Below are 72,089 nucleotides of genomic sequence, written 5' to 3'. Positions count from 1 at the left end.
CGCACACCGTTAGGCCGTCTTCCGCTCGCGCACCAACATCGTGCAGCCCGCCTCCAGTGGTGTCGCGACAGGCGTGAATGGAGGGACGAATGGAGACGTGTCGTCTTCAGCGATGAGAGTCGCTTCTGCCTTGGTGCCAATGATGGTCGTATGCGTGTTTGGCGCCGTGCAGGTGAGCGCCACAATCAGGACTGCATACGACCGAGGCACACAGGGCCAACACCCGACATCATGGTGTGGGGAGCGATCTCCTACACTGGCCGTACACCACTGGTGATCGTCGAGGGGACACTGAATAGTGCACGGTACATCCAAACCGTCATCGAACCCATCGTTCTACCATTCCTAGACCGGCAAGGGAACTTGCTGTTCCAACAGGACAATGCACGTCCGCATGTATCCCGTGCCACCCAACGTGCTCTAGAAGGTGTAAGTCAACTACCCTGGCCAGCAAGATCTCCGGATCTGTCCCCCATTGAGCATGTTTGGGACTGGATGAAGCGTCGTCTCACGCGGTCTGCACGTCCAGCACGAACGCTGGTCCAACTGAGGCGCCAGGTGGAAATGGCATGGCAAGCCGTTCCACAGGACTATATCCAGCATCTCTACGATCGTCTCCATGGGAGAATAGCAGCCTGCATTGCTGCGAAAGGTGGATATACACTGTACTAGGGCCGACATTGTGCATGCTCTGTTGCCTGTGTCTATGTGCCTGTGGTTCTGTCAGTGTGATCATGTGATGTATCTGACCCCAGGAATGTGTCAATAAAGTTTCCCCTTCCTGGGACAATGAATTCACGGTGTTCTTATTTCAATTTCCAGGAGTGTAGAATCCAATAATCTACTGCTATTGCGAATGATTGACTTCTGAGTGATACTAAGATTACAGACAGGTCGGTAGATGGGACTTACGGAGGCAAAATGTCAAATGTAAGCACGCTGATGGTATTTGATTTCCATGTATCCGAAGAAAGAGATGCACTAAAATCTTACAGGAGGTTCTATTACAAGACAGGCTCTCGCGATTTGTTTCGTAAACATCATGCTGGTAAAATGGGACCTATCATAGTGTACAGCCGGCCTCTGTGACCGAGCGGTTCTAGGCGCTTCAATCCGGAACCGTGCTGCTGCTACGGTCGCAGGTTCGAATCCTGCCTGGGGCATGGATGTGTGTGATGTCCTCAGGTTAGTTAGGTTTAAGTAGTTCTAAGTTCTAGGGGACTGATGACCTCAGAAGTTAAGTCCCATAGTGCTTAGAGCCATTTGAACCATAGTGTACAAAACAGCAACATCCACTTGAATTGCAGCTTCTTGTTGTCGAATGTAAAATGATGTTTGTAATAAACACATGCATAACAGTTTATTTACAGGCACCGATTTGGACGTGAGAGACGCTGTCAAGTCATGTAACTTGTCGATCAAGCTGAAAGAAATTGCTTAACATACTTGTTTTTCCTTCGGAGTATAAATTCTCGCTTTTTCTTTACTCTGTTGACGGTTTCGAAATAACGAGGACATTTTGCAGTGATCGGTTGTTTTTGCAGGAAAATAGTGGAATTATTTTTCCCATTTTTATGCAGGGTGGACATGTATGAGCCTCTGTCGTCAGGCCATCTGTAGTCGGTGATGGTGCTGCAGTTTTTCTCGCCACTTCATTGGATGTCGCAAAATAATGAGATGCGAATTGTATCCTACAGTCAAACATAAAAACTGTATCAAAAAAGGTAATTTATTATCGTCATGATTGTATTTTCCTTTTTAATGGATGCTCGATTGTAAGAGATGGATTAACGTTAAATGCAATTGTTACAGTGAAGTGTTTTTACATTCAGAACAGTGGACACTTGTGGGGACAGTGTACGGCTGGTCCATTGTGTGTGAGATCGCTGGGCTGCATGTCAGAAGGGGTGGTGCTGCTACATTTTAGACAAACAAACAAGATGGACTTGCGAGGCCCTCTTCTATCACGTATTGTGTAGCTGGCTTTACATCCTTTTGTGTTCACGGTGGCCAGCCGCTGTGACCGAGCAGTTCTAGGCGCTTCAGTCCGGAACCGCGCTGTTGCTACGGTCGCAGGTTTGAATCCTGCCTCGGGCATGGATGTGTGTGATGTCCTTAAGTTAGTTAGGTTTAAGTAGTTCTAAGTCTAGGGGACTGATGACCTCAGAAGTTAAGTTCCATAGTGCTTAGAGCCATTTTTTGTGTTGGCGGTGGGCCAATGCTTGGACTGTCGCCTCAAGACAGGTTGGGTGCTGCTGATCCACTGGCAGAATGGTGGTAGGACGCAGAATAATCGCGAGGCGCGTTGTAGCAGTTAACCATTTGAAAAGGCCTGTCCCCACCATAGCTGGAGGGAGGGAGGAATGGAGGTGGAGGGATGAGGGGAGGTAGGGATTCCTATAACTTCGCTAGTTCCCAGCCATACATAAATTGATCAATTTAATTAATTTGCATATCAATTTGGTATCAAAATTCCCTCGCACCGCCCTTACCCTACTATTGATGGCTGCAAGCACCTCGGATTTCCGCAGAGTGCTTCATCAAAATAACAATAAAATATATAACGAATTTTGAAGGATATTTCAGGACCAGTCCCGAAAGGAGGTTGACGGTCACAGACTTGTCAAACAACTTTGTGCTGTTTCCCATATCTCCACTGTTCCAGCAGCAACAACATATTTTTCTGTGGCTCTCAAAATGTCTCTATAGTGCTGCTACGCAAACTTTTCATGACGTCTGGATTATAGCACACCAATCTGAGGGCATCTAGTTGATATACAGGGTTTTTGGAAATTTCCATTATCAATTTCTAAGGTGTTCAAATGGCTCTGAGCACTATGGGACTTAACTTCTGAGGTCATAAGTCCCCTAGAACTTAGAACTACTTAAACCTAACTAACCTAAGGACATCACACACATCCAATTTTCTAAGGTGTCTTGAGGGTGATTGAGTAGATAATATTTTGAATTCGAACACATTTTGCAACCATTGGTAAAGCGATCATAGATTAAGGGCACTCAGTTCATCACACTGATTATAGCTAAATAAATTGCTCGTGTACTCGTTGATGGGTGCTCTTCAATGAGATGCTTATGGGTTCTTCCATCTCGGATGTGCGACGTCTCCTTGGAGCATCGTAGTCACACTTGCTGCCGTTGAATGTACACTTTTTCCAAGCCGTTGCGTAATTGTGGCGAAAAGAGCATGCGATAGAGTGGAACGTTGTGGAAAAAGGTCTTGATAAAGTCGACAAGCAGCTCTTCCATTACCGTGAGCTTCACCATTCGGAAGGATCATGTCGATGTAGTCTGCAAACGTGTACTCGACCACGTTGCTTTAACATTCATAGACATATGAATGAAGCACGAACTGGGTCAGAGAGGTAAGATGGACGTCAAATGGCATAAGCCGATCTCTGCTATAAGTCCTAGAGTTATGTAATGGAAATTTACGGACACCTATAAGTTGTGTATTTGAGACTAGAGCCAGCAATAACGAAATTTCTGTTCTCTAGCATGTATTATGTAGAAATAAATGGGGAAAAAATTCTTTGGTTGGTATGGCTTGTTGGCAAGAAAGTTTATCAAATAGTGCTTTATGATCCTGTAATACCTTCTGGTCCATAGCTTAATGTTATGCGAGTTTAGATTTTGTCAGTATTTGTTGCGTGTATTGAATAATTCTAATTTTGTTTCGTTCCTCTGTCTGCTTTGTCACTTTGTTTACCACTCTGTGGTTTCTCATGTGCCCAAGCCGAGTTAATATATAGGTCAATATCGTTTGCATGCAGCTGTTGTCTCAGACCTGCAGTGGGTAAAGATAATTTTTGTGTGTCTTACCACAATTGTATTACGATATAATGGTTTCAGTTAAATTTAGTGTTATTCTAATTATCACTGTCAGAACCAGCAATCCCAAGTCCTAGACAATTTGTTCGATGTATTCATCTGTCTTAGCTTACAAGGTGCGGGGCCACACAAATGCTGATGTGGTGCTACTAGAGCACATCACATTTGTAGGGTTTCGGATCTGTGGGCATATCACTGAGTACATCGATGACGGCCAGCATCTTGGGTTTCTGTAGAGCACTTCATCAAAATAAAAAGAAAATGTCCGATGAATTTCGAAGAATAATTCATTTTCAATCGCGAAACTAAGTCGGTAGTCAAAGAATTGCCAAACAAATTCTATGTTGCTTCCAACTCTTAGCTTTTTCCAGCAACGGGAACACACTGTATTTTTCTATGGAATTCCATACCTCTCTTTAGTGCTGCTACCGAAACCTTGCTGTACCTCTTGGTTACGGGACTACAACTTAGGGAGTCTTATTGAACTATGTTGTGTATTTAGAATTAGATCTGGCACCATGAAAATTACTATACTGTGGTATGTGTTTGATACAAATAAATAAAGTGGAAAAGAATTTTTTGCTTGGCATTCTTTGTTGGCAAGAAAATTTATCAATTACTTGTGAAGCTTTACGTTTCTGTAACAGGTTTTAATCCATAGCTAAATACGAGGATTGGAACTTAAATAGTGGCAACTATTTATTCACAACCGATACAAAATAGTTACATGTTTGCACCTGTTACTGTCCTCCAAAGTAGTCACCAGCGTTGTGTAGAACCCCTTGCCAGCGATGTGGAAGGCGTAGTATATCGTTATCAGAGCCTGTCCTGTTGATGGTGGGAATGGAGCGGTCTACTGCCCGTCGCATCTCTGGAACAGTTCTGAAACGAATGTCACGAAATCAAATCAAAGTCACAAGGCAAAGCTGGTCGCAGGTGATGCTCCAAAAAAAAGCTTTGGGAAAGAAGCTGCGACACTTCCTGCGCAACCCACCCATCATTTTGCACGACAATGCGCGGGCGCATACAGCGCAAGCTGTGGCAGCTCTATTCGCTCGATGGGACTGGGAAGTACTGTACCATCCACCATACTCCGCGGACTTAGTCCTTGTGACTTGGATTTGATCCCGAAGATGAAGGAACCACTTCGTGGCATTCGCTTCAGAACAATCCCAGAGATTCGACAGGCAGTAGACCACTCCATTCGCCCTATCGACAGAACAGACTCTGCTAACGATATACTACGCCTTCCACATCGCTGCCAACGGGTTCTGAACAACGCTAGTGATTACTTTGAAGGACAGTCACAGGTGCTAACATGTAACTCTTCTGTATCGGTTGTGAATAAATAGTTGCCACTATTTAAGTTTCAACCTTCGTATTATGACTTTAGATGTTGTCAGTATTAGTAACTTCTAATGAGACGGGTTTCTGTCTGCTTTGTCATCTTTTCTCCACGCTGTGGTTTCTCGTGTGCCCAAGCGCAGTTAGTACGTAAGTCCTTGCCTTTCTCTGCAGGTGTTGTCACAATCTACAATGGTTAAAGATAACTTACGTGAGTCTTATCATAACTTTATTTCAGTATAATTGCTTCAGTTAAACATAGTCTTATTTTAATTATGATTATAAGAAGTAGCAACCCAAAGTGTTCAATATTTTTTCAATATATTCCCGTGGCGTAGCTTACAAGATGCGGGGTTACACAAATGTTGATGTGATGCTACTAGAGCACATCACATTTGTGTGGCCTCGCATCTGTGAGCACTATCACTGAATACATCGACGGCGGCCAGCATCACGGGTTTCCGAAGTTTACTTCAACGAAATAACAAGAAAATATCCAATGAAATTCGAAGGATAATTCAGCTCCAGTCTCTAAAGTAAGGCGACGATCACAGACTTGCCAAACTATTATTGTTTCGTTTCCGGGTCTCAGCTGTTCCAGCAGCTGGAACATATTTTTCTGTGGTTCTCTAAATCTCTCTCTAGTGCGGTTACCCAAACCTTGCTGGACGTCTGCGCTACGGGGAACCATCTCGATGGCATCTTACCGATCTAGAGGAACTCCCAGTACAGACGTCCAGGACATCTAGAAGGGAAAGAGTAAATAATGTTTTGAAATGGTGCCGATGCCTGGAATCGCACCGTTTTCGTGCTGTAACCATTTGAAAACATGTTTGTAACGCGGCCATTTTTACAAGTAAATGATGAAGCGTGACCCAGTACATCAGTTGTTGTACAGTTACACTCATTAATAGCTAAACAAATTGCACGTGTACTCGTTAACGGGTGCCCGTCAACGGGATGCAGTATGGGCTCTTCCAGTTCGGGTGTGCGGTGTCTCCTAGCACCACCACACTCATGCTTGCTGACTGTGAAGTTACACTTTCTCGGACCCATTGCTTAATTGTAGCGAAAAGAGTATGCTATAGCGTAGGACGTTGTGGAGAACGATCTTGATAAAGGGGACGAGCAGTTCTTCCATTATCGTGAGCTTCGCCATTCGGAAGGACCATGTCGGTGTATTCTGCTACCGTGTACTCAGCCAAGTTGCTCTAACACTCACAAACACGCGCATGAGGTTCGGACCAGGTCAGAGAAGTAGGACAGACCTCAACGCACATCAGTCTATACGCTCACCATGACTATCTAGTTGCATACCTACCTAGCAAACATGTTTTCAGACGGCTGTAGGACGGAGACCGTACCTTTTCGAACACATGCAAAGGAATTTTCGAACTAGAAAATTCCATTTTTGTTGGTTTCTCCGTCTGCTTTGTCATCTTGTTTTTCACTCTGTGGTGCCCAAACCGAGTCAATACACAGCTCCCTAGCTTTCTATGCCAGTTTTGTGACAAATGTACAGTGATTAAATAATATTTGTGTGGGACTTACCGTGATTTTATTACAATGTAATGAGTTCAGTTATACTTAGTGTTATTTTAATTATTCCTGTAAGAACTAGCCACTCGTAGTCCTAAATAATATTTTAGTAATGATTTCAGTTATACTTAGTGTTATTTTAATTATTGCTGTAAGAACTAGCCACTCGTAGTCCTAAATAATATTTTAGATGTATTCATCTGCTTAGCTTACAAGGTGTGGGGCCACACAAATGTTGAAGTGATGCTACTAGAACACTTCACATTTGTGAGGTCCCGCATCTGTAAGCACCATCACTGAATACTCGTAGTACTAAATAATATTTTAGATGTATTCATCTGCTTAGCTTACAAGGTGTGGGGCCACACAAATGTTGATGTGATGCTATTGGACCACTTCACATTTGTGAGGTCTCGCATCTTTGAGCACCGTCACTGAATACTCCCAGTCCTAAATAATATTTTAGATGTATTCATCTGCTTAGCTTACAAAGTGTGGGGCCACACAAATGTTGATGCGATGCTACTAGACCACTTCACATTTGTGGGGTCTCGCATCTGTGAGCACCATCACTGAATACATTAACGGCGGCCAGCATCGCCAGTTTCATCAAAATGACAAGAAGATATCCAATAACATTCGAAGGATAATTCACCTCCAGTCCCCAAGTAAGTCGATGCTCAGAGACTTATCAAACAAATTTGTTTTGTTGGCCAAGTCTCAGTCGTTCCAGCAGCAGGAACATATTTTCTGTGGCTCTCAAAATCTCTCTCTAGGGCTGCTACCCAAATATTATTGGACATTTGAGTTAAGAGACTACAACTTGACGGCATCTTATTGATCTATGTTGTGTATTTGAAATTTGAGGAAGCACCATGAAAATTACTATACTGTGGCATGTGTTTTGTAAAAATAAATAAAGTGGAAAAAATTCTTTGCTTCGCATGACCTGTTGGCAAGAAATTTATCTAATACTGGACAAGCTTTACGTTCCTGTTACACATTCTGGCCCATAGCTTAATGTTATGAGATTTTAAGTTTTGTCAGTATTTGTTGGTTGTAATGAGAAATTCCATTTTTGTTTCGCTCCTGTGTCTGCTTTGAAAACTTGGTTTTCATAATGTAGCTTCTCATGTGCGCAAGCCGAATTAGGAGATCGTACCTTTTCGGACACATGCAAAGGGATTTTAGAACTGGAAAATTCGATTTTTGTTGGTTTCTCCGTCTGCTTTGTCATCTTGTTTTTCACTCTGTGGTGCCCAAACTGAGTCAATATACATACAGCTCCCTAGCTTTCTATGCCAGTTTTGTGACAAATGTACAGTCGTTAAATAATATTTGTGTGGGACTTATCTCGTGATTTTATTACAATGTAATGATTTCAGCTATACTTAGTGTTATTTTAATTATTGCTGTAAGAACTAGCCACTCGTAGTCCTAAATAATATTTTAGATATATTAATCTGCTTAGCTTATAAGGTGTGGGGCCACACAAATGTTGAAGTGATGCTACAAGACCACTTCACATTTGTGAGGTCTCGCATCTGTGAGCACCATCGCTGAACACATCAACGGCAGCCAGCATCTCCGGTTTCATCAAAAGACAAGAAGATATCCAATAACATTCGAAGGATAATTCACCTCCAGTCCCAAAGTAAGTCGATGCTCAGAGACTTATCAAACAAATTTGTTTTGTTTGCCAAGTCTCAGTCGTTCCAGCAACAGGAACATATTTTCTGCGGCTCCCAAAATCTCTCTCTAGGGCTGCTACCCAAATCTTACTGGACATTTGGGTTAAGAGACAACAACTTGAGGGCATCTTATTGATCTATGTTGTGTATTTGAAATTTGGGGTAGCACCATGAAAATTACTATACTGTGGCATGTATTTTGTACAAATAAATAAACTGGAAAAAACTCTTTCCTTCGCATGACCTGTTGGCAAGAAATTTATCTAATACTAACCGAACTTTACGTTCCTGTTACACCTTCTGGTCCATAGCTTAATGTTATGAGATTTTAAGTTTTGTCAGTATTTGTTGGTTGTAATGAGGAATTCCGTTTTTGTTTCGCTCCTGTGTCTGCTTTGTAAACTTGGTTTTCATAATGTAGCTTCTCATGTGCCCAAGCCGAATTAGTATATAGGCCCCTGCCTTTTGTATGCAGGTGTTGTCTCAAACATACAGTGCTTAGAAATAACTTATGAGGGTCTTACAATAATTTTATTACAATATAATGGTGATATAATGATTTCACTTAGACTTTGTTTTACGTTAATTATCATTGTAAGAAATAGCTATCCAAAGTCCACGATAATACGTTCAGTGCTTTCATCCATCGTGGCTTGCAAGGTGCGGGGCCACACAAATGTTGATGAGGTGCTACTGGAGCGCATCACATTTATGTGGTCTCGCATCTGTGGGCACCATCATTGAATTCATCGATGGCGGACAGGATCTCGGGTTTTCGCAGAGTAATTCATCAAAATAACAAGAAAATATCCAATGAATTTCGAAGGATAATTGAGTTCCAGTCCCGAAAGTAATACAGCAAATTTTATGTTGCTTCCCAAGTCTAAGCTGTTCCAGCATCGGGAATTCTGTGGCTCTCAAAATCTTTCTCTAGTTCTGCTTCCCAAGCCTTGCAGGACGTCTGGGCTACAGGACACCAACTTCCTAGCATATTGTTGTTTTGTATTGTGTGTTTGAAATTAGAGCTATCACAATTAAAATTTATGTGCTCTAGCATGTGTTTCATAGAAATAAAGCGGGAAAAAAATCTTTACTTGGTAACGCTTGTTGGCAAGGAAGTTTATCAAATACTGGTGAAGCATTATGTTCCTGTAGTACCTTCTGGTCCATAACTTAATGTTATGAGATTGTAGATTTCGTCAGTATTTGTTGCTTGTAATGAATTCCATTTTGGTTTCGTTTCTCTGTCTGCTTTATCACCTGGTTTTCCACTCTATCGTTTCTCATGTGTCCAAGCCGAGTAAGTATATATGCCCTACGTTACTCTGTAGGTGTTGTCACTAACCTACAGGGGTTAAACAGACTTTTTGTGAGTCTTATTTTAATTATACTACAATATTGTGGTTTTACTTAAATTTAGTCTTATTTGAAGTATCACTGTAACAACTAGCAACCCAAAGTCCTCGACAATATGTAGATTATTTTTGTCTATCTTAGCTTACAAGGTGCGGGGCCATACAAATGTTGATGTGATGCTACTAGAGCACATCAGATTTTTGTGGTCTCGCGTCTGTGGGCACCATCACTGACTACCATTGCGAGGAGTACTATAGGCGTCAACTGCAACCCGTATAACGAGCGTCGAGTTGACACAACTCAATTCCGCTTGAGGCTGATATTCCAACCAATTAGCTCCAATTAGCTCATCAGCAGATAAAGAGAGGGCGACACCAGTAGCCGGGCCAGCATTAGCCTCGAATTGCAATCGCAGGTCATTTCTCACTTCTGCTGAAGCTTAAGTTTGAACCAGTGAAACAGAAGTGTTATTCTGTGAGACGACTATACCGGCCTGCACCCAGATGGCAGTCAGAAGTTCCATTGGATCCAGCCACATTGCGGAGACCTCGCCTGGACGACACGCTACCATGATCAACTCTTCTTTTCTCGGTTGTCACCGTGAAGTGGGACTAGCCAAACGGAACGCCGCTGTGTTGTGAGGACTTGGTAGTCTGTTTTGTACATCACTTACACCTGGGAAGTATCGGACTTAGTGCCAGTATTACAAAATTCAATCCTACGGATTTTAAATGGATTTACCTTTGTGACTGTTACGTTTTAGAACTCAGATTATTTGAACATTCACTCAGTCAAGAAAGTTTTTATCCCTGTTCATCAGAAGTTAACTATTGAATCTTAGCTTACAGGTGCGGGGTCACGCAAATGTTGATGTGGTGCTACTATAGCACATCACATTTGTGTGGCCTCGCATCTGTGGGCACCACCACTGAACACCATTGCCGTGGCGACTAGTGCAACAGGGCCAACTGCAACCAGGACAACATACATCACAGCGACGGTACTCCAGACCACACGAAGCAGAAATTCAAACAAGCCAGCTTCCTAACAGATGACAGAGGGCGACACTACTAGTTGGGTCCGCATCAGTTCCAAAGCGCGAGTACCGCCTCGATCTGCGCGCGAAGGCCGAACTGTTTCCTATTTCCGCTGAAACTGTTTGATCCAGTCAAACAGAGGTGTTATTCTGTGAGACGACTATACAGGCCCGCGCTGCAAAGGCAGCCACTAATTCCAGAGCAGCCAGCATCATTGTGGAGATCTCGCCTGGACGACGCGCTACCATGATCAACGCTTCTACTCTTCGCCGTCACTGTCAAGTGGGAATGCCCAAACAGGACGCCACCGATTGTAAAGTTCTTGGTATTCTGTTTTGCTACACCATCTACGCTTGAAAAGTGTAAGAATTAGTGTCATTATTACAAAATTTATTCCCACTGACTTTGAGGTGATTCAGCCTTGTGACTATTGCTTTTTGGAACTCAGATTATTTGTGCTGCATTCACTTAGCCAATAAAATTTTTATTTTTATTCTTCAGAAGTTAGTTATTGTGGTCATCCGAAATCTGTGACTTTTTCCTTGTTTTGTAAATATAACTGTTTAATTGGTTTAACTTGTGAACACCTCGTGCGATATAACCAAAGGAAGTCACATATCAACCCTGAATGTATGTATAACGAAAGAATTCGTATTGTTGATCCTTGTTACGTATCTGAAATTAGAGCTATCACAATGGAATTTCTGTACTCTGATGTGTGTTTCATACAAATAAAAAAAATTCTTTGCTTGACATGTCTTGTTGGCAAGAAAATTTATCAAATGTTGGTGAAGCTTTATGTTCTTCAATTTAACACAAGTGGATAGAATTCTAATCCACAAAACATTACGGTTTCATATCGTCTCTTTTCGAGACGGCACAATTATCAAACGATAAGTGCCTCATTCTAGAACAGACGATAGAACTCTAATACACCAAGTGGCTCAATTTATTTGTAATGTGAGACAATATAAACATCAATTCTGATATTAATGTAACAAGACCTTCACGTCATCTTAACCTGAGTCATTGTTTTGTGACGGCGTTACCTCACATAAAATGGACACGAATCAGAGAGCAATACCTATTCATTCAAATAACTACTACTGACCAAAATTTAGAAGTGACAGAAATGTTGCTATGGACTGATTATTATTAATTAATTGAAACATGTAGAAACTGAATTCTGACTCTTAATTTCAGTTGATAACAGCCATAATAAACTTACATTTAATAGTGTCATTCAGTTTGTAAAATTATTATTTATGACGTAAAGTGCGCAAATGAATCATTATTTATATGAAAAACTATATTCGTAAGGTAAAGGTTGTCTCTACAGAGCTTGTTTTGAATAATCTGATTTTCAGTTATTACTTATTTCAAACCGAACAGAAGCTAATATACACCAGTATACACCACTGTTAAAAACTGTTGGCTTTGGGCAAAATAATAGGTAGCGTCGGAATGTCTTCACGCGTTGCAGCAGAGGAACCACATACAAACCAGGAGTTCGTCAACGCACACGAACTCGAGGATCCATATTAAGTCCCCAAAAACAGACTAGTAGGCTGTGAGCACATTCTTTGGTATGTATGTTTAAGGTTCTGGTCCTTCTTTGACCACAATTTCTTCAGTTAAGAAAGAGCGGATAAATATTATTTGGATTTCTATGCCAGAAAGGCGTAAAAAAATGTTTAACAATAAGTAGACTGAAACATCCTAGCAGATTTAAACTGTGTGCTGGACCAGGACTCGATTTTGGGACCCTGATTCAACACTTGGTCGCACCAGGCAGAAGGTCATAAGTTCAGGTCTTGGTCCGGCACACAGTTTTAATCTGCAAAGAAATTTCATGTCAGCACACACACTGCTGCAGAGTGAAAATTCGTTCTGAAATAAGTAGACTGTTACTATTAGCTACCGAAAAAAACAGTAAAAAAAGAAGTACTCGGGGTTAACTACCACAAGTTGGGACTGTGTTGTGTGTGGGATACTAGATTGTGGATGCCGGTCACGTTCTGTTCAGCAAATTTGAGTTTTAATCCGGTTGACAACGAACGCTGTTAATGAATTGTGGAAGTTTAAAATATTAAATCTACAGCTACTGGCTAGTCTGCACGCACATCAGCACCGTCTGTCCATCTATACCATCGCATTCGTATCTTCAGATGTTGCTGTTGGTCGCTGAGTATTAACTCCACTCCAGACCACTTTTTTGAATTTCTTTTTATTTAATGACTTGCTGTCACTGAGACCTTTATGGTAAAGATCACTAATTTCGTTCTTATTTATGCTTAAATAGAATAGCAACAGCTGTGAGGAGGAAGGCCGTTCATTTAATTTCCCCTGCTGTCAGTTTATGGTGTTTCGGTTGGTTTACATATATTTGCTTACCTTTTTCGTATTTCTAACGTCTGTCAACGTGGCGGCAGTTTCATCTTCGACACTGAAGCGCAGACTTTACTCCTGAGGTGCTAGCCCACTCAAGAAACACATTGGCAATGGAAACGTATTCCATCCTCCTTTGATGATGATTCGCACTTGTCAGCATTGTATAAAAAGTCTGATAACCGTGTGGTAGTCTTTTCCTGTAGTGACAAAGAATTATTCTGTTCAACTGACTTTACATTTTATTGGTATTTCAATGAAATATTCTGAAATATTTTAACTTATTACGTGTCATATACACTCCTGGAAATGGAAAAAAGAACACATTGATACCGGTGTGTCAGACCCACCATACTTGCTCCGGACACTGCGAGAGGGCTGTACAAGCAATGATCACACGCACGGCACAGCGGACGCACCAGGAACCGCGGTGTTGGCCGTCGAATGGCGCTAGCTGCGCAGCATTTGTGCACCGCCGCCGTCAGTGTCAGCCAGTTTGCCGTGGCATACGGAGCTCCATCGCAGTCTTTAACACTGGTAGCATGCCGCGACAGCGTAGACGTGAACCGTATGTGCAGTTGACGGACTTTGAGCGAGGGCGTATAGTGGGCATGCGGGAGGCCGGGTGGACGTACTGCCGAATTGCTCAACACGTGGGGCGTGAGGTCTCCACAGTACATCGATGTTGTCGCCAGTGGTCGGCGGAAGGTGCACATGCCCGTCGACCCGGGACCGGACCGCAGCGACGCACGGATGCACGCCAAGACCGTAGGATCCTACGCAGTGCCGTAGGGGACCGCACCGCCACTTCCCAGCAAATTAGGGACACTGTTGCTCCTGGGGTATCGGCGAGGACCATTCGCAACCGTCTCCATGAAGCTGGGCTACGGTCCCGCACACCGTTAGGCCGTCTTCCGCTCACGCCCCAACATCGTGCAGCCCACCTCCAGTGGTGTCGCGACAGGCGTGAATGGAGGGACGAATGGAGACGTGTCGCCTTCAGCGATGAGAGTCGCTTCTGCCTTGGTGCCAATGATGGTCGTATGCGTGTTTGGCACCGTGCAGGTGAGCGCCACAATCAGGACTGCATACGACCGAGGCACACAGGGCCAACACCCGGCATCATGGTGTGGGGAGCGATCTCCTACACTGGCCGTACACCACTGGTGATCGTCGAGGGGACACTGAATAGTGCACGGTACATCCAAACCGTCATCGAACCCATCGTTCTACCATTCCTAGACCGGCAAGGGAACTTGCTGTTCCAATAGGACAATGCACGTCCGCATGTATCCCGTGCCACCCAACGTGCTCTAGAAGGTGTAAGTCAACTACCCTGGCCAGCAAGATCTCCGGATCTGTCCCCCATTGAGCATGTTTGGGACTGGATGAAGCGTCGTCTCACGCGGTCTGCACGTCCAGCACGAACGCTGGTCCAACTGAAGCGCCAGGTGGAAATGGCATGGCAAGCCGTTCCACAGGACTACATCCAGCATCTCTACGATCGTCTCCATGGGAGAATAGCAGCCTGCATTGCTGCGAAAGGTGGATATACACTGTACTAGTGCCGACATTGTGCATGCTCTGTTGCCTGTGTCTATGTGCCTGTGGTTCTGTCAGTGTGATCATGTGATGTATCTGACCCCAGGAATGTGTCAATAAAATTTCCCCTTCCTGGGACAATGAATTCACGGTGTTCTTATTTCAATTTCCAGGAGTGTAGCTATCAGATTACGTTTTTAGACCAGCAAGGTCATTCTCCGCTGAAAATACAATTAATTTTGTCGTTTTCATTCTAATTATCTATCTTTTACATCACCAGGTCCCTAGGTGTGTAGTAATGTCGCCACGCTGTAAAGGCAAAGCTGTGTTGGTTCTAGGTCCCAAACCCGCCAGATAACAGTGTTTTACATCTTACGTTACTGAGCTACAGCCATTGTGCTTCCAGAATCTAGAGAATAATTCGTGTCAAAACGATCCTACATGAAGCGAGAAAACTATTTTCGGACGTGACTTTTCGATAGCATTCACTTCATACGTGGCACACACAAGTGTTCGAGCTTCCTCCACTGCCTTGTACAAGCGCGGTTCAAAGAGCACCAGAATGAGTTAACCGTACTCCCCTGGCCATCAAATCCCCTGGATTGAAACACAATCGAGAATCTGTGGGACCACCTCAGTCAGGCTGTTCATGCCATGGATCCTCAAACGAGAAACCTAGCGCAACTGGCCACGTCACTGGAGTCGCCATGGCTCCACACCCTTGTCGGTACCTTCCAGAAGGTGGTTATTCAGGCTTCTGACACGTGATCACATGAATGTGACTGGATCGTGTACATTCATGCCCAAAACATTCCATCATGGCAACACTGGGCGAACCATTTTCTGGTGGTACAACATGGGAACACGTGACATACGTAGCATTCTAGTATGAAACGACTTAGTGTCGGTGTGGGCGGAGGTCTTAGGTTTAATCGATGCGATTGAGGGTATTGTGCGTTTCGCATGTAGTATTCGAGTACTGGAGAAGCAGCATGCCATAGTGAACAAGCATAAATGATCAGACACAGATTAGAGACAAGCCACAGTCGAGAGATGTGGACCAGAATTTGTCACCCACTGCGTTATTTCACGGCTTCCTCTCTTCTTGCGTTACAATCTTGGGAATAATGGGAGAAATGACGCATAGGATGCCGTCAGTTTTGTTAGCAGTGATGTCCTGATCTTATTGCCACATTTCATGCGTCAATTCTAAATAGATAACAATTACTCTTAAAATATGTATAATGAAGCCTTATACGAAAGAGTTTCGAGATTTGAATATGCTGAGAGTTACCTTAATTTTTCGTATCAAGTTCACCGGCCTTCTCAGTCCGTGAATTAAAAACTAAACAACCCAGTAGATGACAACGTGAGTCTATATTCGCGGCCGATGCAATTGTATGTAGAAAATTTGTAATGCCATAAAACTAATGAAACATAGGAAGACCAGCAGAGAATGGACATTTGGTTTCGGTACCAGCAGTTGACCCTCGACGGACATAAATGTACCATATATGCGCATTGACCCACTGCTGTTTAGTCAGAATACTGGCGGTAAATCACTGGAACAGTAACAACTGTAAACCATTAAGAGTTTACATCTGGGGCAACCCAGAGTGGAGCGACAACATAAAAACCCACAAGTATGGGAAGATACGTCCATACGGATTCTCACCACGACCTCACACCCCTCCCCCCCCCCCCCCCCCCCCCGCCCAAGAAAAAGAACGGTTCTCAGCCTCATAGATAGGTATGACTGACGAAGCCAATTTAAAACATATATTAAGTTTAAAAAGAGCTCCGAAGTGTCAAAGAGCAGCAGATAAGAATGAAGATGAGGACGCAGCACCATAACAGCTGCTGTTTTGCAATATATATTGAGCGTTACCGATTGCATAGAAAATATCCTCCGCGGAAAAGGTTTAAATTAAAGCAGCCATAAATTCAAAGATGCGTTAAGACTCATAAAAGACCACTCAGATCCACTACACATTGCTATAATATACGAAGTCAAGTGCACATTAAACAAAAGATACATAGAAGGCACAGGTAATGTAATGGCTAAAACAACATGAACGACATGTGTACATCAAAAACCCAAGATTCGAATTCGGGACCTCTACCTTTCGTGGGCTAGTGCTCAACCAACTGAGCCGCCTAAGCAGGGCTCACGACCCATCCTCACTGCTTTACTTTCCCCAGTACCTCATTCCGTACTACCTTTCAAATTTCACATATGCCCTCCTGCAAAACTGGGATTATCACTGATTGTCATTGATTATCACTGGGATTATCACATGCAAGACTATTAGTAATACGAATTATTAGGCAAAAACTGATTTTCGGACCAAAAAATATAAAAGCCAGTTAGATTAACGAACATTTATAATTAAGATAAGATACTAAAATCACCACACTATATTTAATAAACGTAACGATGGAGCTTCAGCAATTTTCAAAATGGTTCTGAAATTTTACCAAGGTACAGAAGGTAGAGGCAGTCGATAGGTCACAATCTACCCTCGGTTCCAGGCTTGTGAGGCTCTTCTGAGTTAATCCCCCTCCCCATCCCCTTCTGCCGTCAGTTGAAGCGTCAAAGCGATTGTTAACAGCTCATCTGTAAAATCCGAAATGGACTCAACCACTCGCTTTGCCGCCGCTACATCAATGATTCAGAGGAATTAGGGTCTCTTCCATGAAACGATGTGACAGCGGTACGACGTTTAAGCGATGCTAAATCCTAAAAAAATATTGTAAAACATTAGGCTACTTGTGTTTCTACTGTTGTCGAGGAAACAAAGCTTTGTATTCTAGGACGAAGTACGGCTCTTTCCGAAACTGACTGAAAAATTATCCTTGCCTATCGTGAACAATGCTCTTCGAAAGAGGAGTGGTACTGACAGAACTGAAGAAGAGAAAAACGGGGGGGGGGGGGGGGGGGGGGCACGGGTTGTGTGGCGAGTCGTTCGTGGATAGCTCGGTCGATAAAGGAAGGTTCCGGTTACGTGTTTTGGCACGGCGAACAGTTTACATCTGTTAATCTGTTAAGATATGTTATACCTTTAAATTATTTTGTGCAAATACAACAAAATTTTCAGGTTTGCGACAGAATAACAGCGCTTAAACAACAATAATTTTCTCAGTCAGCTGTACTTCTGTTATAGCCACTACAGGTGTCGATGATTTTGACGTCATCGTCACGTGGATTTCTTCTTATCTTACTTGTAGAATTGCATTCGTGTCATGGACATGCTAAGGTTTTGAGGACCTCAAGTGTCGCTTTGCGGTAGTGAAAAAATACTAACGTTAAGTACAATACTGTATCCGTCATAATACGTGTAGAATATATTCCTGCTGTATTTACTGCACTCTACAATACGGGCGAAAGATCAGGTGTACCAACATGAAGATGTTAAAATTTACATTTATAATGTAAGGGATTAACTAAATGGCAGACCAGAAAAGATGTATAAAACCTTAAAGGCTGTCAAAACTTCTTCATTGACATCGATGAAGTCACTAACGTTCTTGTTCCTACCGCTAAGGTGATTTAATGAAAATAGTGTTTATAATTAGATTAAAAGTGTATGGCGAGAACATACACATTATTACTTCTCTCATCGATATGACTCACTCATCCTACTTCTCATCATTTTGTATAAAATATTCTAGTACACCCATATTATTGTAAGCTAGTAGTTTTCTCACTAATAATTCACGTATTTCATTTTTCGGTCTTTTTTTTACCAATTGAAGCTTGTTTTCTTGAGTTATTAATTTTTACATTTCTTATTACTTCTTCAAAATTTCCTTTGTGTGTTATAGGAAAGTGAACATGAACAAACAAACAGAAGAAGAATTGCGCTTTATTATGATATGTGCGGAGCGCCTCTGTAGCCGAAACCTTAGCGTCACTGCCTGTCGTTTGAAAGGACCTAGGTTCGATTCCTGGTGCATCCTAGAATTTTCGTGAGGTAGGGAGGTCTGTAACGGGTTCCACTCCGTGTCATGAAGTTAAAAGAGGAGTTGCATGAAAGAAGGAGCGGCGACACAGTCGGGATTCATCAACTAGCAATAATGGCCGGAGGAAATAGGGACATGCTGAATACATGCCCCATGATCACAGATCGCACCAAGTCAGAAGTGTGCCCCTCCATTGTTGCCAGATGTATCCAAGATGGCGGTGATGACGTCATCCAAGATGTGTAGACTTAGCAGCAGCGCATGATGTCATCTAAGATTTCGGCCATGACGTCACTGATGACGCAAGTGCCACACACAACCCCCCCCCCCCCCTGCCATGCCCCCTGTTGGGAAGTTTGAATTTTGGTGGGAAGAGAGGTATTGGGCTACGTCCACTAACCTAACCCCCCCACACAGCCCTCCCCTCCCTTCCTCCCAGAAAAATGACGGGAAGTTCAAATTCCAATAGGACAATGCATCACAGCTCTACTAAGCTAAGAAAATCGTGGGAAGATCGGTCACTTGGCCTGCCTCCACTACCCTATGTCACCCGACTGCCACCTCCTCCTAGGAAATAGCGCCAAGTTTTAATTTTAGCGGTAAAGAAAGGTCACTTGCGGTTTCTCTACCAACCTAAGAAAATTGAAGGAAACAAAGCTCACCTCCACTAACCTAAGTCACCTGGTCGCCACCTCTTCCTAGGGAATGGTGGCAAGAGGACTCAGCCTGCACTGGGCTGGTGGAGAGAGGAAGGAATGTACTTAATTTACTTTGGAACAATTTCTCTACAGATGGAGTATAGTCATCACAGTGATAGAGAACACATACTCTAACATGCCACACAGCATACAGACCTGAAAACTACTCCTACATAACTCATGTATAAAGCTCTACACACGTGCTTGCTAATTGTAAACTATCAAAATAACACATTCCACAACCTACAGACATACAAACCACTTGTAAATCAATACATTTACGTCCAGAGAGCCAAACAACTCCTAAATTGTCAAAATAATAATCCATCTAAAAGACTCTGCAAACATGCTTACGAATTGTCTACTTTTCAAATCATGCACCAGTCTTTATTTAAACAATTAGAGGCAGCACCACCATACAGTGTGTTTGTCACAAGGTCCACACTCCAACTGACCTAGTACACAGTACCACCACCAGAGGGCCCTGTCATGTGTTCCATGACATAATCCAAGATGGCAGCCATGATGTCAGCTGATGACACAAGTACTGTTATCCACGATGGAAGCAAACAGTGTGTTCACCGCGAGGTCTGGACCTAGTGCACAGCACCACCACCAGAGAGCACTGTCATCTATTTGTCATGTAATCCAAGATGGTGGGGGTAAATGGTGGGAAAACGACTCTGTCTGTGCAGGACATAAGTTTTTATTTTGCAGGCAGTGTCTGCACCACAAGATCTAGATTCCAACTCACCTAGTACACAATTCTGCCACCAGAGGGTGCTGTCAACCATCATGTGACATAATGCAAGATGATGGTCTGGGGTGGGGCAAAATGGTGGGAAAAGGACTCTACCTGTGCTGAACATGAGTCTTTATTTTGCAGACAGTCTCTCCACCATGAGATTTTGAGACCAAATGACCTAGTACACAGTACAGCCACCAGAGGGTGCTGTCATCCCTCCTGTGATGTAGTCAAAGATGGTGGTCTGGAGTGGGAAAATGGCGCGAAAATGACTCAGCCTGCGCTGGGCTGCTAGAGAGAGTAAGGAAGGAGTGTACTTTACTTATTTTGGAACAATTTATTTAGGGATGGAGTATATTTATCACACTAATACAAAACACATGCTTGGGGTCATGTCACACAGCAAAACACATGCTTGGGGTCATGTCACACAGCCCACAGACCTGTAAATTACTCCTAAATAACGCTCTGCTAACACGCAAACCCTCTCCTAAATTACTAAAATAATTTCAGCACAGAAATGCAAACTGCTCCTAAATAATGCAGTACACAGATGTGCAGACCAACTCATAAACTGTCCAAATAACGCATAGCACAGCCTACAGACCTGCTCGTAAAGTAATGCAACAGACATGCAGTCAACATGCACAAACACCACCTCCCACACCCTGTCCACTGGAACGCACAGGACGTTAGCGGCAACCCCTGCAAAGTGATTCAGCCATCAGCTGTCAAACCACACACAGGCGCCCCTTAGTATCCCGCATGTATGAGGCGGTGGCATCCCTTTCATACTTGACATCTCAGAAATTCCTCTCGAAATACGTGTTCACCTACACACCGGTGCTGACGTCACCAGGCAGGAGCACAGACGCTCCAGGGACGAGAGCTGCCACTGGACACAGGTGAAAGTTGCCCCTATTTTTGAGTATACAGTCTGTGTTATACTGACGTCACAGAACTCTAAGACGTGCTCACGCCAGTCTCATATGAGAGACGCCTCTGGACAGCATGTGTCTTTACCATAGATAACAGAGTAGCACACGGCATATTGTTCCTAGTGTGACATGAGACACTCATCTAACCCCACTTAACTGCCCAGTGTGACTGATGCAACACCACAAAGTGCATATGCATAGGTACAAACCTTCGCAAGTGCATCTGACAAGGTTCTCAATCTTATACTGATGACATGTGACTATGTAAGAAATGAGAACTGAGTCCACCCCACTGAAATTATATAGTGTCCCAGAAATAGTTAATGCTCGCTTTCTTGATGTCCCAGCTTGTATGCATGAAAATTCTTGCCGTAACTGAAAATGTTTACGAAAATAACACAATAACATCGAATGCAGTCTTCCTCATGGACCTAATGTGGTAGTCAGTCCTTCACGCGTTATCCTTCCTACTATCAACACACTCAAACGTTCCCTCGGCTATGTAGAGGCTCTTGTATCCCAGCACAAAAGACGTGAATGAATCGAGCATTACAACTGACTCTTACCGAATTTACCTGCTGAATTAGTGCTGCCGCCGGTATCGAAGAACTGTCCTCCTTTTTTCCTCCTGCCTTTGTGAGTTTTAGCAGTTATTTTACACAGATCGCCATATTGCACTGGCAATTACATATTACAAACTACCATACATATCGCCAAATACCGGAAGACTCTTACTCATTTACACTGCTCTCCCACCGTGGACAGGAGCTTGAATATTATAACATGAAACCGATCTGCAACCCATCAATACATCACCGCGTACCCTACATAATGTCAAATACAGAAAGACTCCTACTCAATTACACTGCTATCCCGCTGAGGACAGGGGCTTGAATATAAGTGTGTGAAACCGATTTCCAACCCAGCAATATAGCACCGCATACTGTGTCGATGTAGTAAACATACAATTCTTAACTTGCACAAAACAAAATCAATTATCTTACATCATTCGTATATACATGGCAAAGACAGGCAGTACCATATATATACTCCTATCAGCACTGCATATTTCCCCGCAGCCAACAATCAGAAGTCATCCACTCCCAATGCGCGACCAGAGCACTCTCAGCGGACCGAAGTCACTCTCAGAGCTGTTCTACAAATTCGGGATCGTATACCCTCCGCACAAACACGTTAATGTTTCTGCTCCGAATCTGCTTCCTTGCTTGCTCGATTTTCTGCACACATCTCCAGACTCAGGGATTACAAGAACACATGTATTTTTCTCATGGTTCACCATAGTATTATACCTTTTTCATGGTACTTCTCGATATCAAGCACTAGGCAGCATCCTACTGATCACTAGCGCAACATATTTCCCAAGTTATAGACTGGAAATTATTTCCCTACAAACCCCAAATTTTAACGAGGTGCAGCGTGCTGTGAACCACTGAGTAACTAGAAACAAATAGAGGAAACTGATATTTCCACTCTCGAATACCAATGTTGGTGATGTAACAGATTTCAAACCGTCCCTAATTTACAAGCCACTAAGGTCTTTCCCATGTCTAGAGAACAGGCAAACGTGTATTCCACATGCTAGATGCACACACCACAATCGATCTTCTCTCAACTAAATAAAGGCACGAAATGTGCAGAAGCAGTCAACCGAACTATTTACATGGGAGTGAATAACAGTCCAGCGCAATCACACCTCCATACACAATCTTCTCAAGTTTCTACTTAATCACGAAAGCCACCCAACACGGTCGTCTAGAGGACAGAAAAGTTAATTCAGATACATCCCTACACTCCAACAGGCCTGTGCATTTGGATGGCAGCTGCCATTAACGGGAAATGTGAATCATTCTCGCCACAGGCCATGCACACACAGAATCATTCTAGAAAACCCATAACATATATGTTTTATCATTATACTTACAATTAAATGTTATGATCGCAGTCTCAATTGAACGACATTCGACAATAAGTGAAGTATCGGAAATACACTGTGCTGAAGGCCGTGGCTCTGGGAATGGAAATATCTGTACCTTCCTTACGACTGGACAAAGTCATTTCCTTTACACATATCGGAACACAAACACATACTTTATAAGCCTGATCCTCAAATGTGAACATATCACGCACCCCGCACTACTACTAAGTATAATACTTGACCAATAAATGATTATACACGATGTAGAATAATACTGATCGACAATCAACGATGGGTGGGCACGTCTCTTAGCTTTTTCTTGCGAGTCCTAGCGCTGTGCCTTAGAAAGAGAGACGTAATCGGCCAGATGTTAAAAAACTCGATCGTAACAATTACTGCATGCTACTGTCACAAGCAACCTTGGTTCTACAAGTGCACACAAGTATCCATGTTAAAAGCTATACTCAACATTACCTCTGAATGATGTGTTTTTTCCGGACAAATACCGTGACGTTGATCGTAGGAATGTGTATTATCAGACCAACATGTAGCCCACGATGCAACATTGTGATAGAATTACCGGATTTTGAACGTGATTCGGCTAAGGAACCTGGTATGTAAGTGGTATTTGCGACTCCCTCACACCGCCCCAGCTAGGTAATTCTGCAGTATTTGTAGCGCATTCTGTCTCGATACCATATCAGAGGTTCTGCAATCGATCCACTGAGTTATAGGCGAGGACTGATTGAGAAGGAACACAAACAGTAGTAGAAGATGATGTTCTGATGGAGGTCGTAAGCAAACAAAATGTACACTAGCTTCTCATATCTCTAGTGTTACGCTATCCACTAGAAATGTTGTCCATGATTTGGAATCAGGTCTTTCCATTCATGCACATACCTGCGTTGGATCCTATTGACAATTCCTTTAATGATGACAACCACTACTCAGTCATATTTCTGGCACTCTCATATCTCGAAACATGTCACCTTTCCTGAACCTAGCTGCTACAGTAAAATTCCAACGTGGTTTTAGTGCAGCCCTCCGAGCATTCCTAACGGTATACCCTATCCCTCACCGAATTTACACCTCAAACTGCTCCTGCTACTACCACCTGTGTTGGCATGATCATATTAAAAATACAGGCACTGCAGAGGCCACTTTAAAGTTTGATCACCTATACTCTTGGCGAATGAAGGTAGAAAGTATCCCACAGACTATACTAAATCGCATGAGACCCTCCCTTTGGTCCTGTTTAGTTGTTTGAAACACTGTTTTCTAACACGCTTTTGTATAAAGCCAAACATTTCGTTTTTCTGCCACGATTTCGAGGGCTGTGCCAGGTTCTAAGCTGACATTAAGAAGTTCTGATCAATGGCCTTTCCATGGCCTTTTGTGGGGAACTGGACGTTGCACGGTGTAAATCATGTTCTTAGGGCGGATAGCATAACACGCCACACATTGGCTGATTAAAAAAAAATTAAAAAATCAGCTGCAACATAAGCAGACTGGAAGAGTCTTACGACGTTGGCGTAGGTTTCCAAACTACAGTCCGAAGGTGATTCACAAGCTCTACATTTAGACTTGTCTCTCACACTGATGGAGTAGCTGATGGCTCTGCATTCCCTTTCGACTGATTCCTCATATTGCACTCATGTAGGCGATCAGTGTCTCAGCACTATCCCCCCGAGAAAGTGCTGTCCATCCGCCAAAACTCTTTCCTCAACTCAGACAAGCGATATCAGTCAATCATTATGTGGTAACCAACACTGTGCCAGTGCATGGATGGGATGGAAAAGACCATCGATGTACTCTTATAATAAGCGCCACAATTGATACTGCGAACAATTTTAGCAATATTACAGTAACTTCAACACAGGCCCATGATGTGACAGCATAATCCTCCAATTTCAGTATCATAGCGAAACCACCCCTTCTCCACTTTGTGAGTATCATTACGAACATGGATAGATGACTTTTACGTCCATTCAGTGTTAATTCTCGAACACATAAATCATCAAAGTATACCAGACAGTGCTCCATATACTTCTATCACCTTGACCATAGTGTTTAATTTACGATCTATCTCTCTGTGTATGGGACTCACAGAGCATTCTCGCTGTTTTATGGTAAAATTAGAGAGTGAAAGACCCGCCTCACACCGTCATTGACCATCCCGCCCAGCAGCACCGTTAGCGAATTAATCTGCAACCAACCAGAAGAAGTCGGCTACACTCCATGTCTTCTGAATGAATGGAGCTTTTCGAGTCCTCACCCATCTCAAGATACACCCATGTCAAACTAGCTTAGCACTCCTTATTGATGTATAGTAACAGATTTCAAAGTGCCGTGATGTAGTAGCAGACAGGTAAGAAGAACAAGGAATGAATGATTTTTATGCGCGATGGAGCTCCAGACGGATGGAGATCGAAACATTTTTACGTAAATTAACCAAGCTATCAACTCTAAAGTATTGGTCTAGAGACTAGGATCTGTACCTGGAAGGTACTGATAATGGTCTGTAATGTTAGATCGCCCGCGTTTCCGACCTATCAGTCGTATGGAATGTAGCATTGTTAATATTTCATTGTGAAAAATATATTTCAAGCGCATGACATACATCCTTCTTCCTGGTTTCTCTGTGATAAACTATGTTATCGAACTGATAAACTAAAAATCTACTTCCGTAAAACACTTGCCCTGCGTGATACGAGCACAATACAGCTTTCCCGAGACATATAGTGTCCACTATTCACATCTGATCACGGTCCAGAAATTATACGATGCATGGATCAGGCCAATTTAAATGATCATTAGTAGTGGGGGATACCTCCTACAAGGAAACAAACGCGTAACAGCAGCGTCTGACATGTGAAAATTACAAGTCCTTCCATTACTAACTCTGTAAACAGCACATCTGTCGGGCAAATGTGTACACAGGGAATGCAGCGCGTCACAAGCACCTATCGCTAAGTTAGTTATGACGATTTAGCCTCGATTCTACACCCAAGATGCGACAGGGGGGATGGAGCACATCGCATACATCGAAGTTCGTTTAGAGGCATGTATCAAGTTTCATCACACATGAGATGGAAGTCTTCTGATGACAGAGGTTTACCATTAACGATCGCAAGTAGACAGTGCTTTAAACCACATACGGAACACATGGCTGTATACGAGTAGAACGCAGGCTATGTAACGTGACTGATGCAACCGAACAGAACACTGGAAAAATTGACCTGCCGCAACTTCTTCTTCTCTAGAATGCAATGCAGCAGTCGACCATTAAATCGTACCTCGTTACAGCGCCATCTCAATCGGTCACCGTATATTCTCTTTGTTATCCTATAACGACGATAGTATGTTGGGCCGATTGATTTGAATGGACGCGGATCTGCTTCGGACTGTAATATCTGTATCCAGTTTGGAGATATACAACGCTGCGCGCATTACCACCGAATGATCAACACACGGTCCTGCTGCACTAACTAGGTCATTCTATTTCTACATGGGTTGCAGATGGTGGTGGACATGTCTTTCTCCGACTTCTCCTCAGTCCCGACTTAAATTGGAACGATCACAAGAGGAAAGCAGTTGAAATGGGAGCAGTTGTAAGATGCGTAGGGGGTGACTAAATCCACATTGGAATTTTACTGTAGCAGCTAGGTTCAGGAAAGAAGGCTCATTTCGAGACATGAGAGTGCCAGAAATATGAATGAGTAGTGGTTGTAATCATTGAAGGAACTGTCAACAGGATCCAACGCAGGTATGCGTCTGAATGGAAAGGCCTAATTCCAAATCATGGACATCATTTCTAGTGGATAGCGTAACACTAGAGATATGAGAAGCTAGTGCACATTTTTTTTGCATACGACCTCCATCACCACATCATCTACTACTACTGTTCGTGTTCCTTCTCAATCAGTCATCGCCTATAGCTCAGTAGATCAATTGCACAACCTCTGATACGGTATCGAGACAGAATGCGCTACAAATACTATAGAATTATCTAGCTGGGCGGTGTGAGGGAGTCTCAAATACCACTTACATACCAGGTTCCTTAGCCGAATCACGTTCAAAATCCGGTAATTCTATCACAATGTTGCATCGTGGGCTACATGTTGGTCTGATAATACACATTCCTACGATCAACGTCACGGTATTTGTCCGGAAAAAACACATCATTCAGAGGTAATGTTGAGTATAGCTTTTAACATGGATACTTGTGTGCACTTGTAGAACCAAGGTTGCTTGTGACAGTAGCATGCAGTAATTGTTACGATCGAGTTTTTTAACATCTGGCCGATTACGTCTCTCTTTCTAAGGCACAGCGCTAGGACTCGCAAGAAAAAGCTAAGATACGTGCCCACCCATCGTTGATTGCCGATCAGTATTATTCTACATCGTGTATAATCATTTATTGGTCAAGTATTATACTTAGTAGTAGTGCGGGGTGCGTGATATGTTCACATTTGAGGATCAGGCTTATAAAGTATGTGTTTGTGTTCCGATATGTGTAAAGGAAATGACTTTGTCCAGTCGTAAGGAAGGTACAGATATTTCCATTCCCAGAGCCACGGCCTTCAGCACAGTGTATTTCCGATACTTCACTTATTGTCGAATGTCGTTCAATTGAGACTGCGATCATAACATTTAATTGTAAGTATAATGATAAAACATATATGTTATGGGTTTTCTAGAATGATTCTGTGTGTGCATGGCCTGTGGCGAGAATGATTCACATTTCCCGTTAATGGCAGCTGCCATCCAAATGCACAGGCCTGTTGGAGTGTAGGGATGTATCTGAATTAACTTTTCTGTCCTCTAGACGACCGTGTTGGGTGGCTTTCGTGATTAAGTAGAAACTTGAGAAGATTGTGTATGGAGGTGTGTTTGCGCTGGACTGTTATTCACTCCCATGTAAATAGTTCGGTTGACTGCTTCTGCACATTTCGTGCCTTTATTTAGTTGAGAGAAGATCGATTGTGGTGTGTGCATCTAGCATGTGGAATACACGTTTGCCTGTTCTCTAGACATGGGAAAGACCTTAGTGGCTTGTAAATTAGGGACGGTTTGAAATCTGTTACATCACCAACATTGGTATTCGAGAGTGGAAATATCAGTTTCCTCTATTTGTTTCTAGTTACTCAGTGGTTCACAGCACGCTGCACCTCGTTAAAATTTGGGGTTTGTAGGGAAATAATTTCCAGTCTATAACTTGGGAAATATGTTGCGCTAGTGATCAGTAGGATGCTGCCTAGTGCTTGATATCGAGAAGTACCATGAAAAAGGTATAATACTATGGTGAACCATGAGAAAAATACATGTGTTCTTGTAATCCCTGAGTCTGGAGATGTGTGCAGAAAATCGAGCAAGCAAGGAAGCAGATTCGGAGCAGAAACATTAACGTGTTTGTGCGGAGGGTATACGATCCCGAATTTGTAGAACAGCTCTGAGAGTGACTTCGGTCCGCTGAGAGTGCTCTGGTCGCGCGTTGGGAGTGGATGACTTCTGATTGTTGGCTGCGGGGAAATATGCAGTGCTGATAGGAGTATATATATGGTACTGCCTGTCTTCGCCATGTATATACGAATGATGTAAAAGACATGATTTTGATGGTGCAAGATATGAATTGTATGTTTACTACATCTTCACAGTACGCAGTGGTATGTTGCTGGGTTGGAGATCGGTATCACACACTAATATTCAAGTTCCTGTCCTCAGTGGGAGTGCAGTGTAATTGAGTAGGAGTCTTTCCGTATTTGACATTATATAGGGTACGTGGTGATGTATTGATGGGTTGCAAATGGCTCTGAGCACTACGGGACTTAACATCTATGGTCATCAGTCCCCTAGAACTTAGAACTACTTATACCTAACTAACCTAAGGACGTCACATGACACCCAGTCATCACGACGCAGAGAAAATCCCTGACCCCACCGGGAATCAAACCTGGGAACCCGGGCGTGGGAAGCAAGAACGCTACTGCACGACCACGAGCTGCAGACGATGGGTTGCAGATTGGTTTCATGTTCTAATATTCAAGTTCCTGTCCGTGGTGGGAGAGCAGTGTAAATGAGTAAGAGTCTTTCCGTATTTGGCGTTATGTATGCTAGTTTGTAATATGTAATTGCCAGTGCAATATGGCGATCTGTGTAAAATAACTGCTAAAACTCTCGTCAACAGAGGGAAAAAAGGTGGGCGGTTCTTCGATAGCGGCGGCAACGCTAATTCAGCAAGTAAATTCGATATGGGCCAGTCATAATGCTCGATTCATTAACATCCTTTGTGCTGGGTTATAGGAGCCTCTACATAGCGGACGGAACGTTTGAGTGTGTTGAAAGCAGGAAGGATAACATGTGATGGACTGGGTACCACGTTAGGTCCGCGAGAAAGACTGCATTTGACGTTATTCTGCGTTATTTCCTTAAACATTTTCAGTTAGGGCAAGAATTTTCATGCATACAAGCTGGGACATTAAGAAAGCGAGCGTTAACTATTTCTGGGACACTATACAATTTCAGTGAGGAGGACTCGGTTCTTATTTTTTACATACGTAGTCACATGATATCTGTATAAGATTGAAAACCTTGTTAGATGTGCTTGCGTTGCGTCAGTCACGCTGGGTAGTTAAGCAGGGTAAGATGAGTGTCTCATGTCACACTAGGAACAATGTGCCCTGTGCTACTCACTCATCAATGGTAAAGACACATGCTGCCCAGAGGCGTCTCACATATGAGACTGGCGTGAGCATGCCTTAGAGTTCTGTGACGTCAGTATAACAAAGACTGTATATTCGAAAACAGAGGAAACTTTTACCTGCATCCGGTGGCAGTTCAGGCCCCTGGAGTGTCTGTGCTCCCACCCGGTCATGTCAGTACCGGTGTCTGGGTGAACACATATTCAAAGAGGAATTTCTCAGGGATCAAGAATGAAAGGGATGCCACCACCTCATGCATACAGGACCCTAACACACTTCTGTGTGTGGTTTGACAGCTGATGGCTGCATCACTTCACGGGGGCTGCTGCTAACCTCCTGTGCAGTCCTGTGGACAGGGTGTGGGGAGCAGTGCTTACGCACATCGATTGCGTGTCTGTTGCATTATTTAGTAAGCGGGTCTGTAGGCTGCGCTGTGTGTTATTTGGACAGTTTATGCGTTGATTTCGTGTCTGCACATCTGTGTACTGCATTATTTAGGAGCAGTTTGCATTTCTGTACTAACGTTATTTCGGTAACTTAGGAGGAGTTTGCGTGTGTGCCGAGCATTATTTAGGAGTAGAGCTGTGGGCTGTGTGACCCCAAGTATGTGTTTTTATCAGTGTGATAAATATATTGCATCCCTAAATAAATTATTCCAAAATAAATAAAGTACACTCCTTCCTTACTCTCTCTAGCAGCCCAGCGCAGGCTGCGTCTTTTTCGCGCCATTTTCCCCCTCCAGACCAGCATATTGGACTACATCACAGGAGGGATGACAGCACCCTCTGGTGGCTGCACTGTGTACTAGGTCAGTTGGACTCTAGATCTCATGCTGGAGAGATTGCCTGGAAAATAAAGACTCATGTCCAGCACAGGTAGAGTCCTTTTCCCACCATTTTCCCTCATCCCAGACCATCATCTTGGAATACATCACAGGATGGATGACAGTACCCTCTGACAGCAGTATTGTGTACTAGGTCAGTTGGAATCTAGATCTCATGGTGAAGATACTGCCTGCAAAATAAAAACTTATGTCCAGCACAGACAGAGTCGTTTTCCCACCACTTCCCCCCACCATCTTGGATTACATGAGAAAACAGACGACAGCACTCTCTAGTGGTAGTACTGTGTACTAGGTCAGTTGGCGTGTGGACCTCATGGCAAACACACTGTATGGTGGTGCTGCCTCTAATTGTTTAAATAATGACTGGTGCATGATTTGGACAGTTGACGATTACCAAGCATGTTTGCAGAGTCTTTTAGATGGATTATTATTTTTACAATTTACGAGCTGTTTGGCTCTCTGGACGTAAATGTATTGCATTATTTACAAGTGGTTTGCATATCTGTGCAATGCATTATTTTGGCAGTTTACAATTAGCAAGTGCGTGTGTAGAGCATTATACAGAGTTATGTGGGAGTAGTTTTCAGGTCTATATGCTGTGTGGTACGTCAGAGCATGTGTTCTCTATCTCTGTTATAAATATACTCCATCCCTAAATAAATTGTTCCAAAGTATATAAAGTAAAATAAAATAAAGTATACTCCTTCCTCTCTCCAGCAGCCCAGTGCAGGTTGAGTCCTTCTCCCACCAATCCCTAGGAAGAGGTGGCAGCCAGATGACTTAGGGTAGTGGAAGTGAGCTTTGTTTCCCGAAATTTTCTTAGGTTGGTAGAGAAACCCCAAGTGACCTTTCTTTACTGCCAAAATTCAAACTTGGCGCCAGTTCCTAGGAGCATATGGTGGTTGTGTGACTTAGGTTAGTGGAATCAGTCCAAGTGACCTATCTTCCCATGAGTTTCTTAGCTTAGTAGAGCTGTGATGCATTGTCCTATTGGAATTTGAACTTCCCGTCATTATTCTGGAGGACAGGGAGGGGAGGCCTGGGGGGTTAGGTTAGTGGATGTAGCCCAATACCTATCTTCCCACCAAAATTCAAACTTCCCACCAGGGGGCATGGCAGGGGGGGGGGGGCACTTACGTCGTCAGTGACGTCACAGTCGCCAGTTTGTATGACATCATGTTGCCAAGTCTACACACTGCCATCTTGGATGACCGCATCACCGCCATCTTGGGTAAATCTGGCAACAATGAAGAGTGGGGCCACTCTCTCCTAGCCCTACTATTCACATTCTGCATTGTAGACAGCAATCGGTGAGGTGCAATAAGCCTAAACCCAAATCTGTGTGTGGTGTTTACGTTTACAATATGGACATATATTGGGGCAGAACCGAAGTTTGGGTAAATAACCTCCATCAAACTACCATCTCAGTTAGCGTACACTGAACAGACTTAAAAAAAAAACAGAAGTTGTAAAATTATTAATCTCAACAAACCAAATATTTATTCATTTCTGAAGTAATAGTTTTTACTTTGTGGAACTGTCCTATTACAAATTTACTTTCATGTATTCTCCGTTGGATAACATTTTATAGTATTCTGGTAATGTTTCTGTAATGGGATAAGATGCGTTGTTGTATCTGGAAATTATATTGAAACTTGTTAACGAAGTTGGAATTGTTTGACGCCTTATTATATTAGCCCGCATCTCGTGGTCGTGCGGTAGCGTTCTCGCTTCCCACGCCCGGATTCCCGGGTTCGATTCCCGGCGGGGTCAGGGATTTTCTCTGCCTCGTGATGGCTGGGTGTTGTGTGCTGTCCTTAGGTTAGTTAGGTTTAAGTAGTTCTAAGTTCTAGGGGACTGATGACCATAGATGTTAAGTCCCATAGTGCTCAGAACCATTTGAACCTTATTATATTTGCCATGCAACAAAACACAGAACATTGTAAGAATTTGCCAAACACGAATCTATATAGGGCTGCAGCAGTGAATTTTTGTGTCAAGTGGAGATACATTGAAACTTAGGGTACTTCGTCAGCCTAAGGAGGGACGAAGTATTTGAAACTGGTAGAAATATCATCTGTGTAGTTCAAAAGCATGGGCTAGATCGCAATCAGAGTAGGCTAAAGCGCGAGAAATAGGACGCATGTACGGAAATAACAACTTGTGAAAAATTACTGTCTCTAGGATTTGAACCTGAGATTTGGGACGCAGTGCCAGTAGAAAGAAGAAATGAGATATTTCCGATATTTATAGACATGGTGGTAATATCACGACCACATGAAAGTAGGTAAATTTATAAAGCTGCATCAATGGTACGCCAACCCACGAGTTGGGACTCAGTCGCGATAGATAAAAGTAATAAGAAACCTGAGGAAGTGCCAAAATATTCATAAATACATAAAACAGAAAAATATCATGCACAATGCTCTCATTAGGACTTGGGCCCAGGACCACGCGGGTGCAAATCTTCTTGTGACTCGTTTGTCTGCTGTTTTTACTCATGACGTCGGTTATCTAGGACTTTCCTGCCATTAATACTTTTCAAGTGCAAAAACTATTGAAAACTGAAAAAGTGATAATGTCAGTACTCGGAACCAGGGTCCCAGAGATGGGAAGGAGAGGGAGATGGTAGTGGGCAGTGAGCATTTCTTCGGTAGATAGTGACATCACTCCCAACCTTGAATCGGTACTGTCACTTTTTCCAGTTGCTGTGTATCATTGTGGAAGATGTATTTTCCTGATTAAAGATGAATGATGAATTCAGTTCTCTTGTCACAATTTTTTTCGTGCAGTTGGTTCACGATAACTGTTTAGCTACTGTTTTACCGTTTTCAAAGTAATTAGTCGAATAACCATATAAACGGTCCAGTCACATTAATAACCACGCACAGATAGAATGTGGCAGCACTAGCAGTGGAGTGAGTGGAGGGTACGTCAGGCATTTCGGGGGAATTCAGGCAACAGTGCAGTCGCTGTCGTAATGCGAGAACGGATCGATTTATCTGACGTCCAAAAGAACATGATCATTGGCTTTCGGGTCAAGGGTAGAAGCATTTCCTAAATGACTAAGTTTGTATACTGTGCGCGTGTTGTCGTGGTTTAAGGATACCGTACATGGCAAGATGGCGCTATCCAAAATGAAGTCCGAGGCAACAGTGACGCACCTCTGGCCACAGGGATGAACGACGGCTACGGAGATGTGTAAGGGCGAATGGACGTGCAACTGTTCAACAACTGAGTGCCCAGATGAACCAAGAAGCTACCAACGGTGTCTCTTCAACGACAATTTAGCGAACGTTGCTGTATATGGACCTCTGCAACAGGCGCCTGGTCCATACTGCCATGCTGACTGCTGCGTTCATCGGCGACGAAGGTTCGAATTTTCACGCCAGTGCCGTAACTGGACGTTCGATACAGGTGACCTTTCAGACGCATCACGTTTTATACTCCATCGGTCAGACGACTACTGGCATGTGAGGCTTGAAATGTCTAGAAGCTAATATCCTGCAACAATCGTCGGAAGGGCCCACGCTGGAGTAGAAAGCGTTATGGGTCTGGAGAATGTTTTCGTGCCATTATCTGGGTGACCCTGTCATTCTGTGAGGTGCAATGGATCTACACAAGTATGCATCTATTCTTGGGGACCACAATATATATAAATGACCTAGTAGATAGTGTCGGAAGTTCCATGCGGCTTTTCGCGGATGATGCTGTAGTATACAGAGAAGTTGCAGCATTAGAAAATTGTAGCGAAATGCAGGAAGATCTGCAGCGGATAGGCACTTGGTGCAGGGAGTGGCAACTGACCCTTAACATAGACAAATGTAACGCATTGCGAATACGTAGAAAGAAGGATCCTTTATTGTATGATTATATGATAGCGGAACAAACACTGGTAGCAGTTACTTCTGTAAAATATCTGGGAGTATGCGTACGGAACGATTTGAAGTGGAATGATCATATAAAATTAGTTTTTGGTAAGGCGGGTGCCAGGTTGAGATTCATTGGGAGAGTCCTAAGAAAATGTAGTCCATCAACAAAGGAGGTGGCTTACAAAACACGCGTTCGACCTATACTTGAGTATTGTTCATCAGTGTGGGATCCGTACCAGGTCGATTTGACAGAGGAGATAGAGAAGATCCAAAGAAGAGCGGCGGGTTTCGTCACAGGGTTATTTGGTAAGCGTGATAGCGTTACAGAGATGTTTAGCAAACTCTAGTGGCAGACTCTGCAAGAGAGGTGCTCTGCATCGCGGTGTAGCTTGCTGTCCAGGTTTTGAGAGGGTGCGTTTCTGGATGAGGTATCGAATATGTTGCTTCCCCCTACTTATACCACCTGAGGAGATCACCAATATAAAATTAGAGAGATTCGAGCGCGCACGGAGGCTTTCCGGCAGTCGTTCTTCCCGCGAACCATACGCGACTGGAACCGGAAAGGGAGGTAATGACAGTGGCACGTAAAGTGCCCTCCGCCACACGCCGTTGGGTGGCTTGCGGAGTATAAATGTAGATGTAGATGTAGAACACCCCTACATGTAGTTTGTTTTTCCTCGGCACGATGGCATCTACTAGCAGGACAATGCAACATGTTGCACAGCTCACAGTGTACTTGTGTGCTTCCATGAGCACCGGGATGAGTTTACCGTAGTCCTTTATCCACCAGACCACCCAGATTTAAACCAAATCGTGAATCTATGGGACTATCTATATCAGGCTGTTCGCGTCAGGGATTCTCAATCGAGAAGCCTAGCGCAGTTGGCCAAGGCACTGGAGTTGTCATGGCTCCAAACCCGTCCTCGTGCCTTCCAGAACGTCACTGACTCTCTTTCTGCACGTCTCGGAGCGGTCCGCGCTGAAAATCGTGGTTACTGAGGGTTTTGACAAATGGTGACATTAATGTGACTGGATAGTGTATGTATGGTGTTAAAAATACATATAACTTTAATTATTGATCGCATGTTACCATTTTGTGCACTTTCAGAATGTTTTCATCAGTGGTTTCTGTATTAAAATGTCCTGTGTCTTTAATAGAATAGAGACCACGTTTTATTTTAGCAGCCGGCCGCAGTGGCCGTGCGGTTCTAGACACTTCAGTCCGGAACCGCGTGACTGCTACGGTACCAGGTTCGAATCCTGACTCGGGCATGGATGTGTGTGATGTCCTAGGTTAGCCAGGTTTAAGTAGTTCTAAGTTCTAGGGGACTGATGACCTCTGATGTTGAGTCCCATAGTGCTCAGAGCCATTTGAACCATTTTTTTATTTAGCCTCCCATTTTTAACTAAGAAGGACCAGAATCCCTATTTGGCTTTACCAACTTTGAATGAATTTACTTATGCGATACATGGGCCTGAAGAAAATATATATTACGTCACAGTGTTGGAGTTTATCTATTTCAATAAAAAATAATTTGCATGATTATTTGAAAACACATCATAAAATAAAAAATTCTTAGTTTATGTTGACATTTCACTTGTTCCATCGTAATAAAAACAAAATTTCTTCGATATCAGTCTCATCTCTACACCAAGCAGAGAACATATCACTTTGTAGTTGCAGCTAGCACTTTGTGGAAAACTAGAAAAATTGTTATGTAGGTGTTACATCCCATCAGTCGTGATATCGAGAAGAGTTGTGAAGACCACATGGGAACAATACCAATAATGTCTGACGATTTGCTGGAAATTGTGTTTAACAAGGTAGTAGAGACTGACAAGATAATGGAAGCTATGAAAACGACGGAAACTATGGAAGTGCATTTCTTCTGACTGCCCGAGTGCTACCAGCTAAGTCACGTGTTAAGCCCTGACATCATTATGATGGTATCTTAGCGGCAAACCCATTTCACTCCTGACGCAGTCAATTTATTACTCGCGAGACAGAGTAACATTTTCCCACCTCCACTCGCAGTCCTGCTGTGTTACAAAACTCCAGCAAATCAGCCTGGATCGGACTCCTAGAACCTCACACAGATTGCATTTTCCTCCCATGACAACGTCAAAATATTTTATACTTCACCGTACGCGCACAAGAAAGAAAGTTTAAACATTACTATTACTCAGTGACTCACCACTACATTTTCCATTTAATCTCTGGAGATCTGAAGCAAAATCTGTACAGTACCGTGAAACAAACAACCATTAATATACTGTCTGGCCTGACTAATAATACATTCACGAATAATATCAGGTTGCTAACGAGACAAAATGACATAGACTCAAAGATAAAAGTTACTTTACTTTAGTTTACTAATGCAATATTAACTTCTTTTCACATTGTAAACTGCACATGGTTAATGAATGTTTTTTTCATTATTGTTATTTATTGACATAAAAATGGAAACAAACATTCACAAATGATGTTACGTTTTCTTAAATTAGAAAGTTACATTTTATCAAGTATGAAACTTCTTGAAACACTTTCTTTCCGGGCTTAGGCAAGAGAACGCCTTATATTCAGATTTTTCAGACTTGGACAACCCGTTCGCCAGCACCTTGATCTCTTTTTTTAGTAACCATCCCTTGCTCATTAAAAAAACATTTACATCTCTTCGCCTATGGTACTAGTGGCTGAACTGATATTCTCTTTCTCTTTTTCTCCTCTTGCCTTCCATCGCGTTCCTTTTCTTCATTTTCTCCATTTCGTGTGGTTTTTTGGAAGTAAACAAAATTTTGTTAACTAATAATAAACGGGGTAAGATGGTATCGACTGTCGGATGATTATAGGTGTGTAAATATACGAATAAAGTATATATGAATGAAGTGTGATAAATCGCACTTCACAGAATTACTTTTCACTTCATTTTCTATGGTATAAACGGAATCAGGAAACTGTTAACACATTCTGGCAGGGATTTAGGAGGAAATAAAACTAAATCAATAATACCAACTTTTCCTTTGGGAAGCCATACTGTGTCTTTCAAGAACCGACTGTTATTAGAGAGGATGCGTAAATAGAGAATAACCAGTAATGATTGTGTTCCATATGTGGTAATACCTAGCGAATAAGATTTTCACAGCAGTTTTTAATTTTTCTAGGGTTAATTTTAAGTGAATTTGACGGATTATAGCTAGTATGGACTCAGTAATTATAATCGATAACTTACAGCTATGCTAGATTTTTCCATTGTTGGCTGTAAAGTAGAAGTGAAGATCATTTTATGATGTTAGTGTTTCCCCTAAGTAAACAAGGAAATAGTGGATAATGGTAGTTAACCGGGAAGAAGCGCATACGTACAGATAATTCCTTTTGGTATGAAGTAAACATGTCATATGATGGGGTATTACTAATTTCCAACTAATAATGTTACTTATTATCTAGTAATCAAGAGCTTCTTAGGATTGCAGTGGATACTTTTAGTGTTGTAACAGAGTAACTGCAGAGATAAACTGTTCGTTACAATAGAATTTCATTTACAGCATAATATGTTAAAGCTCATGAATAACTAATGATGTTTCATTGCAAAAAATGTATTATCAAACCATCCTACGACCTTTTTCTTTTTTTCCTTGGAAATAATGAAAAGATTAGTTAAATTTTTTCCTATCATATTTTTTTTAACCAGATTCTTATGTTCTTGATTCTAAATGTGAGTATAGGATTACATTTTCTGTATTCCACCAGTGCAACAAAAAATTATTGGAGACAATACAATTACTCGAAAATAAACTGTACGGGAATAAAAGAAGAAGTTTCAAAGCTTATTGGCTTCAAAGATGAATATCCCAGCAGCAAAACCTGAAGTCGCTACAGTCCAAAATCAACGAAACGTTTCTTCTGTACCGTTCTTGATATTTTCGTACGTTCGAATCATGTGCCTAATCTTTTACAAATCTCTGCCGTTCGCCGGTCGTATACAATGCTTCGCAGTAAACTTTCGTTTACTTTCACATTTATACGGGATGGGACGCGAACACCACCGCCAAAATTTTAGAAGTCGATGGATGGTTACTGATTATTTCGATATAAGTGATCCGTGGTCTCCGGTGACTCGTTACAGAGTAAATTCATTTCATTTCATTCCTTACCGCCCTTGTCTTTATATCTGAATTGCCCTGAAAATTTCGACAAAACTGTGCAGTTGTCGAAATTATGCTATGTGTGTCTCGTTTCGACACAAACTTGTTCCATTCACACGCGGTAGCTGCTATTGACAACAATAGTGCTCACTTTACTCTTCGTCCTCAAGCTTGTCTTCAGTAGTACTCCATTCCGTCTATGATTTGTTTTCCTGTAGTTTCAGTTGTGCGTTAACTGTGAGACACATCAGTACGGATAATTTTACTGATGAAAAGTAGGCCGATATGGAACTTGTGTATGGATTCACAAACTGTAAGAGCGGCATGACAATCTACTACACTGCCTACAATAAGCCTGTCCGTTGTCTTGTGGGGTAATGCTGCGCGGTATGGGATCCTTACCGGATAGTATAGTATCTGCGTCCTGGAGACATTAATCGTGGCCTACACAGTGGAGCCACTGATGAGGGAAGGGTGGACAACCGCACGGTACAGTCGGGGCTTGGTATCTAAGTCTATGTCTCTGCTGGTGAAGTGCGGGTACAGTGCTTTTATCAGCTTCAGCCCCTTTTGGGTGACGTACTCCGTATATCGGTGGAGGAGGATTTAATGGAGGCCATGCGCAGGTCTAAGTACTGATGATGCGGAGATACAAAACGTCGACAATTATCAGGCTCCTGTCTTGTGGCGGGAAATAGTCCCGCTTTGGCCGCGCCTCCTGTCGGCCATTGGAACGCCGTCATACGATAAGAGTAGCGCTCGCATTGGCTGCGTCCAGTGTCCCTGCCGGTGACAAACTGCATTATGTTTATTGCTGTTGCGCTGGCTTTCTACCCGGAACTGCACCGAGTTGGCTTGCAGAAGTAGACGTACAGGAAGCGGACGACGCCTGAGGCAAGGCCACCCGACAGAGGCTGGTGCACTACGGTTGTCGTGCGGTCGGAAAGCAGGTCGGCGGATGTAGATGTTCACAGAAGGGCAGCTTATTTTGCATTATCGCGACATAGAAGATATAGTATCACGAATATTATACAGGATTTGTAGCGACAATCATTAAAAGAAAGGTGTTTCTCGTTGCGGCGAGATCTTTTCACGAAATTTCAATCACAAATTTCTCCTCCTAATGTGAAATTCTTATGTTGACACTTATCTTCACAGGAAGAAATGACCATAGTAATAAAATAAGAGGAAATAGAAGGATTTAGGTCTTCGTTTTTCCTACGTGCTATTCTGGAGAGGAACGATGTAGAAATTGTCTGATGGTAGTTCGATTAACCCTCTGCCAAGCACTCAGGTGTCAGTAGCAGAGGAGGCATGTACATGCAGATGTTATGTTGAAGCGTTCCAACAGTGATGATAACCACAGCACAGTACACATCACAAAACATATGTCTGAAAAAATGGTTCAAATGGCTCTGAGCACTATGGGACTTAACATCTGAGGTCATCAGTCCCCTAGAACTTAGAACTACTTAAACCTAACTAACCTAAGGACATCACACACATCCATGCCCGAGGCAGGATTAGAACCTGCGACCGTAGCACGTATGTCTGAGAGTTGTGGCACTGCTATGTGTTTTGTGTTGCAGAGTTTCGTGAGCACATATTACAGGCGTTTTCACTGTTTTACTGTTGTGATGGTATTTTCACAGAAACATAGGTAACTTGGCAAACAAATCGTATAATTCATAATTACATGTTTACTCTGTAACGAGCCACCGAAAACCACGGCCCCTTATGCCAAAATACTCAGAAAATATCCGTGAGCAACTTACTCCGAAATTATGTCGGTGAAGTTCGGGTTCATCTGATATACACAGTCATATAGGAATTGCATTTTCTGTAAACTGTTATCAAACAATAGATTAGAAGTGCTGTTTGGTATCGCTTATGAAATATAAGTCTTGTTATGGTCCGTGATTGACTGCATTTCTCCTTACGAGGCTACCTAACTGTCCATATCGCGTGCATGCTGGTAAAAACATACCGGTCTGTACAGCTTCTCTAATTGTTACAGGTCTTTGCTGAGATGTAGCAGTTGTTCTGAGAATGACTAACTGGTGATGTGCTCTTTCTACAATTGTATCAAATAAGATACAATCGACGTTCATACATAGTACAGCGCACTTTGTGCATGAACACAATTTGAACGGTCGTACCAGGTATGACACCTGGGGTTGGTGGAGGCTAAAGTGTTGATTTATTACCTCGATAATTCCTACTTATATCCCAAGTCTACTAACGTCTGTGCTGCTGGCACACGCCTAAGCAGCCAGCACTGCAGTTCTACCCAGTCAACTTTTATTTTTTTCAGGACTAAAATGTGATTCTTCCTTTCCGCTGCCGACAAATGGAGTTCGCTAACTTGGGACTCTTAACTTGTGCCGACTGCGCCACTTCCGCACGAAAACTCTCTCCCCCGTGGGAGCTGTCTCCAACGTGATAGCGTAGAGTGGACCGCTCCCACAGGAACCCTGCCGTCTCTCAGCTCCCCTTTCCTCCACGCGCTCTTCCCAGTACAATTCAGTATTGATTTCAGATACTCAGAATCAGCATCCGCCCAAGATAGCGCACTACCGAAACAGTACTTTGATTTAGAAAACTGTTTCCAATTTACCAACACAATTAATCGGTTGCCCTACCATACTGTATCCACGATCCTTTCCGTAACGCTGAGACACGCCCTACGGCACCTAATTCAGAAAGCCTTTAGGATGGGATCTTAATTGCCAAACTATTCGTTGCTGCAACAAAAAACTTAGACTTTGTGAGATAACTAGGTATCAAGGAACCGAAGTAGACATCTGACAAAATTTCAGCTCACTCAACTCCATCTACGTTATTTACTACATTCGTTAGATTTTTTATGTACTGTGTTATTATGATTAGTCTATAAGTTGAAGACAAAGTCGATATACGAGCCCGCACCGTATCGCATTTAGTTCACAATATTTTCAGTTTTTATATAAACGAGCAACAAATTCCATCTGGTGTGTTCTTCTGAATCGATAATCAGCTTCAACGTGACCCAACACATAGGTACCACGAACAAGGGCTTCTGGTTTCTAATTCAATGTAGTATTATAATAAAGACTCTAATTGAGGAGATCCATTTCATTATCTGCCATTTTAATATTTGTGAGATTTCTTCCCAGCCAGAAAATTGTTGCTCTACTTCCTGTGTTATGTCTACAGTTTTATTACTCTTCCTCTGTAAAATATAGATATCTTATATCTCATAACAGTCTTGCCCTGTTCATTGTCAACCAGATTTTAGAACATGTTTTTTTTCTCGCGTATCATGTCATTTCTGGAAACCCAGAATCTACTCTGTAGGAAGCAACATGGATTCCGGAAACAGTGATCGTGTGAGACCCAACTCGCTTTATTTGTTCATGAGACCCAGAAAATATTAGATACAGGCTCCCAGGTAGATGCGATTTTCCTTGACTTCCGGAAGGCGTTCGATACAGTTCCGCACTATCGCCTGATAAACAAAGTAAGAGCCTACGAAATATCAGACCACCTGTGTGGCTGGATTGAAGAGTTTTTAGCAAACAGAACACAGAATGTTGTTCTCAATGGAGAGATGTCTACAGACTTTAAAGTAACCTCTGGCGTACCACAGGGGAGTGTTATGGGACCATTGCTTTTCAATATATATATATAAATGACCTAGTAGATAGTGTCGGAAGTTCCATGCGGCTTTTCGCGGATGATGCTGTAGTATACAGAGAAGTTGCAGCATTAGAAAATTGCACCAAAATGCAGGAAGATCTGCAGCGGATAGGCACTTGGTGCAGGGAGTGGCAACTGACCCTTAACATAGACAAATGTAATGTATTGCGAATATGTAGAAAGAAGGATCCTTTATTGTATGATTATATGATAGCGGAACAAACACTGGTAGCAGTTACTTCTGTAAAATATCTGGGAGTATGCGTACGGAACGATTTGAAGTGGAATGATCATATAAAATTAATTGTTGGTAAGGCGGGTGCCAAGTTGAGATTCATTGGGAGAGTCCTTAGAAAATGTAGTCCATCAACAAAGGAGGTGGCTTACAAAACGCTCGTTCGGCCTATACGTGAGTATTGCTCATCAGTATGAGATACGTACCATGTCGGGTTGACAGAGGAGATAGAGAAGATGCAAAGAAGAGCGGCGCGTTTCGTCACAGGGTTATTTGGTAAGCGTGATAACGTTACAGAGATGATAAGCAAACTCAAGTGACAGACTCTTCAAGAGAGGCGCTCTGCATCGCGGTGTAGCTTGCTGTCCAGGTTTCGAGAGGGTGCGCTTCTGGATGAGGTATCGAATATATTGCTTCCACCTACTTATACCTCCCGAGGAGATCACGAATGTAAAATTAGAGAGATTCGAGCGCGCAAGGAGGCTTTCCGGCAGTCGTTCTTCCCGCGAACCATATGCGCGACTGGAACAGGAATTGAAGTGGCACGGGAAGTGCCCTCCGCCACACACCGTTGGGTGGCTTGCGGAGTATAAATGTAGATGTAGTAGATATAGATTTCATCCTACATATGTACAAATGTTAATTTTTTTCATATGACTATATTGTTCCCTTTAAAGTCATTCGCTTTGGTAGCTATACAACGAAGGAGTCGTTATTCACAATCTTTCTAGGAGTGCTGAAAGGTTTCAACCTGTAGGGGCTTTAAAATGTCCGTCAGGTTGTTATCAGGTGAATACGGCGTACGGCGTGGGGGGGGGGGGGGGGGGGGAAGGCTGTGGAACAACAGGAAAGCTTTTTGAGGTCAAAAACTCTATGATGGAAGTGGCCGTGTGACATGGGGCCTTGTCATGATGCAGCATCTGCTTGTCTGCAATATCCAGCCCACACGATTTACCCATTCCCTGAGCCTTTCAAGAGCATCTTTGTGAAACACTTGATTGACAGTTTGTTCTGGAGGAACAATCTCACAAGAGCACGCACAGTTTCGACATTTTCGTCGGGTTTTGAAGTTGAAGGTCTCCCTGAGTGAGGTCCATGTTCAACGTGTTCTCGGCTTTCCAGAAATGATTTGTACGTGCGGAAAACTTGTGCTCCTAATAAGGAATGTTCCCCAAAGGCCTGTTTAAACTTTTCAGAGGTCACACTCGCGTATTTACCAAGCTTAACGCAAAACTTAATGGCATAATGCGTTTTAAATTTCACTGTTCCATTTTCATAACGCCCAACAAAAGCACAACTTCACTTATATCGATCTCAAAAATCACGCGAAGTCTGTACGAAGCTGAAATTCGGACTCAGCATCTCGAACTCATGGACACACGGTTCTACACAAGTAGAAAAACCCAGTGTTACCAAATCGTTCACTTTCCTCCCTCGTATACCGTTGAACTGAATTTGGTGCCTATTTCAGGACATCGCCCCAGACTGAATCTGATGGGGGGTTATGCCAAAATCGTTAATGTTGAAAGCTACAGGGTGGCGCACGATAAGTCACCTGATTTGTTTCGCGACTAACAGATTTGTTGTTGACAATATTTGTAATTTATTGATGTAGAAGTAAAGAATACAGCTTGGAAATACAACCTAATGAATCACATGTTCAATATGACTGCCGTTTTGGTTTAGAACTTTTTCAAGTTGCACACGTCCATTTGTGACGACTCTCCGACACGAATCTTCTGGAATGGCGCGGCATAACTCCACAATGATTGCCCTATGTTGCACTGCATTTTTGGGTTTTCTGTGGTATACCTTCTCTTTAAGGAACCCCCAAAGGAAGAAGCCACATGTGTTAATGTCCGGGCTGTGGGGCGGTCACATTCCTCCTCCTGCATAACGTTCTGGAAATCTGTTTGACAGTACCCTAAGGCCAAGTCTTTCGTGTAGGAAATCAAGTACAACGTTGGCAGTATGGGGGTGTGCTCAGTCCTGCATGAACCATTCTGTCTGCAATGGAACACATAAGGCTACGAGTTGAGGACAGAACTGGTTTCGCAACATGTGTAAATAGCGTTCACCGGCTACTGTAGCATCGAAGAAGAACCGACCGATGATTGCATGGCTTGACACCGCGATCAACACACACACTTTCTCCCCATAGGTGTCTTCCGTGTGGATTATTCGCGGAGGTTCACGTGTCCAGCATCGAACGTTTTGTTTGTTCACAACATCATTCACGTAAAAATAAGCTTCGTCGGAAGACCATGTGTTGTATAGCACTGCCGCTTGGTCTTGCTCGATTGCCCATCTTGTAAATTGCAGTCTCCGCTCCTTATCTCTCGCAGTAAGCTTATGCACTAGAGTCAGTCATCTTGTATGGATACAAGCGAAGGTCGGATTGAATAATTCTTTGTACAGATCGGCGTGAACTTCCCAACTCGGCACTGGCTTTTCTTGTTGATTTGCTCGGACAACGAGTCAAAGCCACTCGAACTGCTTCAGGTTTTTGCGGCGAACGTACGGCACGTGCATGTGGCCGCTGACACTCCAAAACAGATTCAGTACCTTCAAATTTTTGATGTTATCTGCGTATTGTCTGTGGGCTGGGAACCCACCGTGTGCTCTGTGTCAATGTAACGCTGTTCGTCGCAGCGAACAGTAACACAATCTTCGTCTTTTGCGCGATGATCAACCGTCCTTTGTCCGCCATCGCGGTAAACTGAAATGGCGGACTCACAACGGAAGCGATGAACTCACAGCGACATCTGGCGTCATTTCCAAGAACTTCACGAAATTGAGCGCACAAGTTGAAAGCTATTGCCCCAATAGTATACTTGTAGGATCAAAATTCAATCGTGCGCCACCCTGTACATGTGAAACGATGCGATCTGGACTGAAACTTACTAATAAAGGGCGTTGTGGTTAAGACAGAACAGGTTTACCAACAGCCAGCTATTGTGCCACTGTGCCAACTCCTTGTCATGGCATTCGATGCCAATGTTACGGAACTGGAAACTGTAAAAACATAATTTTGTATCCGAGTCAAACCGCCTCATTGCTGGTCTCAAAATTTGGCACGCTGGTCAAATCGTGCAGTATCGAGATTTGTGGGACATGCGGCTGTGACAGTGGTCCAATGATGTACTGCAGGGGAACGTGATGGTATGCACACACACACATTACATCCGTAATACACGAGTTTACTAGCGATATATATATATATATATATATATATATATATATATATATATATATATATATATATATATATATATATGTTGAGGACACATCGTCGCCTGCTTATGTGTTTATTCCAATTCTATTAATCAGTTTTCACCACCTAGCTCTGTCTGTCTCTCCCCACGGCCCTCTGTCTGTTCGTCTCCTTCTCTTATCTTTTTCTCTGTCCTCCCCCCCCCTTCTACACACTCTCTCACTCTCTGTCCATTTCGTTCTGACCCTCTATCCATCTTCTTCGCCCCCTCTCTCCTCCTCCCTTCTCCCTCTGTCCATCTCCTCCTCTTCCTTTTCTCTGCCCATTTCCCCTTCCCCTCTTTCTGTGTGTCTCCTCCTCTCCCCCCTCCCCATGTCTGTGTCCATCTCCTCCTTCTCCCTCTATGTCTGCCCATCTCTTCCTCACTATGTTCTTTCTTTATGTCATCACCCTGTCCCCAATAGGAGGTTTTTGGTGCTTACCTTCCCTCCCCTTGCAATATTTCTTTCCAAATAGTGAGTAATACATATACCAAGTCTGGCTGAAATTGATCCATGGGTTTAGGAGGAGTTTTTCATCCGCATCTTTTGCAGCATATGCACATGTCACACATATGTGTGGGGTTTGTCAGCGAGAAAAAGTTTTGTTAAGTTTGTTACAAGTCACTAAGTGCTCTCATTCTCAAATACTGGACGAATAAAGTCTGGGTATCCGTGCGTCGTGGGCTATAATTCTTTTTCAAGCCCACTCCCACCACTTTGATGGGTAGGCAGTGCTTACTCTCCATAGCATACTGCACAGAGAATGGCAGAGACTTGCTCTTTTTTATGGTCAATATCTCTTATTCATTACATCAAGCATTTCCTTTCGGTATTCAACAGTGACACTTTTCTGTGAAAACAGCACTTCAGTCCGACAGTTTCCGTGATTCCTTTCTGTTAGGAGTTGAACTGACTACTGCTACTGACGTGTGTGCCTCCTAGAGAATAAATTATTTGGGGCATACACACAGACCGCACACACACACACACACACACACACACACACACACACACAGCTGAAATTTATTGCTCGGGAACCACCGCCAACATCATCACTTAAACATAAGACAAAGGTACAAAACTTTAGTAACGTATAACGCACAGCACGCGCCGTTAATATTTGATTGACTGGAAGACCGAGGTTGTTCTGTTCAGAGCGAGTACAGAGTGAACAAGGTGGTACATTGGCTGTGATACTAGACTCGTACTCGGGAGAAATGACTCTCATATCTCACCAAACTGCGCTTCTTTATGTTCGCCGTGCTTTCAGTAAATCATCCGGATAAAAGGCTGATTTCTCAAACACGGCTGTAGTGGATGTCCTTTTCCCAGGCTTGTCAAATCCGAGTTTGTGCCCCATCACAAATGACTCGACGTCGAAGGAACATTACTCGCTAACTTCCATTTCCTTTGTCATTTCACCGTGACAAACTTCGTCGACTTACTCGCAGAATACATTCGTGAGGACATAATACCCTTTAAGGACCTCAAGGCAGATTTGTTAAGTAAACTGAAGCAGGAAGCCTCTAATGAGTTGTTTGGCACCATTCATGATAATAATTCGTGAATAATGTTCAATGCATACACATTGCTGCAGGCCGTGCATCGTCCGTAATACACTAGTTTACTAGCGAGACAACATAAGTTAAAAATTAAGTCTTACTAAGTTTTAGTTTACTTCCGTAATACAGATCTCTTTTCATGTTGCATATTGCACAAGCTCGTTGAAGCTTATCTTATTACTGTTATTTATTGAGATAAAAATCGTAAATAAACATTCTAAAATTTGCAAAATACAACCCAGTCCCGTGCATGTTGACCTGATTCTTTTTTCAGTAGCCATTTGTGGCATGTGCAAAACACGTTTGTATCTTTTGGCTAAAGGAGGTAGTGGTTGATCTGATTTTCTGTTAGTTTTGTCCTCCTTCATCACCCTCCACTCCATCAGTTTCTGGTTTTCCTGTTGTCGTGTTTCCCCTTCCAGTGCAGTTGTACGTAAGATTTTTGGCAGTGTCCTAACTGGAGAAACAACATCACATTACATCCTATGCAACATCTCTTCAGCATTTTAGTACTCAGCGTATGATTCCGCAATAGGACCTAAACTTAAGATAACTAAGAATTGATACGACAGTTATCAAAGAAGACATACGCAACCTAATATCAACAAAATATTGTTAAAATTACGAATTAACAACGTATTAAATATGATAAATCAAAGACAGCATCAATTTGAGCAACTTAAACCAATTCTCACGTCATTTCATTTAGTATAATTGGAATAACTAATCTGTTAAAAGCTTTATAGCATTGTTTTGGAAATAAATAAACCTAAACCAACAATACTAACCTTTTCTTCTAGATGTCACGTTCCACTTCTAGAAACTACTTAACAAGTATAGCCTAAATCTAAGAATGACAAATAGCTTCCACAGAGCGTTTCGAAACAGGTACAGAAATAAGCGCACTTTGGTAACAAATATAATGTGAAACAATGTTGTATCATGACTATCAGTATAGCCTACGTAGATGTACTCGATATGAAATGAAGCTTACAATCAATTTCGGATAGGAATAACTTCCATGTAGACCAAAGATGTGAGAGGGATCAATGAAACACTCTCTAGGCACTGGCGCTGTAGTCAAAGCAGACAACCTGACAAAAAAAGTGAAGCGTCCAAAAGGGGAAGAGGAAACGAAACGAAACATCGCGGTTTGAGCTTATATGTCATGTTATTTAAATGATTACAAACTCCAGTGAAATTTACAAATAATTTGTCAGTTTGAGCCCACTTTTCAGTATGACGTTGCACGTCCTCTGACTTGGATGCATGCACTGATTCGGTGGACAGGAGTGTCGTAAGGTCGTTGTGTTCTCTCCTGAGGCAAGATGACGCACAGCTGTTACAACAGGTCCTTCATATCTGATACACTGGGAGTGGGACGGAATTGATGTCCTAGCTGCTCCCAAAAATGTTCTATTGGTGATTGATCTGGGGATCTTGCTGGCCACGGGAGTAACTCAACACCACGAAGCTTGTTTATAGAGACATGTGCCACGTATGGACGAACGTTGTCCTGTTGTTGAAAAATGGCAGCACGACACTGCCTTCCGAGATGTAACATATGAGGACGCAAGCTGTCTGTGACGTACCTTTGTGCCATCAGAGTTACACCAATCACTGCCAACCGTGACCTGAAGTCAGACCAGATGGTTCCCCACACTATGATGTCAGGAGTAACTCCACAGTGCCTCACAATAAATTGGAAGAAAGAGACTCCTCCCTAGATCGCAGCCATACTCGGCACCGATGGTCATATGGTTCATCGCTGAACAAAATACGACGCCATTCATCAGTAGGCCAGGCTTCCCGGTCACAGGACTACACAAAACACGGCGGATTGTGTTGTCGAGTTAACAGAGGCCTCTGCATGGGTCGGCAATTGGTTCAAATGGCTCTGAGCACTATGCGACTTAACTTCTGAGGTCATCAGTCGCCTAGAACTTAGAACTAATTAAACCTTACTAACCTAAGGACATCACACACATCCATGCCCGAGGCAGGATTCGAACCTGCGACCGTAGCGGTCGCTCGGCTCCAGACTGTAGCGCCTAGAACCGCACGGCCACTCCGAGGTCGGCAATTCACCAGTACAGTAGTTATTAGTCTGATCAATGGTGCAGGATGACACACAATGTTAGGGAGTCCATTACTTAACCTCGGATGGCACGCCCTGATGTCGAGGGGTTACGGTATTGTAATTGGGAATGATTTCAACTTGCCAGGCATAGACTGGGAGAGTCACGCTATCAAAACTGGTGCCAGAGACCATTTTTAACAAGCACGGACAGACGCTCTTTGCCTTTGGTAACGCAAGTTGAACAATGTAAGTTAGCACTGTGGTTCCAAATCCACATTAAACATGACGTCCCTTCGGCATATACTTAAGCTAGACCATGACAGGGGCGGAAGACACGCCAGGCAGAAACTCTGTCACCAGTTTGCTTTCTTAAACGAGATTTTTTTAAATTAATGAGCCAGTCGAGATGCAGGGTCACAGAGCACTTACTTCGTATTGTATTTCAACGTGAGATGTTGAAAATATTGGTGATGGACTGCGACTCAAACTTTATTTTCCTTTTGCTGGATTTGACCCTTTGTGATGATGCAGCTCCATCGTTTCATTGTCTCCCCATGATTCCGACCTCATCAACATCTCCACGAAGAACGCGTGCCTCGGTTCGAATCCTCGCCCAGCACAAAAGTTTACATCGTGTCATTTCAACTTGTAACATGCACACACGAAACTACAGACGACAAATGATTGTGATTTTTTTCATCATCTCTCTGTGCTTTATGAACAATACTGATAGGTACCTGTTTCGACTCCCAGTCAGACACAGAACTTTGCATCATGTTATACCCAGTTCAGACATGTGTATATCTTGCTTTATGTAAAGTAAACCGATTTTTAATGTATATTCGTGACTAGAAATCAACGACAATAGGTGCTAAGTTCGAATCCCAGTAAGACAAAATTTTTTCGTCTCGTCATTTCAGTTTCAATCATCTCGCTATTGGTGAAAAATTATGATTTCTAGTATTTGATTGTGCTTAATTAACAATCCGATTATGTGCCGGGATCGAATCCCCTTCCAACGCAAAACTTTGTGCCGTGTCATTTCAAGTTTAAGTCTGCGCACACTTTGTTACTTGTGATTGAAACTATATATAATATCTTTCGTGGTTAGTTAACAGGAACAATAATCGATGGATTGGAGCCCGGGTCCCAGTCCAATACAAAAATGTTTCTAATGTAATGTCAAGTTGATATTTGCTTATTTAAATGTCATTTGTTGCAATAAGTTTGAGTTTATAAGCGTAATGCCTGTGACATCTCTAATAAAGAGTTTTCTGATATTTGAATTATCATGACATTAATTTGCATCTGGACTGATAGCTATGTAGAGAAGTTATCTCTTGTGGCCTCTTGTAGTAACCATTTTGTGTAGTTAAACGACCGTACCGAAAAGAGAGCAGAGCACTTGTAAGATAATTACATTACGTGGGCTGCATACAAATCAGGCGAAATGCAATTCTGTTCGTTCGAGTGCTTTTGACTGTGATAGTGCGTTCGACCAGTCAGTAGTGAGCAGGCAGTGTTAAGCTATGGACGTGCGAACGCAATATGTCAACGTTGTTGTCACACATAACACAATGGAGCAACATCTCTAAATCAAGTGTTCAAGACATTCTCCACAATGCTTTGAAGAAGAGAAAAGTGTGTACAAAGTCTATGCTGCACACCTTGACTCTCGAATAAAAGCAATGACGCGTAAACGTCTGCCGCGATTTGTCCGAAATACAAAAACGTGACCTGTTCTTTTCCGAAAAACCACAACGGGTGACGAGACTTCGTGTTATCAATACAAATCTACTGATGAATTCTTCTCGGGCTATCGGCCGAGTGGTGGCGTCCTCTTGTCGCAACGTTTCAATGAGTTTCGTACCCATCATCTTCTGGCGAATTGTCGACGCTGACGCTGACGCTGAAAAGACGAGCCTGTCCTTGGCTCGAGATGGTGCAGTTTAGACAAAAATTTGCCATTCCTGCGGTTGCTAGGGGGGAGAGATTAGATCTTACCATTCTTGTTGATTTGTCCTTGCTAGTGGAGCCTTTAAAGAAGGTAAACACTCACTAATGGGGGATTAGTAAAACTTCATCCCTCAGCAGGTCAGGCCAACGCGTGGTTGGCCTCTGGTGAGGTTGTTGGACCGGTCCTCGGATGAGCCGGTTGCGAGAGTGGCCCGCTTTCCCGTAGAAAGGCGCGAATCCTATCTCGGAGAGGCAGGATCCCAGTGTCCTCGTGCAGTTGGCACGTCGAGTAGCGCCTCGGAAGATGCATAGCAGTCTTTAGGGCGCGATTCTGTATCTGCTGCAGAGTCACAATGTGAGCATCTGCGGCTTTCCCCCGGACCACGGCTGCATACTCTACAGTGGGTGGACCAATGTTAGATATAGCGTGATGCCGTGTTGCGGGGGCAATGACGACTGCGGATTTAGCAGCGGATACAGGACGCGAAGGCGTCCTATTGCTCTCCCTTTGACATCACGGACGTAATGCTTCCAGGTGAGCCTCCTGTCTGGGGTGACCCTTAGGTATTTCGCCGTCCCACTCCATGGGATAGGTTCTCCCAGGATTTCGCCTGGCGTAAGCCCTGGCGGCAGAAGTCTTCGGCTGAAGACAACTGCCTGGCTCTTCGTGGCGTTGAATTTCAGCCGCCATTTTGTTACCCATAAGCCCAAGGCGTCGCACCCGCGTTGGAGGCGGTTTCCCAGAACTTAGGCGTTCATGCTGTGAGTGAACAGGGCCGTATCATCTGCGTACAGCACCAGTTCAACTCCTACCACTTTCGGGGCGTCGGCAGTGTACAGGGAGTACAGCGAGGGGCCGAATACCGACCGCTGAAGCACTCCTTCAAGTATCTGCCGGTCTGAGGACGTACCGTCGTTGGCCCTCATGTGGAAGGTTCGTTAAGACAGGTACGACCGCAGTAGCGTCATGTGGGACGTCAGTATCCCTTGTTCAAAAAGTTTGAACTCGAGACCGTCGTGCCACACCGAGTCAAACGCTCGGGAGACGTCGAGGAACACTGCCCCAAGGGATTCCCTTGTTTCCAATGCCCTCATCACCGGTTCTACCACCCGCAGGAGCTGGTGGGAAGTGGCATGTTCTTCTCGAAACCCGAACTGCTCGATTATGCCCTCCTGGGTGACGTACTGCATCAGTCTTCTCGTGTACAGCCTCTCGAAAACCTTCGAGAGGGACAGGAGCAAGCTGATGGGTCGGTAGCTGGTTGCCTGGCGTAGGTACTTGCCGGATTTCAGAATGGCTACAACCTCTGCGTGTTTCCACCCAGAGGGGTAGACACCTGATCGGAGGATCTCGTCGAAAACAACGGCAAGTTGCCGGTGTAATCCCAGCGGAAGGTTCGTCAGCAGGAGGTTTGTGATGCCATCGCTGCCTCCAGCCTTCTTGAGGTTCAGTGAGTGAAGCTGTGCAGCAATTTCTTCCTCCGTTATCGGCTCGATAACGTCGCCTTCCTCTCTTGCCGCGCGGAAGGTTGGTAGTTACTCGTGCACCCGCCGTATGTGCTCCACGTCAATGACGTCTGCCACCGGTGTGAAGTTCGCTGCAAATGCGTCAGCCAGAACGCTGGCTTTCGCGTCCGGATCTCTGGCGAAGTCGTTCCCGACCTGTAAGGGGGGTATTCGCTGTCGCCAGCGTAGGAAAGATTTTACCACCCTCCATGCACTACCATCCTCAGGACTGAGGGTAGACACAAGGTCTGCCCATTCCTGGTTCCGGTGTTGCTCGACTGCTGCCTTAATTTCCCGTCTCATGCGGTTTAAGCGACGCTTCGTGTCTGGTTGGCGAGTGAGCTGCCATTCACGAAACAGTCGGTAGTTGTCTCGAGAAGTCTCGTGATCCTTGGCGTTGTCTCGGCGTGGCTTCATCTCCTGCTCGGAGTATTCTTCGGTGGAAGAATGCTAGGGCGGCGTCTGCCCCTACCTCTGCGGGATTTGGCGCGTCCTCGACCCGTTCGAGGGCTTTCGTCCGAAAGCGCTCGGCGTCCAGCCTGTGATAGCTCGGACGGCTGTCTGGAAGAGAAGCTCCGACCACTTCGAGGCCAAAAATGACCGGTACGTGGTCGGAGGACAGGACATTACGCATCTCGCCGGTCGCGAATTGCCCGATGCCCTTGAGAAGAGCAATATCGAGCACGACCGGTTGTCCCCGTACAGGGAATATCGTGGGGTCAAACGGCCCCACGGTGATCGCGCCGTTATGGTGAACACCGCGGGAGAGGCTGCGCCCGCTGCGGTTGACGGTTCACGAGTTCCATTCGGTGTGTTTCGCACTGAAATCCACGGCAATGAAAGCTCACCCCTCCAGCGACAGCAGGGCGTCGAAGTCGTCTTCGTCTAGTGGTCTGCCAGGCTGACGGTACACCGCCACGAAAAAAATCTTTCCGGCGATGGTGTTGACGACCACTCCTGTGGCCTTCACCGCATTAAACGCCGTCAGTTGAACCCGGTGGTGGCGCAGTGACTTCTTCACGTAGATGGCAGTGCCACCCACGAAAAAAATCTTTCCGGCGGTGGTGTTGACGACCACTCCTGTGGCCTTCACCACATTGAACGCCGTCAGTTGAACCCGGTGGTGGCGCAGTGACTTCTTCACGTAGATGGCAGTGCCACCCCCGTGGGTGGCTCTGTCATCTCGGTAGCAGCAAAAATTTGCTGCTCGCACGTCGACCCCGGGTTTGAGGAAGGTCTCCTGTGCAACGCAGATGTCGACCGCCTCGTCCCATAGGAATTGGCGGAATTCTCCCTGCTGGGGGTGGAGGCCCCTAGCGTTGAACGTGCAAATGGTTAACCCATAAATATGGTCGTTATCCATTTGGAGGCTGGCTTCCCCCGGCGGTGGCCTGGAGGGCCGCCGTCACTGCTCCCACGAGCACCGGTAGCTGAGTCATCAGCTGGTTGGGCGACCGCCGAAGCTCGGCCAGCTCGATGGTGTCTTCCTTCGCTGTTTCGGGAAGGTTTGACTCCATCGCGACGTTTCCCGTAGTCGGCAGCGGAGCGGCGTGCTGGGAACGCCCTGCGCAGCCGGCAACCCTCCTCACAGCCGCGGTCGCCGGCAAGCAGGCTCCCCGGACTGCAGGCGCCGCCGCCGCGAAGGCAGCTGCTACGGCTGCACTCAATACTGTAAATGACCGGCGTCTGCAACCCCAGCTGGTCTTTGATTCAGCCAAGTATATCTATATAAATATATTTATATAAGTATATCTATAAAGTATATCTATATCTATACCTATATAAGTATATCTATGTAAGTCATCAGTCCAGCAGTCGTTCCCCTCTGCGACTTCTTCAGTAGTTTCAAAACCCCATCATGGATATACGACCAAATATCCAAGGCCTGACATTGTGCGTCTTTAACGCAGACGGCATTGTTAATCAGGAAGTCGTGTTCAGAGAACTCATGAAGGAGTTCTCCATCGACATATGCATGATGGGGGAAACCTACCTAAAATCGGGAGCAAAAGAGACAGTCCCCAACTACGTTAGCTACCGTAAGGACAGGCCAACCCAAGGCGGAGGAGTGGCCATTTCCATAAAAAGAGGGATCCCCCACCACCAGGTATTCTTACCAGCTACCAATAAAATCGAAGCTGTGGCGGTGGAAGTAACCACTGCCACCGGACCCCTAACAACTTTTGCAATCTACAGATCTCCCCCCCCCCCCCTTCCCCCGGAAAGGGACGGGCCGCCCCCGCAAATACAGCTCCCGGAACATTTGCTAGCTCAAATTCGACATAAGAACAGACGGTCAAAAGAGTGGAAGATCACCAGAGATCAGGCCACCAGGAGGCTACTCAATCGTTTACAGAGAGAACTGAAGGTCGCGCTCAATGAGCGCAGAAACCAACAATGGCAAAACCGCCTCACAGCTCTCAAAGTAGACGACCACACACTGTGGCAAGCAACCATGCAATTCACGGAAAGACGCGCTAGGATGCGGCCACTGCACGGCGAGAGGGGTCTGGCCTACAGCCACTCTGAAAAGGCCAACGCCCTCGCCAACTCCTTCGAGAAGAATTTTCAAGCGGCAGAACCTCAGGATGAAGAACATGAAGAGGTAGTCCGTCGTCAACTGGCCGTCTTCCTCGATGCTGAGGAGGACCCAGAGGACGAACCCCCAGTTTTTGCCCTCGTGGACGTGGCCGAAGTAATTAGGCCCCTCCCTACAAAAAAGGCGCCAGGACACGACAGTGCCACCAATCAGTTAGTTAAAAACCTCCCACCCTCGGCGATGACACACCTCGCGAACGTCTTCAACGAGATTACTCGTTCCCGCGAGTTCCCAGCTTGCTGAAAACACGCGGAAGTGGTCGCGATACACAAACCAGGGAAGGACCCTCTATTCCCACCTGTTAGCCTCTTGCCAACTCTCAGCAAGATCTATGAGCGCCTCGTGCTAAAACCCATACAGGAACATATTGTCAGAGAGCAACCTCTGCCGGATTTCCAATTCGGCTTCCGGCAGAACCACTCTGCCCCACAACAGATCATGAGAGTGGTTGAAGCAGCCACAGAGGGCTTCAACCACAGAGGCTACTGCGGGATAGTGCTACTAGACGTAGCCAAAGTCTTCGACTCAGTATGGCATAGAGGGCTACTCTACAAGTTATACACACAAGGGTTCCCCGGGAGCATAGTTAAGCAGATCATAAGCTATCTCACGAATAGGACTTTCTCTGCCAAAGTAGAAACCGCCACTTCCACCAAAAGGCGTATTCGTGCCGGGGTGACACAGGGATCGGTCCTGGGGCCCGTTTTGTACAGTCTGTACACTGCGGACACACCAACGGCCCCCCTGGTCCACACAGCGCAGTACGCAGATGACACATCCTTCTACACACGAAATGCGAACAAGGACCTGGTCACCCGTAGGCTACAAAGGGTTTTAGATGACACAGAAACTTGGGGCCGTCGCTGGCGCATTACCATCAATTCTGAAAAGACGTCGGCTATGCTGATTACCCAGAGGCTCGGAAGGCGTGGACCTCCTCAGCGCTCCCCCCCCCCCCCCCCTTCCTCCTACTTCTAAACGGAACCCAACTTCCCTGGCGCAGAACCGCCAAGTACCTTGGCGTAACCTTGGACTCTCGTCTTACGTGGAAACCCCACATAGACGAGGTCCACAGGAAGGTCTGTGCCAGAATGTCCATCCTATACCCAATCCTCAACTCAACCAGTTCACTTCCCTGCTCTGTGGGTGTGAACGGCCATTAATGGAGTACGCATGCCCTGTCTGGGGATACGCGGCGAAGCACCTGGACAAACTCCAGAGGCTGCAGAACCGCGCCCTCAAGAGGGCACTGCGTCTACCCCTCGGGTTCCCTATTGACGACCTGCACGCCGCAGCTGAAATCCCACTCCTAAAAGAGCGCTTCCAAGATCTGGAAAGGGCCTTCTGTGAAGGCTCTTCCAGGTCAGGAAACGTCTTCATCCACTCCCTAGGTCGGTATGACATGTCCCATGAGAAGCACAAACGACCAATGACCATCTTCGACGACTAAGTCTAAGAGAAAATCCTATATCCAATTCCTAATCCTCTTTCCTCCCCCATAATATCAATCATCTCCCCAACCCCAGGCAAATACCAGACACACACAGAACAATCATCACATCACACAGACACCCAAAAAAATCACAGAAATAAACACACACATGTACGAGGGCTGTTCAGAAAGTAAGCTCCGATTGATCGCGAAATGGAAACGACTATGATAATCCGATAAAGCTTTGCACAGATGTGTTGGGCAGTGTCTCTAGTATGACCCTAGATAGCATCACGTCACTCCTCTCATTTCTGAGCTCACACTGATCGCGTAAAGTTGTCTAGAGAATAGTGTCTCCCGCCAAGTACGAGGACCTGGTGAGAAATTTCGCCTGAAGCTATGCAGCCAACATTACATAACTGTCGTGCAGTTTCTTCTACAAGGCAATATTCTCAGCCGCATTCTGAAGGGGCAAAGAAGATGCTCCTGCATCGTTTTCAATTGGAAATGTTTGACTACCCACAACACAGCCCGTAATTGACTCCCCCTGCGTTTCATTTCTGCTCACATGAACCGCTGGCTATGAATACAACATTTTGGCACAGAAAACGAGCTGTAGGCCAGCGTAGAGAATTGGCGGAAAGCACTGGCGGCTGTCTTTTATGATGAGGGTATTGGAAAGTTGGTACAACGCTACGACAAATGTCTTAGTCAGAACGGCAACTATGTAGAGAAGTAGCTGGGTGGTGTAGCTAACTGTTAAAAATAAAACATTTCTAATTTTCACTGTGGTTCCCATTTCGCGATCAATCGGAGCTTACTTTCTGAACAGCCCTCGTACAAAGTGTAGTAAAAGCCGCAAGGCTACAAACTCCCCCACACAATTCCCCAAAGAGGGGAAAGTATTAGATGAGAGTGAGGAGGCGACACTTCTCAGGAGGACATTGCACCTCCCCATGGGATTCCCCACCGACGATCTGCACGGTGCTGCCGAAATCCCCCTCCTCAAAGAAAGATTCCAAGGTCTGGCAAGGGCTTTCTACGAGAGCTCTTCCAGATCTAGAAATAACCTCATCCATTCTGTAGGTCGGTATGACGTGTCCCGCGATAAGCACAAACGCTCATGACGATCTTCGACGACTAAGTCGAAGAAAAAAATCCCAAAAATCTCCAAATCCTAATACCAATCCTTAATCCTTAAAATACCCAATATCTCGCCAACCTCAGGCAAGTACAAGACACCACCAGAACACCACCAAAATACACAGACAGCCAAAACAATCAAAGACAATGGCACACACACACACAGCACACATTGTGGAGTAAAAGCCAACAGGCTATAAACTCCTCCATACATTTCCCCAAGGAGAAGAATTCATCAGTGGAATACGCCGAGAAAGACTGCAATCGCATGAATACAGATCAATCTCAAAACGACAAAGTGCAGAAATTCACATGAAGGGTTATGTCTTTAACGACATAGTCGACATTTAAGTCATTGTGACGTGTAAGTTGAACACCATCTCTTAGAAGAACTTTTCTGACAGTTTCACATGGTTGTATGGACATTCTGTGCGTTGTACTAAATTAAGGGGAGACTATATGAAACACCTGATGCATTAAAACCGCCACATTAATAATTTTTCATTAATCCAGCCTCGAAGTTTTTTGGACTGATGGGGTGCACATATACACCCTCAAGCTATCTTACGGTGAGTGGTGCAGGTTACATGTTGTACCACTCTCATTTCCTCTATTCACTACTCCATTCGCGAGTAATGCGTGGAAAGAATGGCTGTGAATAAGCCCCTGTATGGGCTGTATTTTCTGGTAATCCAGTCGTGGTCATTTCCATAAATGTGTATGAGGGGAAATAATGCTTCGTGAATGTTCTTCGAACACACCCTCTCGGAAAATGAACAGTACAACCTCTGCGTTTCTCACAATACCTCTCATACAGCACTCATTACTGTTTGACGTGCATCTCCGTAACGCTCTCGTGCTCACCAAATAAACCTGTGACGAAACGTGCCGCTCTCCTTTGGATCTCCTCGAGATCTTCTATTACTCTTACCTGATAAGGATCCAAGACTGTAGATCAACACTCAGAAATCGTTTGAATGAGTGGTTTGCAAGCCACTTCTATCACGGATGAATTAAATTTCCTTATGACTCTTCCTCTGAACCTCTGCGCATCTGTTTCTCCTACAACTTTTCCATTGATTAATTACCAATATTGTAATGGAGCTCTCTAATTACGTTCAAACTGTTATATTTACGTTGAAGATCAACTAGTTGGTCTATATACAGTCTTAATGCTGTGTCATGGTATTATATGGCCGATTTTGTCTGTCATCCTCGAGCTATATGTCTGAAAGTTCAGATCCCAAGAGTTGTAAAACGTCCAAGATACAAAGGCTCACATACTATTATTGTAGGTGTCGTAGGGATATTAATCGTGTTCCTCTTTTGCTTAAATTATGGTTTGATAGCTTACTGATATACCAATCTGCATATGTAGGTTTGTGATACACGGTATGGACCACGTTTATTCCATTCCTGTCCGCAGCTCGTGTTCTATTGGCTAGCGTTGCTGTCTCTGGATCACGGGGTCTCGGGTTCGATTTAAGCCCGGGTTGGGGATTTTCTCAGCTCGGGGACTGGATGTTTGTGTTGTCCTCATCACTTCATCATCATTCTTGAAAAATGGTTCAAATGGCTCTGAGCACTATGGGACTTAACTTCTGAGGTCATCAGTCCCCTAGAACTTAGAACTACTTAAAACTAAATAACCTAAGGACATCACACACACCCATGCCCGAGGCAGGATTCGAACCTGCGACCGTAGCGGTCGCGTGGTTCCAGACTGTAGCGCCTAGAACCGCTCGGCCACTCCGGCCGGTCATTCTTGAAAGTGGCGAGACTGGACTGAGTAATGCTTGGGAATTTATACGGGCGCATTTAACCGCGCAGTTGAGCGCCCCACAAGCCAATCATCAACATCATATTCCATTCCTTTCACCTTGCATATCCCGTTAACCGGTTCAAAGCCAGTTTACGTCTTTCTTGCATAGACTCAAAAGTCCACTAAATGCCATTTAGTATATTGTTACAGCCATCCAAAAAACGTTGGAGTAGATGTAGTGTATTTCCCGCAATATTTAATACTCATATTAAGTATCCAAATTTCCATTACCGGTTTAGAAAAATATGGCTCTGAGCACTATGGGACTTAACATCTGAGGTCATCAGTCCCCTAGAACTTAGAGCTACTTAAACCTAAATAACCTAAGGACAACACACACATCCATGCCAGAGGCAGGATCGAACCTGCGACCGTAGCAGCAGCGCGGTTCCGGACTGAAGCACCTAGAACCGCTCGGCCACAGTGGCCGGAAAAATTTGCCGTTGTTCTTTCTTATTATAATTAGACTAGCTGAGGACCAGGCATTGCACAATTATGTTCTCATTTTTAGTATTTTGCCCACCTTCAGAAACTATAGTCGTATATAATGAAATAATAAGCAACCAATTGCATATAAGAAATTTAATTACTTATATGCACCTGGTTGATTATTATTTCATTATATGTACTTATTCCAATCTTCTATCAGTCCGTCTCCTTCTTCCCCCTCTCTCTGTCCGTCTCTTCCTCTGCCCCTCTCTGTCCATATCCTCCTATTCTTTTCCTCTATCCATCCATTTCCTCCTACCATTCCCCTGATCCATCTCTTCCTCCCTTCTCTGTGTCCATTTCCTTCTCTTCCGTTTTCCTGTCCATCTCCTCCTCTCCCCTCTCTCTGTCCATCCCCTCCTCTTCCGTCTCTGTCCATTTCCCTCCTCCCTCTCTCTCTCCATATACTCCTCTCCCTTGTCTGTGTCCATCTCCTCCTTCCCCCTCTTTGTGTGTCAACCTCCTCCTCTCCCCTTCTCTCTCTGCGTTATCATCCCCACACGCATATGATGTTGCTGGTTCTCACCACAACAGTATATTTTTTGAGATAGTAAACAGCATGTGTACCAAGTTTGGTTGAAATCGATCCAGAGTTATAGGAGGAGCTTTTTATCTGCCGCTTACCCACATGTGCAATTATCTCATGCATTTCACTTCACACATTTTTGTGTTCATATTTCACCTGTATCTCTAGCGAATTTCGCCCTTAAGTTTTGTTTTCACATAGCTCAGTGTTTATGACCCCCATCTCCTGAAAAACATGTCGACAATGATATAGTTTCGCAGGTATCTCCAGTGGTATATGCGGATACTGTCTGCGAATGTGTGGCCAATAGAGTTAGTAGTTAAGACGTGATAAATTAAAATGTCATGCCTGACGCAGCAGTTTTACTGCATGAGCAGCGAAATTGTAGTCAATGATAAATTTCTTTCCTTTCATCATTTTCTGGGGGGTGTTATTGAAAAATCTCGTAAAGGTTTCAAATTATGTTAAAGTTGGTTGCAATCACTAAGCGCTCTCATTTTGAAATACTGGATGAATATAATCTGGCTATTTGCGAGTCATAAGCTACACTTCTTTGTCTCCTTCGTCCCCCCCCCCTCCCCTGCCACCGCCCCTTTGAAAGGTAGGTGGTTCTTACCCTCACAGTTATTCTTTCTAGATAGTAAGTAATCTGTGTACTAAGTTTGTTTGAAAAGGATAGAGTGGTTTGGGAGGAGATGTGGAACATATGTACATACGTACTGGGTGTTCGGAAATTTCATTACAAACTTCTAGGAATTGTAGAAGGGAGCTAGTACATAATATTTCGAACAAGAACCCTTGTCCGGAAGCGTCATCCAACGACGCTACACAGCGTCAAAGTTACAGGTGCCGGCGCCAGCAAATGTGTGTGTACACAGGGTGATTCCATGATGATGTTACAGACTTTCTAGGGTGGTTGAGAAGGATAAACGTATCACTTTTAGGCAAGGGTCCGTGTACCGGAAACGAGTCGAAAGCTATAATCAAAAACGGGTCTGATACCTCTGACAGTGGAATACATGTACTGGTACTGTTGTTGCTAAGACTATGGGGTAGGCAGCTTTCAGGGGTGGTAGTATGGGCCAAAACAAGAAAAAATGTCTTGTAAACATGGGCTATAAAATGTATATCTTGAGAGTTATGAGCACTTGTTCAACAGAGGAAATGTGTTTCACAGTAGCTCCTCAGGTATGCATTTTAGATCCCACGTTTACCTGACATTTTTCCTTGTTTTGATCCATGTTACCATCTCTGAAAGTTGTCTACTCTACGGTCTTAGCAACAACAGTACCAGTACATGTATTCCACTGTCAGAGGTATCAGAACTGGTTTTACTTATAGCTTTCGACTTGTTCGTTTCCGTTACAGGGATCTTTACCTAAAATTGATACATTTATCCTTCTCAATCATCCTAGAAAGTTTTTAACATCATCACGGAAACGCCCTGTATGTATATATACATCTACAGGCTCTAGCGACTGTAACTTTAACACTGTGTAGCGTCGTTGGATGACGTTACCGGACATGGGTTCCTATTCGAAATATTATGTACTCGCTCCCAATTCCTAGAAGTCTGTAACGGGAATTTCCGAATACCCCATTTGTATGTGCGTATATTCCATATCTCCTTCTAAACCACTGGACCCATTTCAACCAAACTTGGTACACAAATCACTTACTGTCTGGAAATAATAAAAATGGTTCAAATGGCTCTGAGCACTATGGGACTTAACTGCTGTGGTCATCAGTCCCCTAGAACTTAGAACTACTTAAACCTAACTAACCTAAGGACATCACACACATCCATGCCCGAGGCAGGATTCGAACCGGCGACCGTAGCGGTCACGCGGTTCCAGACTGTAGCGCCTAGAAACGCACGGCCACTCCGGCCGGCTGGAAATAATCACTGTCAAGGTAAGAACCACCTACTTTTCAAGGGGGAGCGGAAGAAGGAGAAAAAGAAGAGCAGCTCACTACTCGCAAATAGCCAGGATATGGATTTCTGTTCAAATTATTGTGTTCTCTCTCTGCTCTACAAGTCCTAGAAGTTTGTTATGGGAATTTCGGAACATCCTGTACATACACTTTTGTAGTATGTGTCCAATTCGCAAACTGTTGTGAAAACACGATATGGCACGTCTTATTTCTTATATTATCCAGCTATGCAATATAATATTGTTAGTTAGGATTGTTTTTTATGCAGGGAAGATAGAACAAAGATGTGAAAGGAAGGTGGTGGGCGGAGAGGTTGTTAAAACAGCCTTTACATTGTACCATTTTTGTGCAACGCCTTTCTCGCTGGTGTGCACGAAAGCAGGCAGGTGGTGGGGCAAAGCACAGTGACATCGAGCAGTGTACCGTGTGACGCTCCAGCCAAAGAGGCATTCTGACGTGTCCGTCTGTAGAGTGCACATCAGGCTGCTTCTGGAACATTTAACCTTGACTGTCATGTTAGTTTAGGAATAGTGACGGCTGGTCCCGGCGGAGGTTCGAGTCCTCCCTCGGGCATGGATGTGTGTGTTTGTCCTTAGGATAATTGAGGTTAAGTAGTGTGTAGGCTTAGGGACTGATGACCTTGGCAGTTAAGTCCCATAAGATTTCACACACACCTGAACATTTTGAGGAATAGTGAAAGTAGTTTGTCATTGTAGTATTCATTGTAGATGGCATAAGGCAAGCACAATAAGTGTTATATTAATAAGTGATCTCTACAGTTTTCTGAGGATGTAAATTGTTGTAGAGAGTCATTATCACAATGGGCCAACATGGCCGTTACCCCATTGTTCCCAGTGCCCAAAGTAGGCAACAGGTGGTATGTATGGTATGAGATAGAAACAAAGTACACTGGGGACACTACAAAATATATTGGATCTTTCTCTGGGCAGAAAGCATCACGCACCCTCTTCGTTACTTGCACACTCCTATAAAACATTGTAGGGCATACCGGGTGATCAAAAAGTCAGTATAAATTTGAAAAATTAATAAACCACGGAATAATGTAGATAGAGAGGTAAAAATTGACACACGTGCTTGGAATGTCATGAGGTTTTATTAGGAAAAAAACACCCCATATTGCTAGACGCGTGAAAGATCTCTTGCGCACGTCGTTTGGTGATGATCGTGTGCTCAGCCGCCACTTTCGTCATGCTTGGCCTCCCAGGTCCCCAGATCTCAGTCCGTGCGATTACTGGCTTTGGGGTTACCTGAAGTCGCAAGTGTATCGTGATCGACCGATATCTCTAGGGATGCTGAAAGACAACATCCGACGCCAATGCCCTCACCATAACTCCGGACATGCTTTACAGTGCTGTTCACAACATTATTCCTCGACTGCAACTATTGTTGAGGAATTATGGTGGACATATTGAGCATTTCCTGTAAAGAACATCATCTTTGCTTTGTCTTAGTTTGTTATGCTAATTATTGCTATTCTTATCAGATGAAGCGCCATCTGTCAGACATTTTTTAACGTTTGTATTTTTAATTTTTTTTAATTTATTTTTTTTTATTTTTTATTTATTTATTTATTTATTTATTTATTTTGTTCTAATAAAACCCCATGTCATTCCAAGCATGTGTGTCAATTTGTACCTCTCTATCTACAATATTCCGTGATTTATTCAGTTTTCAAATTTATACTGACTTTTTGATCACCTGTTATTTGAAAAATGTCGTGCCCATTATATAGCAAATCATCAACGTCAGTCCGACTGTTTTGTGTTGCAGAAAAACGATGCCATTTAATTAGTGCTGTATTTCCTCAGCGTCTTTTGATCACCCGGCCTACTGTTGTGTACAAAATTCTGCGTGGTCAGCGCGTACACAACTTTCCCACTAGAGCGCGCCCCGCTAAGCACAACAGCGCAGGCGCAGTGCTCGTCCGTCTCCGCACTACGAGATGACGCTGCCTTACAGACGGACCAAATTCTGCTTCCGCCGATCCGCGTATTAATATGTAACGCAACCAATGAGATTGCTGCTAACGTAGAACCTTTTCTCCTCGCGGATCACACTCGCGCAGTGATACCTGAACGCGCGAGGTATTATAACGAGTGTACAGACCTCCGATTAGTCAGTCTGCATTAGTCTATAGTCAAGTTTCAGTCTGCGCCTAATAAGATTATCATATTCCTGTACATAGCCATGCAGATAAATGTATAGACACTTTGTCAAGTATCAGAGATATGAGAGAATAAGATTAACGTACCAAGACCAAAGGAACTTCAGATTGTCAATTGTAAATAGCATCCAGAACTAAGTTAAGTAATGTTTATGCTGGTTATTATTTTAATAAATGTGTATGAAAATTAATCAAGTTCTGTTTAAAGCTGGTCACCGTCAATCTGCTACTCTAAGCGTGCAAGTGGCATTTCTATCGTCTGACCTAACGGCAGAAGATAAACACGCCACGATAAGACCACGAGACATATTGCTGACACTCGCCTACTTCGTTAGAGCGACAAGTCAAATAATCTGATGGTGTGTGTACCCAAGGTCTTACAGTATGCACCCCACACCTACATATCGTCCTGATAATTGTTTCAAATACTTACACACACCCTTCAGTGGGCGCACATTGTAACAACTCATTTGCAACCATTATATACACTGAGGCAGGAGTCTAACCCACAACCTCTGCGTCTCTGATAACCGAGACTGTCGAAAACGGGCAGCTTTCGATTTTTATACTGGATCAGTGATGGCGAGTGAACACCATTTTCTTATTCTATCACGAATAAACTGTTGTAAGACCGATATGAGACAGGCAGTGGTTTTGTGTTGCAGGTGTGCAGTACCTGCGCGACTGCCCGCGCGAGCCGCACCTGCCGATGTACATGGTGGTGGGCGGTGTGCTGGGGCTGGTGTACACGGGCTGGCTGCTGTGGTGGCAGGTGCGCTCGCGCCGCTACGAGCGCCTCGAGGCGCGCCACGGCGTCGCCAGCGTCGCGTCGTCGGCAGGGTCGCGCCTGGCGCACGCCGCGCTCGCTCTCTTCCTGGCGCTGTGGTTCGCCTTCGGCAACTACTGGACGCTGCACGTCATGTGGCCCGAGTTCGAGCCGACGCTGTTCGAGCCGAACCGGTGGTGCGCGCGCTCGCTGTACGCGTTTGCTGTGGCGCACCTGGCGCTCGTGTGGTCGCTGGCGTCGTTGGTGGCGGGGACGGCGCTGCTGCTCGCCATGTGCCGCTGGCTCGCCTGCCCCCACGTGCTGCGCTTTAAATAACCTCGCCACCATTCACCGCTCCTAGCTACTCTTCTCTGACCTTCCTTTCGCTTAGATTCCTCTTGTGTTGCACAGATCACTGCACTGTGTCAGTGGTACTTTCACTTCGACGTAGAGATGTCAACTCCGCACGTGTAGTTACAAAAAGACTTCTGAAGCTAATAACCTGGGCAGAGGCTGGGTCCTGGTGATCAACTATCCTCTTTCAAATGGTTACAGATTTCGCAGTGTCCTTATTCTCGCTAAACTCGTCCGTACGCTGTCTACAGTTCCGTTTTCGGTTTTGTACGACTCCGTACGTGCGTTCTGTCGCATTTATTTGCCGTAGTTTAGCAGTTTACACTACAATCACATCACCGAAACACGTTAATCGCGATTCGGGTCGCGGATAGTAGTTTCTGCTCTTTTGAACACAACGACTAGTTCTGTTACCGTAAATTTAAGTGTTACAGTACAGATCGATTCTGTAAACTCTCAGCAGCTACGGACCAATAAACAACCATTAAGCAAGCAGCAAGGTCAGACTGATAAAATAATATCTCGATGAGAATTATTTTTCAATATTGATCGTTGCAAAAGCTGTTTGTGCTGCCTTTGTGTACTGATGCTCTAGACAACATCTGCTGAACCGTACCACTATATCAGTATCAGTACTCAAACGCAGTAGCATATCGGATCACAGGCCTTTTCACCAACAGTTATCACTGAATTCTTCTTTTGCGAATATTATTGCTATCGACAGGACATTTTTGGGCGCATGCATTCTCTTTTATTCACTGAAACGAATGCCATACAAGATAGTTCGCTTTCTTCACTCATTTTGTGTTACCATTGCAGTCATACAAAAGAAACAGTGAAATTGATAGTAAAATAATCTGTTCAGAAAATCTGCCATTCCGTTTTCCATGTTTCCTTTAAAATCATAGACTACCTTGCTTAAAGTGATTTTTCACCTCTGTATAGACAACGTAGCTATTTTGACTTACTACAATGGCTCTATTTGCTCATTATCTTTTCCTGACACAAACACAGTGAAATGTTAGTACATGTATCATTGGAAATATTGCCAGAAGAGTTCAGATGATTCGTTGTTTTCTGCCTATTTCCTAAATTTTGCAAAGGATAGATTTTATTATTCAGGATAAAACTATTCCATTTACGATTTTCCACAGCAAAAACTAAACATTTCTTTGTAGCTTTCGTGGTATTATTTGGAAATAAATATATATGTCACTCTTTTGTACACGAAACGTGTGGCGCAATTTTGATTGCTGCTCGTAGATACTCATCTTTGATATTGTAGAAATGCCAGTCAGTCACTGGCGATAGGTGTGGTCAATGTACATCACTTTAGTTACCTGTAATGCTCAGCAGTGTGTACAAAAACAATGTTCACATTCAAAGAAATGCTATACACATTTAAAATGAAAATTCTAAGGACGCTCGTGCAAATATGAATATATTCAGCTCTTGTTGAAGTAAGATATAAGTTACCACTGTATATGTAAAGGTTGATAATGTTTTACAAGTGATAACAAACTGAACTTTCAACGTTTGTATGCCAGTTAGTGAAACTGATGACAAGAAATACTTTTAAAGCTACCTTTCTATTTAAGGGAAATTGTGTGTTGACAGACTTCAGTAAATTTCATCACTGATCCACAACTTCGTTAGTTACTCTGTAACAAACAATTTTAAGAGTTACAACACCTGACTGATGTTTATATAAGATACAGGTGATTATTTGTAAGTCATTTTACAGTTGGTTTGGAGTACAATATTTTTCTCTGGTCAGATCAAATAGCCCAAAAAAAAATTTTTAAACTGAAGGTTGCAAAGGAACTATAGTAAATAAAGATAAGTCACTACTGTCTGACTTAATCCTTCCAATTTTGTACGAGTATGAAGAAGTTTTTGGTCTAAACTAAGTCAATAATTAAAACCTTCAGTAACAGTCGCAGGAAATCTGTTCCGTCCTTTCTTTCTTTAAGCAAGCCGAAAAATTATTTTTCTTTGTGTCGCCTTTATGGACAATTTTAAAATTTCCGGTTGAGCCATAATTTTTGTGCGGTATCATGAAGAAAATTACTACCAGTTCCTCAGACTTTTTTGTATCTACGTCTGTTTGCAGGCCGTAATACTCAGTATGATATAGAGACGGAGTTACAAAGCAGTGCATTATCCATTTCTAATTGTTGTGAGACGTAGTGTAACACCTGAAAAACAAATAAGTGGTGGGCCTTCAGCGTGTCGCCAGAGCTAACACTTAGCAAGGATATGTGGGTACCTTAGCTTTGTCTGCAACTCTGAAGAGTCTGCTAATTAAATGAAGCTAGAGCTGAAGAACTCACTTCATACACCGTGATCGCAGTTTAAAAATTTTTATTGTTCTGAGATGGTGGGTTGGACAGTCTTATGGTGCCATAATCTGTTCTAAATGAAGAACATGAAAACCACGAGAAGGGGTGGAGAGACTACAATTAAATACACCTATAATGTAAAATACAAAATTTCACGTAAATATAAAACTTCACGTACCTTATAGACCTTGTCATAAAAGTGCCATGCTACGTTACACGAAGACAAAGCTCAAAAAGCACTCTACCACACATATACATATCTCTATAAAAAAACACACACAGCTGATAACATTCTGGTACCATCCATGCATATCGGCGTTGGACATGACTTCCCCAAGCTTGCTGCACAACACTGCGTTACAAGCGGAGTGGTAACTTTGAGAAGCACATCCACTACAAAGTTACCGATCTCGCCGTTGGATGGCGTAGGTGGTAGACGCTGCATGTTCACATTTTGAGGTTATAAGCAATAAACAGCTGTGCACTGAAAATAAAGGTATATTTTTCGAAATGCCCGATACAATAGTATGGCTTTACAGCTGACTACACATTTAAAATTGCCATGGGCTTACTTACATACAATATCTATGGTCATACATGCTATTTGCTTATTGTGCAGTGAGTAAATTATGGTAATAATCAAAACATTTTAATAATATTCTATATCTTCAATTAACCAAGCAACATGACGTAAAAAGTAAACCGCGATTTCTAAGCCAGCCAGACGTGGAAGGGTCCCGCAAAGTATCACCCAAGGAAAGCGTTAGCGTACGCAAAATCCGCGCGGAACTAAACGTACTTCGAGAGCCATCTAACACAGATGCAAGCTTATTGGGTGCGAGGTGTCTATTACAGAGTCAAATCGAAATGATATACACTATAAAAAGTAATGTTAACACCTACAATAAAATTAAAGGTATCAGTGGGTCGAAACAGTATGTGTGTGAATAGGTAATGACAGCTTGTGAAGGATGTCCAGAATCCATACTGTGTGTCACAAACTGCTATAAACGGAGGAATTTAAGCAAATATCAATGACAAAAATCAAGTAACTGAACAGAGACCGAAGTCCGTCTTTAGCATTGTGACTAAGAGGTGAGACGGGATTTGTTACATCCGTAGCCCCTCATGATAATACAAAGATAAAGCTCCAAATCAATGCACTAGACGATCAAATGATAAATGACTGTCATATGAGCTACCCGTTGCGTGCTGGATACAAGGTATAGATTCGTTATACAAAAAGACGCTCACAGGTTGGACAGATTACCTACAACGTTTGCGGTAGTGACATGGTGCTCCCCGTCTGGCTAATAGAAAAGCCTCCGCACTCGCCACTGTGCAAATTGTACACTCCAGCATATCTATACCTATCTTGCTGATTTTCTATTGTAAACCTCAGTTTAGAGTGTAAATTATATGTTGTATTAAAGGCAAGAGCTATATTAGAATTACGAAATTGTTGCTCAGTTTTTATGCTTATAGTAGAACAGCCTATAGGTACCATGTCATTACCCCAAATCCAAAAGGTAACCTATCCCACATGTAAAACTCTCACTTTATAACGAATATATACTTTGATCCAGCACACAACGGGTATCTGATATGACAGCCATTTATTACTTTATCGTCTAGTGCATTAATCTGAAGCTCTATCATTGTATGATCATGAGATGTTGCGGTTATAACAGATACCGTCTCGTCCCTAAGCCATAATTATAAATATGGACCTAGGACTCAGCTCAGTTACTTGATTTTCGTCATTGCTATTTGGTTAAAAATCCCCGTGTGTAGTAGTTTGTGACACTCAGCATGGATTACAGACATCCCTCACGTACTGTCGTGACCTATTCATACGCTCCATTCATATGTTTAATCTTACTGTAGTTGTCTACATTACTTTTTATAGTACACATCATTTCGATTTGACAGTGAAATAGACACATCGCACCCAAAAAGCTTGCATCTGTATTAGGTGACTCCTGAAGCAGGTTTAGCTCCGCGTGGTTTTTGCATGCGCTAACCCAGGTGTGGCCGGCTTAGCATTGGCGATCGCACCATTGCGGCTTTCTTTCCTCGCCATGTTGCTTGGTTAATAAATGATATATTTTATATTTAAAATGTTTTGATTATTTCTGTAATTTCCTCACTGTACAACAGCCTACAGTATGCATGACCTAGATTTTATTTGGAGCGTAAGCCTATGGTAATATTAAACCTATAGTCAATTCGGATTCCTTATTGTTATATAGAGTATTTAGAAAAATCCACCTTTATTTATGATGCACCTCTATTCATTGCTTGTAACCTCAGCATGTGATCATTTAGCGTGTACTACTTATGCTACCCAACTTTGTAGCGGATTTGCCGCCTCTATGTGAAATCGGTCATATTGGAATATAAAAATTTCTATTCTGCGATCGCGGAGTACGAAGTATGGTCATTTACAGCCATACAGATCGCCCGACAGCACAAAATGTGTGCTTTACTAAATAAATTTTTGGACCAAAGAAATATCAATGTTTGAAATTTGCATTTCACGTCGACCAAGTGTGAAATGCGGACAAGATTGTGGGAACAAATAAAAAAGAAATCACAACCGATTGGCGGTGACCACATGTCATCACATGACGCTAGTCTCAAGCGGCAAGAGTGAAAGAGCTGAATGGACAGGTTTATACACAATAATAAAGAAACAACAGTTAATGTAGCAGATCGTTTGTAGTGACATTTAATATTGTAGGACCGGCGGAAAGCGTACTTACTACAGGTGATAAACCAACCTAAGTATCTCTCGACAAAGTGAAGTATAGTCCCAGCCGTTGTAGCAGCTACGCTAGGTAATATAACAACAAGATAACACGTCCATGTTCAAAGTGATGCGCGCTGTTAGTTTATAACAAACGATAGCAGGAGTTGCGGCGAATTGCTGTTAACGTTATTACATTAAGTGACAACCAGAAGAAGGAAGAGAGAAAAAGAAAGAGAGGACATAAAATCTACTGCTAAGGTGTTAAAGGAATATAAGACGGCTGTCTGTAAAGTACGAAATCGCGGTGGTAAATGAAATTTCAGTACCTTCTCCAGAGAGGCAAAACATGATGAAAAGTGCTTAATTTGGAAGTTCCGTTGGCGATCTATATAAATATGCTAAGAGGTTCTCTGAACGGTTCAGGTGAACATGAACTTCTTAGAAACTTTACAGCTTTTTTCACACAGAGCTGCGTATTGAATAACAGGGAAATATTAAGAGAGTTTATTTTGCCAGTCTGATTCCGTATTAAGAAGAGTGTCCAAATGCGACCAGCTTTTACTACAAAATTTTGGATTCAAAACATTCACGCATTACATGATGATTCAGGCCTGACCGAGGGAGTGTAAGCAATCCTGTTGTCAAACAAATATGGCAGTCAACGTTTAATTTGCATTCCTTTGTGTGTGTGTTCAGTACACAACATGTGGAAGGACTCTCTCCGATACAACTCTATCCGGTAGCCACTTTACAGGCCAGACTGAGATACAGAGACCTGTCTTTGAATAACACAGGTAACACTCGTCTTTTAGGTTTAAAAAGAGTAGCAGTTTAACTTCTTGAGGTGAACAGCTATAGATTACATGTGATGATTGATGAACGACAT

The 72,089-nt window shown here is 43.6% G+C and overlaps 1 protein-coding gene across 1 annotated transcript; it reads left to right on the top strand.

Moving 5' to 3' along the window:
- Nucleotides 1-18,823: 18,823 nt before the first annotated feature.
- On the top strand, nt 18,824-66,091 carry LOC126184323 (transmembrane protein 272-like). Its single transcript, XM_049926699.1, has 2 exons — nt 18,824-18,914; nt 65,655-66,091. The coding sequence occupies exons 1-2, from the start codon at nt 18,824-18,826 to the stop codon at nt 66,089-66,091; spliced, it is 528 nt and encodes a 175-aa protein (XP_049782656.1).
- Nucleotides 66,092-72,089: the final 5,998 nt, after the last annotated feature.

Source organism: Schistocerca cancellata, chromosome 4 (genome assembly GCF_023864275.1).
Source record: "Schistocerca cancellata isolate TAMUIC-IGC-003103 chromosome 4, iqSchCanc2.1, whole genome shotgun sequence".
NCBI classification, from domain to species: Eukaryota; Metazoa; Arthropoda; class Insecta; order Orthoptera; family Acrididae; genus Schistocerca; species Schistocerca cancellata.
The sequence above is the reverse complement of the archived record's forward strand: the minus strand, read 5'-3'. Positions and strand labels throughout refer to the sequence as shown.

Coding starts and splice junctions, on each gene's coding strand:
- LOC126184323 (XM_049926699.1), top strand. CDS start 18,824: ATGGCCGGAGGAAATAGGGACATGCTGAATACATGCCCCATGATCACA. Junction 18,915..65,654: donor CCCCTCCATTGTTGCCAGAT/GTATCCAAGATG, acceptor TTTGTGTTGCAG/GTGTGCAGTACCTGCGCGAC.